A 72,089-nucleotide genomic window follows, 5' to 3' on the forward strand; every position below is an offset into this window, starting at 1 on the left:
AGATTGTGTGGAGTGTGCAGAGGAAGTATCGCCCACCACCTTCCTCACAGCCACATGTCTTGATTCTTTCGATATGCATCTCAGCTTTTGCATTGCATTGTGTTTGCAGCCAGCTGCATATATATACGTTTGAGTCACCTTCCTCTTCCAACAGACTAAAACATTTCCCCATGGCTCTGCTTGCCCGCTTTCCCTCCAGCAGTTACTCGCCAGTCTTCTCTTCCCAGGGTGCTCCACCTTTTGTCTACACAGCACGCTTCGACACCTCCTTCTCCAACGGCCTAGTGCAGCCCCTCCCTGCAGCCTCACAGCATTTTCACGACCCTGCGTTTGCTCCCTCGAGAAGGATGCAGCAGGTCTCTCTCTCTCTCTCTCTCGTATGTGGTAATGTTGAGCAGCACTGCCTGTTCCTACTGTTTCGAGAGGCAGACTGTGCCAATAGTTTCTTGTTTCGAGAGGCCGAATGTGCCAATGGTTTTGCTTTCCTTTAATAGATTTCTGACCCTTCTCCGTCTGAACATTCTCTCACTCTGTAGAATGTTATTGTGGACGTACAGGTTGACGAAGCAACGATTGTATACTACAAAAATGCGGAGGCCTCGCCACACTGGCTCTCCCCTCACTATCTCGATCTGCAATTACGATGTTCTGGGTATTCTATGAATCTCTCTTGCAAAGATTTAACTTCTTTTGGCGACAATTATTTCCTGCATTATACCTAGAGTTCGTCTCACTTGGCTTATGTCGCTGGTAGCAATTCATCTTAGTCGCATTTTGTCTGTAGGCTCTTAACCTGCGAGGGAAGGAGAGCACTGCAACAGCACTTCGACCAGTCGAGGGCATCAAATCGTATGTCTTCTCAGCAATCCAAGACTGTGCCTGCCCCCATCGTTTGGGATCCATCATTGGAAATATCACTCCTGGCGAGTGCTTTGGGCGAGGAAAGTAGATTCTCTAGCTTTCTAGAGGAAAGTTTTTGCTAATTTCTATAATGGCAAAGATCGTGTACCATAAGAACTTGCTTACTGTACAGAGAAGTCACACACAACCCATGTACAGCTTATCTTTCGGGAAGAGCCATTTGCGCTATGTCTCGTCTTAAACGATAGTGAAAACGTTGGTTTGCTAAATTCTGCAAGAAGGATTTGCAGACCGATCGGGGATTGGGTATTGTAGTATGCATGCACTACTAAGCATGCACTACTTGAATGGTCATAAATCTTCTAATGTCTTCGTACATGTGCACTCTGAAAGATGAAATCAAAGTCTCGAAAAGTCGTAGTTATATACGTTTGCTATGGTTAGTCTATTATCCATACGCTATAATCTGTGTGTGTGTCTCTCTCTCTCTCTCTCTTTCTCACACAAACACAACAAACACATGTAGAGTGTTGTTACACATGCACTCTTTAAGTTGACTAGTATAAATTGTGCAATAAAATTGAGAGATGTACGACACGTATTGACAAATAGTTAAGCCTGGAAGACATGGCATATGCTATGGTAGTGAAGTGTGGAAGTAGCACTAGCTAACAAATGTTAACACAATCTTGCTTGTACACGTAGGTGAGGAGGTCTCCGCATTACAGGAACTGCTCATAGGCATTGGAAGTTGTTTCTTGAACTATTTATGAAAACTTTGAAGAGATTTATAAGGTAAAAAGCAAGATCCAAAGCAAGCATGGGAGAGGGATGGCTTGTGGAAGAGGCATTAGTATGCATCATGACTTTTCTTGCTTTCATAGATCCTGACATGCCACATGCTTGGAACATCAAGCCCAAGATATGAGTACGAAGTTCCCTTGAAGGGGCATGAGCATATAATGCTCTAAGGCATGAGTATAAAAATTCCCTCGTGGGGCATTAAAGGCCTCAAGACCAATTACAAGGAATTCCAAGAAGGTTTCCAAACTCATACTCTATATGACAGAAAAGAGAGATTAATAGCTTCAATCTAGAGCCCTCATTGACCTCCTTAATCTACATCACTCTCTGAGGCCAAATTTATCTCACCCTCGTCGTAGGAAATTATTTCAATTTACTAATATCGGATCTAATGCTAAAGAATTATTTGACTAGTATTTAATAATATTGAATTGAAGTTGATAATATTAAATTGAATGCTAAAACATTGTTTGACCAACTTTTCAAAAAACTCTATGAGCATGTTGCTTCCTATCAGAGCAAGAATGCTAGAGAATGATAATTTAAAGGCTTTGTTTGAATGGCTTGTAAGCTTGAATATAGCTTTACTATGATCAAATAGCCTCCCACATATCATATCAAAATGAGTCATCTATTGTGTCCACATCCTTGCATATTAGCTCTCTTGAGTCTGATGAATATCCTCATGTGTATGGTAAACATACAAAAATCCAACTTCAATCGCAGGAACACCATATTAGTAATATTGATAGAATTCCAAGATTTTGGGAAAATAAAATGGGGAGAGACCTAACATTCTCTCTCGATGTTCCTCTCATCTTTATTGTCCATCTTCTCTTGGCTCAAGCACATCGATGTCATTGATTTTTGGAACATCTTTTTTTCAAATATATTGGCTCTTTGGTTTTGTTATTTTGGACAATGTATCTCCTATTTCATTAATTTGGGAATGACGTATAGTATCCTTCTTCAAATCTCGTTAATTTGTTTTATTAAGAAAATGTTTTAAAGGCTTAGTTTTGAAATTGATCTTTTGTCACATGTTGTAAACTCCAAATTTGGGTTAAATTCCAACACTAGGTAAGTCACCTATCATAAAGCATTTAAAAAGTTAAAATACCAAAGGCTTTGATCATGACTTTAAAAAAGTAATTCAAGAGTTATGTTACATTTGATATGTTATAAGTATATTAGTGTAAAGCAAAGCCTTTGTAATGGATCAAGGTCGGTCTTAAAATCAACCTTGGTGGGAAATCTCTATTTGGGAGGCAAGGGTCTCCTGATATAGCTAGGGTGATGGAAAATGATGCCAAAGTTGGTTTAAAAAACCCATCTTGGTACTACCTCTCCCATCAAAGGACTGTTCTCTCAATTTTTAAGGAAGAGAGCACCTTGCTCTCAATTTTAAAACCGTACCGCTTTTGCTTGTCTTTTACCTTACTAATTATTAACTAAATATTCGTTAGTGAAAGAGAGTGAAGCGCTTGAATTTGAACTTGCATCTCCATCGTCATCCCAAATTAAAAAATATTTTTAGCCACCAAAGTAACTCATATGATGCATATCTTCCTTCCTTGTGAGTTAAAGAAGGTGGCATATCTACCAGTTTGATTCTTGGTCCAAGATCTTTAAGACAAGATGTAGCTAGAGAGATGTTGACCTAGAAGATTAAAAGTGTTTGGCCAAGAGAAGGCAAGCTCTAGGAATAGCACATAGTAAGGGGCATGACTGATGCGACGGGTGCATTTTAGCTACTGCTAATAATGGAACGGGCGTTGTGACATGATTTGTCAAAGGACTGGTCAAGGGTAGAGATGATAAACCTGTGACATAACCATGCAAAGCTAAAGCTAGTTTGTGAAAAGGCAAAGTTGATGATGGAGAGGACATAGGATAGTGGAAGAGGGAAAAGTGAGGTCATAGTGAACACAGGCAAGGGCAAGAGGGAAGAAAATGAAGGAGGTGGGAGGAGGGTAAGGAAAGGAGAAGTTCAAGGATACAAGAGAGCTTATATAAACATGATCTTCTTATTCAAAACTTTAAGAACATTACTAAAGAGAGAGATTGACAATGCAATGAGATCATTCTAGTACTACCAAAGAGAGAGATTGACAAAGCAATGAGATCATTCTATTACCATGCTCTTTAATATTATGATCAACACAGCTTCCCGTAGAACAAGGACCAGCTATTGTATTGTCATCCACACGATAAACTTTCAAAAGTTATATTCTAGACTGTAGCATCTTTATAAATACACTCTTGTTCATAAAAAACTGAAAGAATATTATCCAACCTAACACTCTCACTTTCGAAATCTCAAAAAGAAAGATTGGAAAAGCAAAGATCTCACTCTTGTACTTTGCTCTTCGATATTTTGATAAAGAAAGCTTCTTAAAGAGTGAGATCCTGTTAATGGTTTCTCGTACCCACAAAAAACTTGCAAAAGTTACATGCTAGTCTACATCATTCTCATAAACACACCATTTTGCAAAAGCATAGTTCGGTTCATCTAAAACTTCTAAAAATTCAAAGAGAGAGATTGACAAAGGAAATAGCTTACTGTTGTACCATGCTCCTAGAGGTACTTGGAGTTGCTGGTTTGCCATCGCACCAAAAACTCAACATAGGTTGGATTCACATGTTTGTATAGTATTGTGTCCATTGGTTATGAGTGCATTTGCATGACACACCTCAGATGCTATTTTTTGGTGGTTGTGCATAAGACGGTGAAAAATGGGGTTTGTGGTGACTTTGACCATCCAGAGCATATCCATTGGAAATTATACTTTGCACACGGCTCAACATAGGTTGTATTGATGCATGTGCAAAGGATCCTGCCCATTGAGTATGTGCATGTTTGAATGACACATTTCAGAGTGTGTTTTTTAAGGATCCTGCCCATTGAGTATGTGCATGTTTGAATGACACATTTCAGAGTGTGTTTTTTGGTGGTGGTGCATAACACTTAGTGAAAAATGGGGTTTGTGGCAAGTTTGACCATCCAAAGCATATCTGATAGGCGTGATACTTTGCACAGGCATCAACATTGGTTGTATTGACATGAGCGCAAAGTATCATGTCCATCAAGTATGTGTGCATTCAAGTAGCACACCTCAAATGCTATTTTTTAGTAGTTATGCATAACACGATGAAAAATGGGGTTTGTGGCGACTTTGACTATCCAAATCATATCCGATGGGTGCTATAGGTTTCATACACTTCAACAGAGGTTGGATTGACATGCATTAAAATTTATGTGCCCATTGTATATGAGCTCATTCGAATAACACACCTTAGACACTATTCTTTCACGGTTTTGCATAACACTTGGTGAAAAATGGGGTTTGTGGCGAGTTTGACCATCCAAAGCATATCTGATGGGCAGGATATTTTGCACATTCCTCAAAAGAGGTTATATTCACATGTGTAAAAATCATCGTTCCCATTGGGTATTAGTGCATTCTAATAACACACTCTAGATACTCTTTTTTGGCAGTTGTGCATAACTTGGTGAGAAATGGTGTTTGTGTGGCAAGTTTGACCACCAAAGAATATATGATGAGAAGGATATTTTTCACACACCTCAACATAGGTTGGATTGACATGTGTGCAAAGTATCATGCCAATAGGATATGAGCGCATTCGAATGACACACCTCACATACTATTTTTTGGCAGTTGTGCATAACACTTGGTGAGAAACAGGGTTTGTGGTGAATTTGACCATCATTATTCGATGGGCATGATACATTGCACATGGTTCGACATAGGTTGGATCAATGCATGTGCAAAGTATCCTTCCGATCAAGTATGTGCACTCTCGAATAAAATAGCTTAGAGCATGTTTTTTGGCGGTTGTGCATAACAATTGGTGAAAAATGGGGTTTGTGGTGAGTTTGATCATCTAGACCATATCCAATGGGCATGATAAGTTACACATGGCTTTTGATGCATGTTCAAAGTATCATGCCCATCGGGTATGTGTGCACTTGAATAACACACATTAGAGCGTGTTTTTTGGCGGTTGTGTGCAACACTTGGTGAAAAATGGGCTTGGTAGTGAGTTTGACCATCCAAAGCATATCCGATGGGCATAATACTTTGCACACACCTCAACATAGGTTGTATTGAAACGTTTACAAAGTATCATGTCTATTAGGTATGAGCGCATTTGAATAACACACTCAGATACTTTTTTTAAACATTTTTGCATGTGGTTTAGGGTATAGGGTTTACAGTTTAGGCCATAGAGATTAGGGTTTAGGGTATAATATATAGGGATTAAGATTTAGGGTATAGGGTTTATGATTTAGAGCATATGATTTAGGGTATAGGGTATAGGGTTTAGGTCATAGGGATTAGGGTAAAGGGTATAGGATCTAGGGTTTTGGATTTAGGGTATAGGGTTAAGGGTATAGGGATTAGGGTTTAGGGTATGTAGTATATGGTTTAGGGTTTGTGGTATAGGGATTAGGTTGTGTTTATGGTATAGGATTTAGAGTATAGGGTATAGGGATTAGGGTTTAGGGTACAGGGTATAGGGTATAGGCTATAGAGAATAGGGTTTAGGATATAGGGTATAGGGTATAGAGATTAGGGTTTAGGATATAGGGTATAGGGTATATGGTTTAGGGTATAAGTTATATGGATTAGGATTTAGGTTATAGGATTAGGGTTTAGGCTATATGGATTAAGCTATAGGGATCAGGGTTTAAGGATAGGGTTTAGGGAAAGAAAGTAAGGAGAGGAGTGGGAGGGAAGGCAAAAAGTAAGGGAGGGGGAGGGAGGGGAGGACGAAGGGAGGGGGGAGGGGGGGATATAGGGTTTATGGCATACGGTGTAGAATTTAGTCTATAGGAATTAGCATGGTAAAGGTATTTGTAAAGTTTCATGACCATGCCTTATATAATCCACAAAAGGGGTTGGAAAGGAAGATCGACTATGATTTGTGTCCATGCAAGGATTTATTGATTTCCTTATTTTGGAAAATTAAATTTTCACATGGTTGTGGGAGGGTAAGGGTAATCTCTAAGAGGGATACATGATTATGGGAGTATAGGTTATTGGGCAAATCTTTCCTAGGGTAGAGTTACAAATATTAGCCAAGCTACTATTTTTAAGGCTTCAATGGGTTTAAGTATAATTAAAGTTCATTCAAAGGTTTTTGATAAGCTAGAATTGGAAGATTCTAACCATATAGATGAATCTAAATGGCTTATGCCGATCGGGTTCAGTACTTGGAGGGCTAAATTTAGAGCTCATACAAGGAAGTTATGTTAATTTTTGGGCAAATTAATCAAAGAGTGAAATATTAGCCACACCAGTTTGGAAAAGATCCTAAATTCTCCTGTGGACAAATATTTACCCTTAAGATTTTACCTTGGGGAGGGTATGCAAAAAAGGGAATTAATGGAATGAAGGAGAGGGGAACAGAAGGAAGTGTGGCCCAATTGGCAAGGAAAGTAAGAAGGGAGGGAGAGAAGGGGGAAGGCAAGGGAGGGGAGGGGGGAAGGAAGGGAAGCGGGGGGGGGAGGCAGGAGGAAGGGGGGGGAGGGAAGGGGGGGGACCCCCGCCCCCCCGGTCCTCTCTCTCTCTCTCTCTCTCTCTCTCTCTCTCTTCTCCCCTTGCTCTTCCCTTACCTTCTTTCCTTCCACAGGGCTTCCCCCTCTCTTTCCCTCTCTTTCTCCCTCCACTCCATATCTCTCCTCCCTCCCCTCCCTTTTCCTTCTTCCCCTCTCTTTCACCCTCCATCACAAGATGCACCATTTGAAGGTGTGTGCTCCACTAAGCGCAAACACATCTTAAAAAACCTTTGTAACTATGGTAATGTGTTTATTGGCACCATTATAAAGTTTCTTTGATATATACCATTGTGGCTTTTTGAAACTTTGAAAGGTATTTATTAGCACCATTTCTAAGTGTTGGAGATTTTAGAGTTCCAAAACTCTAAAAGGTGTTTACTAAGATCGTTATTAAGTCTTGGAGATTTTAGAAGACTCTCATGTAACTTAATCTCATGCATGGACCTTAACTATATAAATATAAATAAATAAATATAATATAATATTTTCATGGTTTTGGTATATTTAAAATATTAATAAGTTAAGGAAAAGTTGGTTTTTAAAAGAGGATTGAATTTCTTTAAAATAAATATTTACACTAGAATTTTTGCAATATAGAGTAATGTATGCATTAGGTTTCCTAGTTTTTGCATTATTAGTTCAAAATAATAGTGTGAGTAAATATAATGTTTATTGAGAAAGGATAGTGTCAAAAAGTAACCTTTTGATTTGGGAATGATATTTTCATAAAGTAAACCACCTAGAGAGAGAAAGGGGAATCAAAACTCACCCAAGAGGGCCCACCTCCTCTTGAATGCCATTTGGGGCTAATGTGGGGAAGGTGAACATGGGAGGAGGGTTAAGCATGGGTTAAGGGGTGGGGGGGGAGGATGGTTTGGGTGGTCCTTGCTATAAGGGGAACAACCAATAAGAGCTCTTTTCATGCCTTCCCACCCTCCACCTCAACATACAATGGTCCCATGCCTTGGAGCACTCTCATTGGTACACCTCAAATCCCTCCCTAATATCCTTAAAATTAGGAAACACTAATTGAAGGCCCTTTTGAGACCGCAGTTCTCCCTTAGTGATTATGGAGAGATATTATGAAATTTATTATGTGGAAATGACAATGCCAAAAAGTAAACTTTTGATTCTTGAATGATGTTTTCATAAAGTAAACTTTCCCTTTGGGAAGGATTTTTAGGATTAGTCCAAATATAGGCATAGAAGTCCTAAATTAATGAAATGTGTGTTTTATCTAGCTGCAAAATAGTTTCCTCCTTCAAAATGCATATTTTTGTCTTACATGCCAAACAAGTCCATAATGATACTTCCGCTTCTTATATGATTTCCTTTCTTGTGGACTAGGTGCCTCTTAATTACACTTTTTTAATCATCACATTCATTGCACTTTGAATTTTCTGCCTCTTTGGGATTTTAACACGTCCAAATTTCTTCTACCAAAGAGTATCGAAAGTATGAGAAGAAGACTTTCCCTTTTTTCTTGTCCAATGTAGTCAAATACTTCTTTTCTCTTCAAGCCCAATTGGAAGGTGCTTTCTAGTCATGTCTTCACTATTAGAAAGTTTGTAAGATAAATGGGGTTGAGGCAAAGGATTCTCCTACATGTGCTACTTGGGTTTGCATTGTATTTCCTTGGAGATTTGATTCTCCTCAATAGTGGCAAAGAAAATTATCTCTTGTGATAAGTCATGCTTTCCATAATTTTCTCTCATTAGTTGCATATCCGGGAAGAATAGATAAGTATTATAATCCTAGACTTTTAATGAGAGATTGATAGATGAATAGTTTTTGCTCCGTTTGATGAACTGAAGTTGATAGACTTTTGTTTTTTCATTATTTCAGCAATAGAATTGCATAGATATGGTGTGACTTTGAACACTTTGAAGTCATTTGTTTCACCATTTAACACTTAGAATCCACTCTCATTTAATGAGAGATGGATAGATGAATAATTTTTGTTCCATTTGATGAACTGAAACTGAATCTATCCAATAGCATGTCCTATCCTTGTCTTGCAGTCCCCCCTTCTCCAACCTTGCAACTCCTCTTCTCCACTCTCCTCCTCACTTCTTCTTCTTTCTCTCCCCAAACCCCTTTGCTCTTACACATTCCTTCTCTCCCACTCCTACCCTTCCACAGAACCCCTATGCCTCTAGGCTATTTTCTCAACCCTTATCCTCCAACATATATGAGGGAGATGAGTTCTCCACCATGTACCTTATCCTAAACCTTGAAACTTCCTTCTTATCCCTAGAACCTCCTTCTAACCGTGGAATCTCCTTTTGGAACCTTAAAACTCCTTTTGAATCTTAAACTCCAAAAATGGAGTTGAAATCCTTCATTACCCTAACCAAGTCGATGAATGAGTCTTTTAGACTTGAGTCTACTATCTCTTATCAGACCACAACTTATGGTCCTAAGCTAGAAATATACCACAACGGAAAAACCATTACATTTGCAGGTGACAAAGAGCGTCAAAACCTTCCAATTAACGTAGAGAAGTGGTAACATTTTAGCACCATTGCTAGGGAGACTAGCATCTTAAGTAAAAGTAGACACGCGCAAGCATGTGTGACAAGAACAAAACTCAAATAAACCATCACTATCATACCACTCAAGGGTTAGGACACCTAAAATAATTTCCAACTATAGTAAAAAATAATAACCCTAGCTGCAACCTTAGGTTTGCTAGCTTAGGAAATTTATCTTTTATGATAAAAAATCCAATCAAAAAATAAATGAGGCCATGACATCGCTATCAATGTGTAGAGCTTTAACTTCTTAACTTCTTTTGCTTTTACAAAAGAGCAATCCAACATACCCATGAAAAGCTACTGCAACTGAAGGTTAAAGGTCATAAATGCCCTAACCCCCATCCAAAAAATGGGAATTTGAAATATACTTGATATCCAAACTATGACTCATTCCACACCCAACCACTTGATTCTACTTCTCCCACATTTATTCTCCTTCCTCTACCGAATTCTCTAGCCCCACGCAAGACCCTCCTCCCTCTACATATCAAACACCACCTTACTCCAATCCTCTTTGTACAACTTATGCATCGAGCCCTTTCTGCTGCAATGACCTAGCCACCATTAGCCCACAACCCTAGCAATCCTCTCCTTCAAATTACCCATCTCCTTCCACAACCATCCCCAAGAATCAACATCATTTTTGTTTTTCCTCATCACCTCTGAAGGTGATCATCTCCTCCTCGCTCATTATTTTCCATCAAGTTTTGTTTAATTCCAACTTTAAATTTCATGTCTTTTATTTCACCTTATTTTCCATCATAACCCTTTTTTCCCATCCCATCCCCTCTCTTTTTATCGATTTCTATCCCCTCTCCTTTTTTGTTTCCCCCTCCCCCTCTTTTTTGTCCCCTTCTCTCCAATTCCCCCCCCTCCCACACTTTTTTTCCATTCTCCCTCCACTCACTTTTGTCCCCCTACACCCCTCTACTTTCCTTCTTCTATTCCCCACCCCCTCTCTCCTTTCCCCTCATCTTCCACTCTCTTTTCCTTTTTCCTTATCTCTCTCACATTCCCCCTACCCCTCCCCTTTCATTCCCATGCCAATCTTCTCATTCCCATTTTAATTCTCTCACTCCCCGCTACTCCCCTTCCATTCTCACACTATTGCCTCTCTTTAACCCACCCTTCATGCTCTCTCTCTCTCTCTCTCTCTCTCTCTCTCTTCCCCCTCGAAACTCTCCCCCCTTTCACCCCCTGCAAGTCTCCATCTCAAACTCTGCTCCTGCCACATAAAGCCCATACCTACCACTCATTTGCCGCTTAACAACACTGTCTTGGGCCTTTCCCTTTCATCAAACATCCCTCATCATGCTCAGGGTACCGGCTCAGACCTCATGCCACAACTAGCCACCCGTCAATCATCCCATGTCCTTTGACCAAGTGCATCCTCCAAGGGCTTGCCACTCCACAATCTGCTGCCATGCACCCCTCCTCCTCAACCATGGTGCCTTGGGCACCATACTACACAGTTCCACTGATGCACTTCTTGCCATTCACTAACATGCCTCTAGCGCTCCTCACCCAAATATCTAGCTCCCTCATTCCCTCTCCACCTCTGCACCTTGCACCACCAACCCCCTAGCCTAGCTATTAGCAGCAACGCGATAATGGAACAACATTGCGAGACACAGAATGCATAAAATACACAATACAAAAAGCATGCAGAATGGAAGATACAAAGAGACAATGATATATGTGGTTCACCCAGTGTGGGCTACATCCACAGAGAAACAACTAGTACTACGTCTTTCTTATCTAGCAAACAAGAAGATTCAAAATGCAAGCAGTATATCCACTGCTTTTCTGCTATGTGAGCCACACCCTTATCTTACAATTTTGACCACACAACTCATAAGCAACTCATGCACCAATTTTCATATATTTTAGTCCCCCTTGGAACCCCCCGATGACATCTTAGGGGGGGCATTGCTCCCCACTACCCCCTTTATAAAATAAGTATAAGCACGCTTGGTTCCAAAGCACTGCCAAAAACAATCTCTAAAAAAACATTAGGCTCCACATACAACACTAGCTCCCTATCAAGAGGGCACGGTGCCTTATGTCCAACTTCATCCCTTCGATTTTGGCCCCTCACCATCTTTTTTCCCACCTTGTTGCTCCTCTAAGAGCCTCCCACCCACACGTTCTCACAATCCATGCCTATCCTTGCCTTGCTTTTGCCTTACCATTAGCACCAATCCTGGCCTTCACTACATCTAGCAAAACTGGCATTTCATGCATTGACTCCCTTATAACAAAACTTTAGCACCAAACTTCCACCCTTCCCTTTGAAATCTTAATTGTGTCCTTGACTCGACTGTTACCATCTATTGGTTCACTTTCACATCCCACCATCTATTCTAAAAAGTTTCAATGATGTTTGTCTCGGATCTTTTTTTGGTGGGTATCCCTTTGTGTTAGTCAATGACCACCTATGTTGTAATTGCGAGTGGAGAGTTGTATGGCCTTGTGGTTCATGCCCTTCCTCATTCAAATCGTAACACAACACACAAACAAACACAACACACACTATTAATAACACACACAGACACATCACACATGAATAACACTCACAAAACATGTACCAACAAGGACACAGTCATGTGCACACATGACACCTACACATTCAAAAAACCATAATACCATCACACACAACAAACCATAACACAAACACACACAGCAAGCCATACTAGAGACGGATGCCTCAAAGAGAGAGAGAGAGAGAGAGAGAGAGAGAGAGAGAGAGAGAGAGAGAGAGAGAGAGAGAGAGAGAGATGCACCATCCTTCATGACACTTGGTAGATGGTGATTAACCAGGGTTGGTTATATTTAACCTTGGGTTACACATATCTAACTATAGTTAGTCAAACCTAATCTTGGATATAAAACTGAGTTGGTTCATAGAAATCTAACCATAGTTACGCTATTCTAGCCATACAAGTAAGTTTAGCCAAGGTTAGTCTCCTAAAGTCTATGTTATTTTCACACTTAGTCTTAAAATCCAAAGTCTCTTTACACCTAGCCTTAAAAGACCAAAAAAACTTAAGTTTCACCTTAACTTTGATGAACCATAACATACTCAATTGGCCTCCAAATTGAAGACCGTTTAAACATAAACTTCACACATTGAAACATCATGCTATAGGGTATCTTTCTAGCCTATTATGTACACTTGAGAATCCAAAGCAATTGATTAACTCACACTCCCATGTGGGTTACTTTTTGTACTAATTTGCTCATAACTTTTGCCTACGATCCATTTGCACAAGCGTGTTTCCATTCTCAACTGGACAATCCTAGGCACATTCTATAGCATGATGGTCCCTAATACACTAACACAACTCTAACCCACCTTGACACACAAACTGTGAATGAAATAAACTTTAACCAACTTTCAAACTTGAGGAGGACACACCCATTGGACTTATCGACATTTGTGCATGCAACTATGATCCAAAAAGTGTCTACAACAATCCTCTTTTTTGAATAGCCTGTGTGAAACTGACCCAATCCATAAATATTCTCTAATCCACAACATGACCAAGCATTATGGTGATGATGGTGACCATGACCTGAAATAAATGGAGATTTCTTATTTAACCATAATAGCTTTAATGATTGACAACATAACAATCATGGAAGGTGACCACTTGGCAAGCTTCAACTTCCAAAGTACAATAGGAATCGTGATGCAGAAAGATTCCTCCTACAATTTGATGCAACTTGTAGAGCAAGAGGAGATCAATCCTATGATACCAAATTAGCTTGGTTCCCCATGGCCTTGGTGGATGAAGCCTCAAAATGGTACCTCAGTCTTTTGGTAGCTACTTGGCCATGCTCAACTGACCCAAGAGGAAGAAACAAAGCTCCACACACATTTAATGGAATATCAAGATCGCCTCACATGGTTTTATAAGGAACTGAAATGAATTGCACCGAAATTGGTAGTGCACACCATACATATGGGGAGGGTGCTCACCTGAAGGTATGTGGACCACACAACAAATCCAACCTTTGGCACTATGATCTATGAAGAACTAGAGAAACTCTTAGATCCAAATTTCATCGATGAGATAGAGCATACCAATTGATTTTCCCCCATCATTATTGTGCCTAAATGGAACACAAAGCTACGATTATGTGTCAACTTAAAGAATGTGAATAATGCCACAATCAAAAATCGCTATCCCCTACCCCTAATAGAAACAATATTAGAAAGGGTGGTTGGATCAAGAATATACAGCTTCTTAGATGGATTCAGTGCCTATAATCAAGTGCAAATTGCTTCTAAAGATCAATCCAAGATAGCATTTGCCACATAGTGGTGAATAAAGGCCTATAGAGTCATGCCATTTGGACTATGCAATGCCCCTACCACATTCCAAATAGTCATGTTTGCCACTTTTAAATTGATTCTCAATAAGTTTCTACAGGTATATCATCATGGAATTTCACCTCTGTAAAATTCCAAAGGCATGCAAATCTTAAAGGGACATTTTTGTTGCTACTATAAGAGATCCATCTTGTAGTATGCCGTGATAGTCCATCCTCTAGATAAACTATTGGTGGTATTCTTATGGATGGCAAAGTGTGACCAAGCCTTTGAAATTCTAAAGTGGTGCCTACACATACTAACCATCCTAATAGTTCCCAATCGGGATATTTATTTTCATGTCCATACTGATGGTTCCAAGTATGCAATTGGGAGTGTAGTTTATGAACCTAGTGATCACAAGAAAGATTAGTTGATCTACTTTGCTAGTCAAAAACTTAATGAGGCAAAAATTGACTACACCACCATAAAAAGAGAAGCCCTGAATGGTTTATAGTGTCAAGAAATACCAACACTATTTATTGGCAAAATATTCATTACACTAACCATCAAGCATTCTCTATCTTGTGAATCATCCATGTACAATACAAAGAATAACTAGATGCCTCTTCTTGCTTCAAGAATTCAACTTCAAAATAGTGGTCCACAAAGGTGCTCAACATTACATTTCCGATCACTTGTCTCATGTAAGGAATAGAGAATAACCCACTGGAGTCGATGATGATTTGCTTGATACAACATTGTTCTAGATAGAGGCTATACTAGGTTGGTGTATGGACATCATTGGATACTTAATGACAAAAAAGGCCCCCAGTAGAGTTGCAACCAATGGAAGCCAAAAAGCTCATGATCAAAGCTACATCATACCAACTCATAGCGGGCCAACTCTACAAAATAGGAAGAGAACAAATCTTGCGTTAATGCATCATGTCACCCACTTGGCATATGTGAAGCGTTGTAGGAGGACACTTTTTTGGAGAAGCAACTACTTGAAAAAATCTTTGACCTGGCTATTAGTGACCCACATTATGGCAAGATGCCTACTATGAATTTGTCAAACATTGTGATGCATGCCAAAGAACTACCAAACCCCAACACAAAGTCTTCAATACCCTAATGATTGTAATGGTGCAACAACCCTTTGAAAAATGGGAGATTGAATTTGTGGGACCCATACATCTTGTTGCTAAAGGAACACAAGCTCATTACATAATTATAGCCATGGACTATTTTGCTAAATGGGCCGAGGCAAAAGGAGTATGCAAATCTGATGCTTGAAGTGCTACCAAGTTCCTTTCTAAAAATGTGATGATCAGTTATGGCTCACCCCTAGAAATAGTCTCTAATCGTGGTAGCATTTCATAAATGAAGTGATCCAATAACTTCTCTCAAGATTCATGGTCCTACATTAAAAAAGTATTGCCTACTATCCCCAATGCAATGGATAAGAAGAGTCCACCATTAAAAAATTTTGTGCAATATTCTTATAAAGGTAGTGGAACCCAAATGCTTTGATTGGATGAAGAAATTAAACTCTACCTTAGTCTACAAAACCAACTTTAATGTCAACATTAGTTTTACCCCATTTCAACTAGTGTATCATTTGGAGGTAGTAGTCCCATTGGAATGCATTATCCCAGTCTACGAGTGGCAGTATAGTAGCACCTTGGCAATAAAAAATCACTGGTTTTACCCCATTCTAGCTAGTGTATGGTCTGGAGGTAGTAACAATGTCTCAATGAGGTGCAAAAATTGGTATGCAAGTGCCAAGAGGAATGTGAGTAGAGGCTCAAGCCAAGCAAGAGTGCTGATACAATTCATCCAAGACATGAGATAACCACTCGAGCCCAAGATATGAGTACGAAATTCCCTTGAAGGGGCATGAGCATATAATGCTCCAAGGCATGAGTACAAAAATTCCCTCATGGGGCATTAAAGGCCTCAAAACCAATTACAAGGAATCCCAAGAAGGGTTCATATAACAAAAAAGAGAGATTAATAGCTTCAATCTAGAGCCCTCATTGACCTCCTTAATCTACATCACTCTCTGAGGCCAAATCTATCTCACCCTCGCCGTAGGAAATTATTTCAATTTACTAATATTGGATCTAATGCTAAAGAATTATTTGACTAATATTTAATAATATTGAATTCAATTTGATAATATTAAATTGAATGCTAAAACATTGTTTGACCAACTTTTCAAAAAACTCGATGAGCATGTTGCTTCCTACCAAAGCAAGAATGCTAGAGAATGATAATTTAAAGGCATTGTTTGAATGGCTTGTGAGCCTGAATCTGAATAGCTTTATTGTGATCAAATAGCCTCCCACATCTCATATCAAAATGAGTCATCTATTGTGTCCACATCCTTGCATATTAGCTCTCTTGAGTCTGATCAATATCCTCATGTGTATGGTAAACATACAAAAATCCAACTTCAATCGCAGTAACACCGTATTAGTAATATCGATAGAATTCCAAGATTTTGGGAAAACGAAATGGGGAGAGACATGATATTCTCTCTTGATGTTCCTCTCATCTTTGTTGTCCATCTTCTCTTGGCTCAAGCACATCGATTTCATTTATTTTTGGAACATCTTTTTTTCATATATATTGGCTCTTTGGTCTTGTTATTTTGGACAATGTATCTCGTATTTCATTAATTTGGGAATGAAGTATAGTATCCTTTTTTAAATCTCATTAATTTGTTTTATTAAGAAAATGTTTTAAAGGCTTCTTTAGTTTTGAAATTGATCTTTTGTCACATGTTGTAAACTCAAAATTCGGGTTATTAAATTCCAACACTATGTAAGTCACCTATCATAAAGCATTTGAAAGTTAAAATACCAAAGGCTTTGATCATGACTTTAAAAAAGTAATTCAAGAGTTAATATGTTATAAGTGTATTGGTGTAAAGCCTTAGGTGTAACCTCTCAATGTAAAGCAAAGCCTTTGTAATGGATCAAGGTCGTAAAATCAACCTTGGTGGAAAATCTCTATTTCGGAGTTAAGGGTCTCTTGGTATAGCTAGGGTGATGGATAATGATGCCAAAGTTGGTTTTAAAACCCATCTTGGTGCTACCTCTCCCATCAAAGGATTGCTCTCTCAATTTTTAAGGAAGAGAGCGCCTTGCTCTCAATTTTAAAACCGTACCACTTTTGCTTGTCTTTTACCTTACTAATTATTAACTAAATATTCATTAGTGAAAGAAAGTGAAGCGTTTGAATTTGAACTTGCATCTCCATCGTCATCCCAAATTAAAGAATATTTTTAGCCACCAAAGTAGCTCACATGATGCATAGCTTCCTTCCTTGTGAGTTAAAGAAGCTGGCATATCTACCAGTTTGATTCTTGGTCCAAGATCTTTAAGACAAGATGTAGCTAGAGAGATGTTGACCTAGAAGATTAAAAGTGTTTGGCAGAGAGAAGGCAAGCTCTAGGAATAGCACATAGTAAGGGGCATGAGTGATGTGAGAGGTGCATTTTAGCTACTGCTAAGAATGGAACGGGTGTTGCGACATGATTTGTCAAAGGACTAGTCAAGGTTAGAGATGATAAATCCGTGGCATAACCATGCAAAGCTAAAGCTAGTTTGTGAAAAGGCAAAGTTGATGATGGAGAGGACATAGGATAGTGGAAGAGGGAAAAGTGAGGTCATAGTGAACACAGGCAAGAGCGAGAGGGAAGGAAATGAAGGAGGTGGGAGGAGGGTAAGGAAAGTAGAAGTTCAAGGATACAATAGAGCTTACATAAACATGATCTTCTTATTCAAAACTTTAAGAATATTACTAAAGAGAGAGATTGACAAAGCAATGAGATCATTCTAGTACCTTGCTCTTCAATATTATGATCAACAGAGCTTCCCGTAGAACAAGGACAAGTTATTGTATTGTTATCCACACGATAAACTTTCAAAAGTTATATTCTAGACTGTATCATCTTTATAAATACACTCTTGTTCATAAAAAACTGAAAGAATATTATCCAACCTAACACTTTCACTTTCGAAATCTCAAAAAGAGAGATTGGAAAAGCAAAGATCTCACTCTTGTACTTTGCTCCTCGATATTTTGATACAGAAAGCTTCTTAAAGAGTGAGATCCTGTTAATGGTTTTTCGTACCCACAAAAAATTTGCAAAAGTTACATGCTAGTCTACATCATTCTCATAAACACACCGTTTTGCAAAAGCATAGTTCGGTTCATCTAAAACTTCTAAAAATTCAAAGAGAGAGATTGACAAAGGAAATAGCTTACTGTTGTACCATGCTCCTAGAGGTACTTCGAGTTGCTGGTTTGCCATCGCACCAAAAACTCAACATAGGTTGGATTCACATGTTTGTAAAGTATTGTGTCCATTGGTTATGAGCGCATTTACATGACACACCTCAGATGCTATTTTTTGGCGGTTGTGCATAAGACTTGGTGAAAAATGGGGTTTGTGGTGACTTTGACCATCCAAAGCGTATCCATTGGAAATTATACTTTGCACACGGCCCAACATAGGTTGTATTGATGCATGTGCAAAGGATCCTGCCCATTGAGTATGTGCATGTTTGAATAACACATCTCAGAGTGTGTTTTTTGGTGGTTGTGCATAACACTTAGTGAAAAATGGGGTTTGTGGCAAGTTTGACCATCCAAAGCATATATGATAGGCGTGATACTTTGCACAGGCATCAACATTGGTTGTATTGACATGAGCGCAAAGTATCATGTCCATCAACTATGTGTGCATTCAAGTAATACACCTCAAATGCTATTTTTTGGTAGTTATGCATAACACGATGAAAAATGGGGTTTGTGGTGACTTTGACTATCCAAATCATATCCAATGGGTGCTATAGGTTTCATACACTTCAACAGAGGTTGGATTGACATGCATTAAAAGTTATGTGCCCATTGTGTATGAACTCATTCGAATAACACAACTTAGACACTATTCTTTCACGGTTTTGCATAACACTTGGTGAAAGATGGGGTTTGTGGCGAGTTTGACCATCCAAAGCATATCGGATGGGTAGGATATTTTGCACATTCCTCAAAATAGGTTATATTCACATGTGTGAAAATCATCGTGCCCATTGGGTATTAGCGCATTCTAATAACACACACTAGATACTCTTTTTTGGCAGTTGTGCATAACTTGGTGAGAAACGGTGTTTGTGTGGCAAGTTTGACCACCAAAGAATATATGATGAGAAAGATATTTTTCACACACCTCAACATAGGTTGGATTGACGTGTGCAAAGTATCATGCCAATAGGATATGAGCGCATTCGAATGACACACCTCACATACTATTTTTTGGCGGTTGTGCATAACACTTGGTGAGAAACGGGGTTTGTGGTGAATTTGACCATCATTATTTGATGGGCATGATACATTGCACATGGTTTGACATAGGTTGGATCAATGCATGTGCAAAGTATCCTTCCGATCAAGTATGTGCACTCTCGAATAAAACACCTCAGAGCATGTTTTTTGGCGGTTGTGCATAACAATTGGTGAAAAATAGGGTTTGTGGTGAGTTTGATCATCTAGACCATATCATCCAGACCATATCCAATGGGCATGATACTTTAAACATGGCTTTTGATGCATGTTCAAATTATCATGCCCATCGGGTATGTATGCACTTGAATAACACACATTACAATGTGTTTTTTGGCAGTTGTGCACAACACTTGGTGAAAAATGGGCTTGGTAGTGAGTTTGACCATCCAAAGCATATCCAATGGGCATAATACTTTGCACACACCTCAACATACGTTGTATTGAAATGTTTATAAAGTATCATGTCTATTAGGTATGAGCGCATTCGAATAACACACTCAGATACTTTTTTTAAACATTTTTGCATGTGGTTTAGGGTATAGGGTTTACAGTTTAGGCCACAGAGATTAGGGTTTAGGGTATAATATATAGGGATTAAGATTTAGGTATAGGGTTTATGATTTAGAGCATATGATTTAGGGTATAGGGTATAGGGTTTAGGTTATAGGGATTAGGGTAAGTGGGAGGGAAGGCGAAAAGGAAGGGAGGGGAGGGGAGGGGAGGACAAAGGGAGGGGGGAGGGGGGGATATAGGGTTAATGGCATACAGTGTAGAATTTAGTCTCTAGGAATTAGCATGGTAAAGGTATTTGTAAAGTTTCATGACCATGCCTTATATAATCCACAAAAGGGGTTGGAAAGGAAGATCGACTATGATTTGTGTCCATGCAAGGATTTATTAATTTCCTTATTTTGGAAAATTAAATTTTCATATGGTTGTGGGAGGGTAAGGGTAATCTCGAAGAGGGATACATGATTATGGGAGTATAGGTCATTGGGCAAATCTTTCCTAAGGTAGAGTTACAAATATTAGCCAAGCTACTATTTTTAAGGCTTCAATGGGTTTAAGTATAATTAAAGTTCATTCAAAGGTCTTTGATAAGCTGGAATTGGAAGATTCTAACCATATAGATGAATCTAAATGGCTTATGGCGATCGGGTTCAGTACTTGGAGGGCTAAATTTAGAGCTCATACAAGGAAGTTTTGTTAATTTTTGGGCAAATTAATCAAAGAGTGAAATATTAGCCACACCAGTTTGGAAGGCCCCCCCCCCCCCGCCAGTCCTCTCTCTCTCTCTCTCTCTCTCTCTCCTCCCCTTGCTCTTCCCTTACCTTCTTTCCTTCCACGAGGCTTCCCCCTCTCTTTCCCTCTCTTTCTCCCTCCACTCCATATCTCTCCTCCCTCCCCTCCCTTTTCCTTCTTCCCCTCTCTTTCACCCTCCATCAAGATGCACCATTTGAAGGTGTGTGCTCCACTAAGCGCAAACACATCTTAAAAAACCTTTGTAACTATGGTAAGGTGTTTATTGGCACCATTATAAAGTTTCTTTGATATTATACCATTGTGGCTTTTTGAAACTTTGAAAGGTATTTATTAGCACCATTTCTAAGTGTTGGAGATTTACCTTAACTATATAAATATAAATAAATAAATAAATATAATATTTTCATGGTTTTGGTATATTTAAAATATTAATCAATTAAGGAAAAGTTGGTTTTTAAAAGAGGATTGAATTACTTTAAAATAAATATTTACACTAGGATTTTTGCAATATAGAGTAATGTATGCATTATGTTTCCTAGTTTTTGCATTATTAGTTCAAAATAATAGTGTGAGTAAATATAATGTTTATTGAGAAAGGATAGTGTCAAAAAGTAACCTTTTGATTTGGGAATGATATTTTCATAAAGTAAACCACCTAGAGAGAGAGGGGAATCAAAACTCTCCCAAGAGGGCCCACCTCCTCTTGAATGCCATTTGGGGCTAATGTGGGGAAGGTGAACATGGGAGGAGGGTTAAGCATGGGTTAAGGGGTGGGGGGGGAGGATGGTTTGGGTGGTCTTTGTTATAAGGGGAACAACCAATAAGAGCTCTTTTCATGCCTTCCCACCGTCCACCTCAACATACAATGGTCCCATGCCTTGAAGCACTCTCATTGGTACACCTCAAATCCCTCCCTAATATCCTTAAAATTAGGAAACACTAATTGAAGGCCCTTTTGAGACCCCATTTCTCCCTTAGTGATTATAGAGAGATATTGTGAAATTTATTATGTGGAAATGACAATGCCAAAAAGTAAACTTTTGATTCTTGAATGATGTTTTCATAAAGTAAACTTTCCCTTTGGGAAGGATTTTTAGGATTAGTCCAAATATAGGCATTGGAGTCCTAAATTAATGAAATGTGTGTTTTGTCTAGCTGCAAAATAGCTTCCTCCTTCAAAATGCATATTTTTGTCTTACATGCCAAACAAGTCCATAATGATACTTCCGCTTCTTATATGATTTCCTTTCTTGTGGACCAAGTGCCTCTTAATTACACTTTTTTAATCATCACATTCATTGCACTTTGACATTTTCTGCCTCTTTGGGATTTTAACACGTCCAAATTTCTTCTACCAAAGAGTATCGAAAGTATGAGAAGAAGCCTTTCCCTTTTTTTTTGTCCAATGTAGTCAAATACTTCTTTTCTCTTCAAGCCCAATTGGAAGGTGCTTTCTAGTCATGTCTTCACTATTAGAAAGTTTGTAAGATAAATGGGGTTGAGGCAAAGGATTCTCCTACATGTGCTACTTGGGTTTGCATTGTATTTCCTTGGAGATTTGATTCTCCTCAATAGTGGCAAAGAAAATTATCTCTTGTGATAAGTCATGCTTTCCATTATTTTCTCTCATTAGGTGCATATCCGGGAAGAATAGATAAGTATTATAATCCTAGACTTTTAATGAGAGATTGATAGATGAATAGTTTTTGCTCCGTTTGATGAACTGAAGTTGATAAACTTTTGTTTTTTCATTATTTCAGCGATAGAATTGCATAGATATGGTGTGACTTTGAACACTTTGAAGTCATTTGTTTCACCATTTAACACCTAGAATCCACTCTCATTTAATGAGAGATGGATAGATGAATAATTTTTGTTCCATTTGATGAATTGAAACTGAATCTAGACTTGTGTTTTTCCATTATTTGAGTGATAGAATTGCATAGAGATGGTATCACTTTGAACGCTTTGAAGTCATTTGTTTCCATTTAAGCCCTAGCTACATGCACTCAATTCCAAACATAGTATTTATGGCTCTAAATCCGATGATGCATGAGCATCTTTGCATGTCCTCCTAGAAACCCCCTGGGTTACTATCATGCAGGTTGGTCTTCATAACTCCCAACTCTAGTTTGTAATTGTGTCTTTTACTCCAAATAATTGTTTCCATGTTTTTTTTTCCAATTGGCTTGCCTTCATAACTCCCAACTTCACTTTGTAATTGTGTCTTTTACTCCAAAAAAGTGTTTTGATCTTTTTCTTTGCCGATGGGCGAGTGAATTGGTTCGTCAAGTTTGTATGCTTCATGCGGGAATTGATCATCCCACTCGTTGAATTGCGGTACTCACCCACAGCATGAATGCAAACGAGGTCACAAGGACCTCCAGATTCGCAAGTATCGACAATGAGGCTGCCCCATCCGCCTAGACGGTCTCTCTCCGCAGACAAAGACTTGCACGTGGAGCGAGATGTTCATCGAACATTGAAAGATGCTCGTGGTGGCACATGGGACATTGTGGAGACCAGTGCAAGCCAAAGCGGCCCATAGGTGAATGCACGGGAGCTTTGTTCATTGCCAATGACAATCTGAGTGTGGATGATGCAGTGCGTCCCTTTCCATGGGGTTGACGTGTTCTAAGTGAGCCATCTTCACTGACAACGTGGGCGGCATCTCATCGGTGGTTCATGGTTTGTTCTTCACCCTACAATGACGACGATAGCTGGGAGCTAGTGCAGTAGCAATCAGTTGTCTAAGTCATTCCAGCCAATCCAGTTGCAACGGCGGCAATTAATGTGAAGTATACAAAATTCCAAGGGAAGAATTGTGATGATCCGGATGTCCACATTCACCAATTTGATAAAATTTACACGCTCAATGTGCCTGGTGTCGTGGATCTAGTATAGAATGGGGCAATCTTTGAGTCCACATTGGAGGCTAAAGCATCATGTTGGTTGGTGGAGTATGCCTCAAACCACTTCCAAAATTATGATGAAATCAAGGTCAATTTTCTGCGGCAGTTTCATAAGGAGAAAATGATTCCGTAGATGCTGGAAACATTGTAACATCTAATTTGAGAACTGTAACCTCAAGATGAGAACTCTAGGGAAATGTTTCAAAGATTTCCTTCTTTTCATGTGAGTTTTACATATTTTTTAAAAAGATGGCCATTTTGCACAATGTCTTTTGACAAAAGACATAAAAATCATCTTTTTTTGAAAAATATTCAACAATGGTATTTTAGAAAACAGCCATGAAAACCTTTACTTACAATACAAAATCCACATTAAATACAATAATCATGTCTCAAAACCATTACAATATGGACCTATGCATCCAATGCAAATAAAAGGGCCATGGCATGACATATTTCAAAAGAAATTGCATTGCTTCACAAATATACATGCCATTGATTCTAAAGAAAAATACTCATCCTCGGATCCTATACCTTCAAATGCACTAGAGCTAAAGCTTTGTGGGGTAAAAGTTGTAAGAGCCTTCCTCCTTCAAACTATCCACTAGAACATTCTCTGAGTCAACATAGCCAAGTTGAGATGCCACCCTCTTTCTTGCATGGCGTTTCTTGGCTTTAACTTGTGCAGTGCATCCAATCGATGTCTTTGGAATCTTTTGGGATAATGTTATGTATTGTGTCGCCTTTGGTAATTACCCTATTGTCTCAATTGAAATGCATATACCAAAATATCTAAGCCAATTGCTCAGTCTCTGCTCAGTCAATGATATCATCTACCAAGCTCTACCTTGCTTGCTTTATGCAACCAAGCTATATGATTGGTCAATGATATCATTGACTGAGTGAGCCGAAACCTTTGAAAGCTCTAAATTATTTGGAAAAAAATTTAAACTTTTTGTAGATACATATTTTGGTACTTTTACATCAGTAATGAGCTTGAAAGGCCCGGGGACGAGCATTTTTCGAGCAAAATCTTCTGAGCGTTTGAGCGAAGGAAAAAAAAAGCTTCCACCTATATAAAAATATGGCAAAAATAGATCCGAACAAAACATAGTTTCCCTTAGAAATGTGCATACCAATGCCCATTTTATACAAAAATCTTTACATGAAACTTTGGGAATGGTGAGTAACATAATGGGATGACTTTTGAAGAAACCTACATGTAGAGTAGACTTCTCTATGAAAATTCCCTCATGATTCTTCTTACAACTTTTACTTAATAGGGGATGACATTGAAACCCCCCCTCATGAAAGGGTTTATCCAAAGAAACCTCATTGAAGCAAGCCATCAAGGTAGTTTCGCCAGCGAAACCCCTTTGAAGTAGGTCTTCCAAGGTAGTTTCACTGGCGAAACTACCATGGACAACACTATTAAAAGTGGCATAACTTTCACATCGAATGTCCAAATATAGTCATTCAGCCACTCAAATTGATCGAAAAACCCCATTTGAGAACATTTATGGGGTTATATTTTGGAAAATATTGCATATATAGTATTAAATATTAAATCGTTATTATAAGAGTGATATATAAGCCCAAATTAATACTTATTTATAGTAATTTAAACTTCTTTAGAAACATATCCATAAATATCTTGTTATTTATGCTATTAAAACACTAGAAAGCTCTTACCATATTGATATAAATGTGTTAATAAGTGATTATATATGTATAATATTATTACATTGAGAGTGATTATGAGGGATGTTCCTTAAAGGAATTATTTTTCTACACTTTTTAAAAGGTAATAACAGGGGTACAAAGGATGTCTATGAACAATAAAATTTATGTTATGTAAAATTGAATGAGTGACAATTCTATACATTTTTATGATAAAGGGATCTAGTTCTAGTGGAAATAAAAGTGTAAAAACCATGTTTCCTCAGGAAATACAATTTTTTAAATCTCTTGAAAAACACGCTCGGATAAACCTGCTCATAGGTTTTTGCTCGTAAAATTGACGCACCTGAAAGGCCGCAAAACCCTAAAAATGACTACAAACATGAGTACCTTCTGATGATTTTTTGAAAAAGCCCAAAGGAAAAAGCAGGCGCCCACGTGCTAGGTTGATGATGTCATTGACCTGGCACATGTTTGATCGATGATATCATCGACCAAGAACGTTCTTGGTCGATGATATCATCAATCAAACGTGCGCTAGGTCAATGATATCATCGACCGAGAACCAGGTGCATGCTTTCCCATCTGGGATTTTCAAAAAATCATTGGAAGGTATCCATGTTTGCAGTTGTTTTTAAGGTTTTGGGGCCTTTCAAGATCATTTTAATGTCAAAAGTACCAAACTATGAATCTACAAAAAATTTACTTTTTTTCCTCAAATAATTTAAAGATTTTGGCTCACTCGAATAAAAGTTTTCTATTCTTTCTTTATGTGATTTAAAAAGTGGGTGAAAAGTCTCGTTTGGACAATAATGAGTAGAACATGTTATTAGGTGCAATAAGTTAAGATAATAAAAGTTATTCTTTAATAAAAATACAAAGGGCACGGGAAGGAAAAATCTTTAAGACTTTGAGAATATAGAAAATCGAAAGATATTTTGCAATATAGTGGAGGCCCTTTTTAATTTATAGGCATGATGTTTGAAAAATGTATGAATTCTATAAGCTTTTAGTTTTTGACTACGCAAAATATAGCTTTTTTTTTTAAAGTTATAATTTTAATGAATTTTTAAGGGAATCTTAAAACGGGTACCAATGTTACGTACTTGAAATAGATGTTACAGTGTTTAGAGGGAATGAGGATCTTGAGACAAGGTGATCAAGACGTGGAGGACTACACAGCTCGGTACCTCCAACTTTTGCAAAGGGCTCAAATACTATTTTTTGGTGGTTGTGCGTAACACTTGGTGAGAAACGGGGTTTGTGGTGAATTTTACCATCTATATCCGATGGGCACAATACCTTGCACGTGGCTCAACATAGGTTGGATTAATGCACATGCAAATTCTCGTGCCAATCAGGTATGTGCACGCTTGAATAAAACACCTTAGAGCATGTTTTTTGGCGGTTGTGCATAACAATTGGTGAAAAATGGGGTTTGTGGTGAGTTTGATCATCCAGAACATATCCAATGGGCATGATACTTTACACATGGCTCTTGATATATGTGCAAAGTATCATGTCCATCGAGTATGTGCACTCGAATAACACACCTCAGAGCATGTTTTTTGGTGGTTACGCATAACACTTGGTGAAAAATGGGCTTGGTAGCAAGTTTGACCATCCAAATCATATCCAATGGGCACGATACTTTGCACACACCTCAACATAGGTTGGATTTTAATGTGTAGAAAGTATCATGTCCATTGGATATGAGCGCATTCAAATAACACACTTAGATACTTTTTTTAACATTTTTGCATGTCGTTTAGGGTACAGGGTTTACGGTTTAGGCTATAGAGATTAGGGTTTAGGGTATAAGCTATAGGGATTAAGATTTAGGGTATAGGGTTTATGATTTAGAGCATATGATTTAGGGTATAGGGTTTAGGGTTTAGGTTATAGGGATTAGGGTAAAGGGTAAAGGGTATAGGATCTAGGGTCTAGGATTTAGGGTAAATAGTATAGGGTTTAGGGTTTATGATATAGGGATTAGGTTTTAGGGTACAAGGTTTAGGTTTTATCATATAGGGTCTAGGGTTTACGATATAGGGTTTAGGGTTTACAAAGATGCCTGAGCCCATCTTTGAATGTCCTCCTAGAAACCCCCTAGGTCACTATCATGTAGGTTGGTCTTCATAATTCCCAATTCTAGTTTGTAATTGTGTCTTTTACTCCAAATAATTGTTTCCATGTTTTTTTTTGCCAATTGGCTCGCCTCCATAACTCCCAACTTCACTTTGTAATCGTGTCTTTTACTCCAAATAAGTGTTTCGATTCTTTTCTTTGCCGATGGGCTCAAATATATGTCTTAGTTGTTAAGATTCAAAGCCCTTTCCCAGTTTCCCTTTTAGGTACTTGGTAAGTGTGGCATATCTCTTGTCTACCTTTCTTGAATCTATGAAAAGTAGCTCTTTCCCAATTTCCTCTTTAAGTACTTAGTGAGTGTGGCATGTCTCCTGCCTACATTTCTTGAATCTATGAAGAGTAGCTCCTATGGACCATAACCCATGAACTACACTCAAAATATTTAGGACTAAATAAGTGTGTCATCACTCTAACCTTTATTGTTGACAGTATCTCTTGGATTGGGAAATCTTATGGAATGGTCATAATGATTGAAGGAAGACAAAGTATTAACAATTTTCAAACTTCTTAAGGAACTATTTTTATTCGGCCAAGTCTTCTTGTCCCAAGTAAGAGTTATAACAAGGAGAATCGTGTATTATTGGGTCTTGCTATGTTTCCAATCTATGCTATCTTTCAAATTCTCTAGAAATTTACTAAGCGAGATATGCTAGAGAAGCATGTACCAACACTCTTCAATAACATATCTATATTTTCTATATCATCTAGGACAAATGATACTTTTGCATCTATGACCTTTCCCTTTGTCTGTAGATTCAAAAATCGGTTGAAAAATTTTTAAGTGGCAATGATATATGGTTAAACTTAGTTAAGCAACATGATGAGGCTGATTGTGGAAGAGCACAAGCCTCAAGGAAATTATGTCTTTGATAAGGACAAGAAGTATCAGTGAAATAACAATCGTAGATTTACATGCCTCAGTGGGAAGAAAGATGCTCCATTTATAACTAGCCTAGCTAGTCTTTTAGGTGAGTGTTAAGGCATTAACAGCCTATGGGGTTAGCTCAGATCCCAAGGGATGCAAGTGGCCGCAACCCTTGAGTCAACGGTCACAATTGCATACATTGTATATCCACGGGAACAAGGTTCTCTTTATCATTATCTGTATTCACGGATTCGGATACACTGTGTCTTCATTCTTTTTCGTATACTCTGTGTCGCATCTGTGTGAGTATGCACAATATCTTCTTTTTGTAGCGCCTGTGACTTAGGGTGTTACCTATTGGTGACCACAATTAACTTAGAAGTTTTGGCGGCTGACTTGAAAGTGCTTGTCATCTGGAGATGACAACAGCTCAGCACTTTGCTCGAGGACTTTTTTGTAGTGAATACTCGACCCCAGCATGCCCATTTCGATGATCTCCATTTTGCAATGAGTGAATTCGTCAAGTTTGGATGCTTCACATGGGAATTGATCATCTCACTCATCGAATTGAGGTACTAACCCGTAGCATGAATGCAAACGAGGATGCAAGGACCTCCGGATCCGCTAGTACCGATAATGAGGCTACCCTATCGCCCTAGACGGTCTCTCTCCGACGAAGACTTGCATGTGGAGCGAGATGTTAAGCGGACTTTGCAAGATGCTGGTGGTGGCGTATGGGTCATTATGCAGCCTAGTTCAAGCCAGAGCAGCCCGTAGGTGAACACACAGGGGATTTATTCATCGTTAATGACAATATGAGTGTGGATGATGTAGTGTGTCCCTTTCCATGGGGTTGACGTGTGCTAAGTGAGCCATCTTCACTGACAATGGGTAGCATCTCATTGGTGGTTCATGGTTTGTTCTTCACCCTACAAACGACGATGACAGCTGGACCGTGCACACTCGGCCAACCTAAATGGCCACAACGAGCAAGTACAGAGCCCACAGTGGCATATGTGCAGCAAGGTGGTACCGTGGAAGCTCAGGAACCTCCTATAAGAGGTGGCGGTGGAGGGGGTCATAGTCATGGATGAGGTGGTCTACAAGCAACTTTTGCCTAGCACATTTATGGTACAAATTGTGGAGGACAACCCAGCCTTTACACTAGAGGTGAATGTGGTAACTCGATTAGGCAGAGTGATGCAGACCAAAGTTGGGAGGAAATATGTTTTACTTTAGTGGCCTATGCAAGAGGCGGTGTGATAGCAAGTGCTTGATTGGGTCTAGGAGGTGTGCAACCAAGTTTCAGAGGAGCGGTGAGGGCGGACATGTAGCCAAAACGGGTTCTAATCCAGATGAACGAAGATGGTGTGGAAGACCTTTTGGAGGTGCCCATTCAGAACTCATTGGGATGATTACTATAGTTGGTGCCACAATTTCATAACAAACTCTTGTAGACGCGCTGATCCGAGTATCACTAGTATCGGAGGTGGATGTCTTTCATACCGCATCAGTGCCAGTTGTGGTGGTACCCCTCCATGACATGCGGATACCAATCATCTCTGCAAGCATCAATGGATGAAGCTTTTCACAAGTACTAGTTGATGGTGGATCTGGGGTTAACATCATCACCTTGTAGACATGCAAAGAATTGGGATGGAATGAATGGGAGCCAGTGCCATTTTTGGTTCGAATGGCTGATCAGGAGAGTACGTCCTTTGGGCATGCTGCGAGACGTGTGCATGGAGGCTGCTAGAATTGACTTTATAGTTTCCTTCATCATGCTCATCATGGAGGCGCCTCAGCCAGAGTACAGTTTCCTTTTGGTATGACCCTAATTATGGCAGGAAAAGGTGAAGAAGAATTGGGCCCTCAATACACTCCCGGTGCAGCCACAAGGTATGCATGCCAATGGGGGTGATCAATGCGCTCGAGGGGGAAGTGCAACCAATCATGGCAAATACAGTGAACATGGTGGAGGGCCTAGAGGATGAAGAAGAAGAGGAGTTTCTATGCAACAAACTAGACTTAGTGCCCCTGTTTATAGTCGATGTTATGGAAATTTTGGCACAATACTGTTGGCTTGAACTAGGGATCACCGGTTTGGTGTCACTGTAACTGCAATGTCAAATAAGTTTGTGCTTGTGCACGGGATGATTTTCAGATTGTGTGCTTATGTAGGGGCTGATTTTCAGCTTATTGAAGCAACCTTGAATTAGTATAAAGATAAAAGGCTTGTTAAATTGGCTTGTAAGCATTATGAAAAGAGAAGTTTAAAAAAATGTCAAAGAAGAAATATAAGGAGAATGAAATAGAAAAGGATTCTATCAAAAATTTCAATTTGGCCAAGACCAACTTTGATTAGTTAAAGGCTTGTGGCATTGGTGGCAATTCAAGAAAATACCATATATTCTATCAAATCTACAATAAAAATGCATCGTGACCCTTGATTGTCGTGACCCAAAAAGACAAGGAGAACTCTAAAGTGAAACTGTATGGCACCACTAACTTATCTTTCTCCATGATAGAGACATCATCCCAGAGTTCCTCCTAGGAGAAAGGCTGAGTCAACATAAATCTTTGTGTCCCACACCCTGTGCTCTGTACCTGACAATTCTGCCAATAAATTCTCTTGCCATTTAGCATCCTAGGTCCTACATCCCCCACGATGGAGCTAAACTCCGACCTAAGCACCTCGACAACGTGCCAAAATTCAGTGACAACATTCCCTTTCTTATCTTGCACACAATCCACCTACTCTTTGATGTGATTCCTCTCAACCAATCGGAAAAAGACTTTAGAGGGGCAGTCCCCCACTGACACCAGAGTTACTTGCTTGCAACACTAGCAGCATGGATGTTTTTAAAGCTATACTTTTATATTAATATAAAATATTGGTGAAATTTTATCAAGCTAATTTCAAAAGTTTCACAATATTGACATAACATACGTATGATTTTATATATTTTATTTTAAATCTCTATGGAAAACATGTAAATCTTGGTGAATCTTTTAAAAAATTTGCAGAAAAGTTTTAAATCTTGGCAAATGTTTCCAAATTTTATCTTTATTAGGACATATAAAATGTTGATGCCAATATAAAAGTTTCACTTTTTAACAAAACTAACACGAAAAAATCATCCATGAAGTCTAGCAGTTCCACCTCTCTAACCTACAAAGCAAAATCAACCTCAACCAATAAAGTATCCAAAATGGGGTCTCAAGAGAGCCTCCATAGAAGAGGCAAATGAATTTGATAGCCTTGAAGACGGACATAGTCCCATTAAAAGGAGAACACAACCACCACCCCCTCCTCAGAGATATACAAACTGTCGATCCTACCCGCTCGAAACTTTGACCCTTGTCCCCTATTATTATAAGAGAAGCCACCCAACACCTCTAAACTTATTAACACATACCAGAAGGCACATCACATCCATACAACAAATAACTCACCCAACACCACCAACGTAGGAATCCTACCAATGAAAAATAGATACACCCCTCCTCTTGCAATCCATTCGAGCTCTAGTTTAACCACATCCATGGGGATATAAAAAATTGCAACATGTCTATTGCACCACATTCAGCCACCCCTTATGATCAGACTCTTGTTCCTCAAATCCATTTTCGCATACAACATCTATAAGGCCCCGACGTCCTTTAAGGGGGTGAAACCTCCCTGCAACTTGTGAGTCAGTGCCTCTGCATGTGAGGAAACCTTGGGCTCATCAGTTGTCTTCCCATCAATAGGACCTTCCACAAGATTATCACCAGCAACCCCATCACCTAGCAATTAGATGATCCTTAGAAACCTCACCAAACATTGCCTCCATGTGAGGTCTCTTGGCACAGCTCTTAGCTGGCCATCAAGACGAGTTAAAATCTCCATGCAGACTCCAAGGCGAAGGCCTACAGAGCTCTCAACGCTCACCATCCCACTCACTCAACTCCTTGGTTTCTTGAAAGAGTAAGCAAAGTTAAAAACAAAATTCTATTGGCCTATAATGAGGGATTCAGCTCAGTCTTATATTCAGTCATGTCCCACTAACCAAGGTTTCAAATCATCAACTAGGAAACTAGTTGAAAATATGAAGATCCATTTTAGTATCCAACCTTTTGACTTGGTTGCATATGATATTACAAAAAGGATGGTAATATCATACTATATCATATCTAAAAGGTTCGAATACTATTTATATATATATAACATGTCCTTTGAAGGTGGCTACAACAAGAATAGAGATAGGAGAGTTCTAATTCCTACCAGAAGTTGGTTGGGTTGATCGACAAAGAATAAGTCAGACACAAGGGGGAGTGCAAGCCATAGCATTCCTTTCGTACAGAACATAGCTGAACATTTGTAAAAAGCACAAAAAAGACATAAGCTAATGTACAACAAGAAACATCATCAAGAGTAATTTCAACCTTAGTAATGGTACACTACCCAATGTGAACGAAGGGCTTGACACAAAAATTCTTAGCACATTGTGTTGAATCCTATAGGTGATCAGATTGGTGGGAAAGACGACCTACACACTTCAAAGGTGTGCAAGAGAAGACAAACACAATAGCCCATATAGCGAGGATAAAGCCCTATCATGCAAGGACTACCCAATTTTCAGGGAGAAATGGCATGATAACTAGCACCATGTGTAGTCCACACATGGTGTAGCTAAGAATCAAGGTCCACACTAGCCATGGATGATTTTTTCCTATTAGTTTTGTTAAGAATCAAAACGTTTATATTGGTGTTGAAAGTTTGTATGCCTTGATAAAAATAAAGGTTTGAAAAACTCACCAAGATTTGAAACTTTTATGAGAAAAAAATTGAAGTTTTGCCAAGATTTACAACTTCTGTAGTAGAATTCAAAAGAAAATATATAAAATTGTAATATGTTCTTCAAATATTGTGAAACTAAAAAAACTAACTAAATAAACTTTTGCCAAGATTTTATATTAATATATAAGTATAGATTCGATAAAAACATCCTTGACGCTGGCTGCCATATTGGCATGCTGAGTGAAAGAGAGGGTAAACACTAAAGCTCTTGTAATTTGGAAAAGGTAAGGATAATTTGCATAGGTAAAGTTCAATCTTTGCCTCCTCTCTTTCATTATCTCTTTCATTACTGTCAAGGTCGCCAGTCGGATGGAACATCTGGTAAGATCCCTTCTTGTGCTTGCTAGTGGTGCTCACCTAGCCCCAATTGTGAGCAAAAAATTGACGTCCCATGGAGTATTAAGTCTAGCTCACTACAATGTGTGCCAGTCCAATGCGAGTCCAACTCGAGGTGAAACATGAATTCCAACAATTGTTGGAGTGGGATTTTTGTGAGAAACCTTTGATTCAAAGACAAGCTAAGGGGAAGTAAAGAGAGATGGGGACTAATATAGGAGGAAAGGATCCCCCCCCAATCTAGCTCCAAATATCTTTGAACTTGGCACTTGAGGTGACACCTCTCCCTTTCATGCATGGATTCTCTACGGGTCGTTGTTTTGCTCATCATGAGACGGATGCATGGAAACCAAGCTTTGAGGTAGACAATGCACGAGTCACTTCTGTTCACTTTACACCTCTTCTATGTGCCAATGATGTTACTATTCAAGAAGATGAGCTGCAAGGCAAGCGAATCAGCCTCTCTTAATCACCAAATATTGGCAGTGGATCTTCCCATAAGGCAGCAAGGCCCTCATACACAGGGCTGATACAAGAGTTCAGAGGAGGACTTTTCACCGCTCTGTTCACATGTAGTTCTCTTAGTGATCCCAACGCGATGAACACACAAAAAAGGAGGCCCCACAAAGGTGAAAAAGGTCTCTTTTGCAGCCGCTCAGCGAGCCACAAGTGGAGGTATTTGTGGAGTTATAGGAGAGATAGAAGAAGGGTCCGGAAATGGAAGAAAATTAGCCGTCACCGCTCCAAGCTCCACGAGGAGGGAAGACCTTCAAAGTCATGAAAAAATGTATGTACAGCAGACCCCCAAGAGTTTCGACCCAAGCGCAGGGAAAGGGCACAGAATAAGGGACAACGCAACAAGCAAAACCGATGTCGGTGAAGGAGATCCCAAGGGTGGAACAAATGGAGGCTCAAATTGAGCAAATCCCAGCTGCCTAGCAAAATGCAATGCATCAGCAAGTCCACACACACTTCAGCAAAAGTATCCTTAGTATGAAGATGAGGACGACTCATATTCTAAAGGTAAAGTTGCTACCTTTCTAGATGAAGATAGACTAGAATAGTCCATTGAGTGGATTTCTTCTCATGCCTTGATAGGCTTTCTTCCTGGCCCCAGACCTCCAACAGTTTTTCTTAAAAGCTAGCTTAGAAACAATTGGATTAGGAAGGGCCTAGTTGTCACCAGTGTAAGATTTCTTAGAAAAGGATTCTTTTTCTTCCTATTTGAAACAAAAGACATGGCCTGGAAATCTCAACATCATGGTCTTTGGACCATTAGACACCAACCTTTATATCTAGAATTCTGGTCTCAAGATTTAAACCCTGATAAACCTAGGTATACTTTTGTGCCAGTTTGGGTTGAACTCCTTGCTTACCTTTTCACTTTTCAACCAAGCTCCTAATATCTGTAGGAGTCTAGGTCAGGTTATTGATGTAGAAAAGAGCAATTTATCAACCCTAGAGGGCATCCTCAAGTATGTGTCAAGTTGGATGTGGCTTAGTGATTGTCAATAGAAATGAAAGCATATTCATGGAACAACCATTAGTGTACAAGAATTCACCTAATTCTTGTTTCCTTTGTGGGTTATCTACCCCACACAATCCAAAATTCTCCCTTGAAAAGAAATAAATCCAAGGCCCCATAGGAACCTCCTTAGCAACATGCTAACCACCCTCCAAACCCAAGTGGGCTGTTAAGGACAAATAGAAACTCGAGACATAGGAAGGGGTTGAAGATAAAAGAAGTAGCAATGCCCCAATAAAAGGGTCAGAAGGAATGAAGGACACTAAGATACACATGGGGGACGACAGAGTCACTTTTCCTCTGGCTACTAACAATGCTTATGAAGCATTGATAGAGCATGAAACTGAGAAGTGGATTTAAGAAGCCAAAATGGAAGAGGATGAGATGAAACCTGGCTAGTCAAAGGAGTATGAAGATTATGTCAACCAACATGATGCAAATATGAGTGACTCTGAGTTAGGTGACTCAGAGGAGGAACTTCCTTTGGTTCAAAAGCAAGAAAGGAGTATTATGGTGCCAGCTAAACCTCAAGCCATATTTCAAAACAAGAGAAGAATTTCCCAGGTCAAAGGCTAGGGTGTCCCTCCCGAAAGCCTTGCTCCCAAGGCAAAAAAGGGGAAGAACAAAAATGGTAAGTAGCCCTTTTTCTTTCCTCACATTAAATGTGTGTGATTTGACTGATCCTTTTAGGAGTCAGGAATTAGCCAATTGGCTGAGGGAACTCTCTTTCCCCAACCTTTCTTGCATTTCAAGAAGTTAAAGTTATTAATGAGGTTTTATTAAACAGACTCAAAAGCATTAATAATAGAAGAGTGTGGTAATTTACTTATCATTAAGAGAGTAGAGGTGGGATTGCAATAGGGGTGGTCTTATCTCACTATAAAGATTGTGTGTCCAACTTTAGCAAGATTTAAACCATATATGGATCTCCTTTAAGTGCAAGCTGAAAATAATAGCTTTTACTGTGGTTTCTGTGTATGCTCCAACTGGTTCTATGGCTAGAAGAGTCACATGGGATGCTCTAATGGATGCTGGTAGTGAGATTGTCTATCTAACACCCACCACAACACAACATGGGACCTCCCCATCCATCTCCTCTATAGCTCTAGTCGACCTTCTCGATGCAACCTTCAACACACTGCTCAAGGCAGCCAATTTTACATAGGCAGTCGACGTGACAAGGCCAATAGGCACAAGAGAGAAGGATCCCATGACCATTGCATATGATGGTGCTCTGCCATCCCCGCTTGCCTCCCCCCTGAAGATGTCCACTAGTGCCCAGACTTACAATCATTTCAGGAGCTGCCACACAGTGCAGTTATGCATTACTGGAAGCACCAGCTTGAGGGCTCCCACCTCCATGGGGTGCACCCCCTCACACAATTCATCACGCAAGAGGCTTTAATATGGTTGAGGGGTCACAGGATGGATGGTTGCAGAAAGGGTCTATTCTTAGAGGCCCTGAGCTGCAAATCTGGGAAGACCTCAAGGAAAACTTGCCACTTGTGGACATTGGTTCTTTTGGCATTTGTACTTGGTGCAACACACAGATAGGGGAGCTCAGAAGAGAGTCGAGACTAGATATAGTGTCTATCTCCACCAGTCTCTTCTTGATCAATCTTTGGAGGTCAAACAAATGACTTTTTCCTCCCTCACATTATTAGATCATAAACCTGTCTTTGCCTGGCTAGATATGGGAAATGGGATGAAAGGAAGCTCATGGTTTAAAGCTAATCCCTCCTTATTCAAACTTCAGTCTCTGTTCAAAATCTAGTCATTGAAAAATTAAACATGGCCTTCTCCTCTACAGAATCTCTCTCTTAGGGGTGGCAAAATGATGTGCTAAGTGTTCAAAAAATCTTAAAAGAAGCCAAAAAAAGCAGAGCTGCCATCAGGGTTAGGAGAATGGACAAGTCGAAGGAGGAATTGGAACAACTAGAACAAAAGGCAAGGTTGCAGAATAGTAATGCCTAGCAACAACTTCTATACAAAAGAAAGAAAATCAAAATTCAGGAACAAATCAAAATACAAAATGCTAAGATTTACTTTAGAGATTGGTGGGCTGGTAAAGTTGATAGGCCAACTAAGGAAAATTTTAAGATGATTAGAAAAAAGAGAAATCAGGCAGAAATCCCTCTGTTGCAGAAGGAGGATGGGTCATTTGCCAAGTCAGAGGAAGAAAATATGGAGGTCATTGTTGGTCATTTCCAGGAACTACTCAATACAGTAGATGCAGATGATGAACACATTATCGATGCCAGTAAGTCAGGCAGTGCATGGTGTCTAGCTTGGATAGGTTGCAGCTGAAAAATGATTTTTCCATTCAAGAACTTAAAGAGGCTACTTTCTCTATCGTTGATGGCAAAACTCTAGGAGAGGATGGGATCCCAATAGAGTTTTATAAGTCTTTTTGGAATATAGTTGGCACTACCCTAATGGCCTCATGGAAAGAGAGCTCTAACCAGGGATTTGTTCCCCAACACCTAAATGGAGGGGTTATCAAACTCATCCCAAAGGGGATAGGATAGTCTTAAAGAATTGGAGACCTTTAACTATGCTAAACTATTCTTACAAGATTTTTGCCAAAGCCCTGGCTTTAAGGATGAGGAACAAGATGGACAATTGGATTCTTCAGGAACAGAAAGGGATTATCAAGGAAAGACACGTATTGGAGGCAATCATAAATCTTTGGGAGGGGTGCAGTAAGATGTTTGCTTTATCAAAATTGATTTTGACAAGGCTTATGATAGGTTGAACTGGGATTTTCTCCTTCAATCTCTCAGGAATTTGGGTCTACGGGAAAAGTTCACCTCCTTTGTTGCTTTGCTTCTCTCCAATGCTTCAGCTAAAGTTTGTGTAAATGGAGAGATGAGTCAAAATCGAATTTTGAAAAGATAAATAAGACAAGGGTGCCCTTTGGCTCCCTTATTATTTGCTATTGCAAACAACTGATGCCTTGGGGTGGCTGATAAAATACCAGGTGTCCATGAACTCAATCAGAGGAATCGAGCTCCCCTCAGGAAAGTAGCTAGTTAATCAACAATTTGCAGATGACACAACATTAACCATTAGAAACACTGATGTGGACATTCAAGGTGCAATGAATTGTATGGACCAATTTTGCTTGGCTTCAGGATCTACGATAAATAATACCAAAATAGGTTATACTGTACTCTCAAGTGGCTCTCAGATACTTTTGGACCATTTGGGGTGCAAAAAAATCCAACATGGATAAATTTTCAGATTGCTGAGCATTCCTATGGGATTCAAAGTTAAAATGAAGCATAGATGGGAAGGGTTTTTAGACAGGTTCAAGAAGAGAATAGACAGACTCAAAGGTTTGCAAGCTAACCTAGCAGGAAGAAGAGTTATCCTAAACCATTGTATCTACCCAATCTCCATTTTCTACCTCTCATGCTGGTGCCCTTCTAAAACAGGTTTAGAAAAGTTTATCAGGATTTGCAGCTCTTTCCTTTTGGGGGGGAGTGACACAAAAAGGAGAATTTCAAAGGTCAGATGGTCTTTTTGTACTAGACCAAGAAATGAAGGGGGTTTGGGAGTGGTTAATATTCAACTAGCTACCTATAAATGTGTTACTACTTGGATTGTAAAAGCCATTACTTCCCTAGACAATGACTAGGCTAACCTACTTTTTAGAAATTTTAAATATGTTAGGCCTTACAGGGCCCCCAAGTAATTTCCCTCTTCTTTCTGCTATTGGCAATCTTGATCCTTGTATGACTAAGGGAAGCCAACTTTGGAAAACATTGTGGGGTGCTTTTTTGCTTAAAAAAACAAAACAAAGACAAGCTAAGTATGTGGCAATGAGGGACTGAAGGTTGCTGATGTCAACTTTTGGCATGAGGGGACGTGATTTCTCGATCGTCTCTTCGGCCTAGTTGGCGAGCTTCGCGACACCAACAGTTGCACTCTGTCACTACTAGTGGGAACGGTGCCTTGTGGCTAGTTGTCACTACCAACGAGGATGACACGCCCTGGGGCCGACTGTCACCATAATGCCTCGTGGTTAATGATCATGTCTCTTTTGTGTGCTGCTTGGGTAATCTTTTTTTTTCTTTATGGCAAGCAGCCTAGGGAGATGTTTGGGTTTTCTCACACCCCCTTGAGCCACGTGTCATGAATCTAAGCCCTTGATCTGGTTTCATCTTATGCCCTTGATGTTGTTTGATGTAAAAGCTAAGCTTTTGACTAAAGCACTAAAAGCATATAGGCGCTTTTCACAATGAAAAGACTATATAAACGTTTCAAACCTATTCCATTTCAAGAGATGGTCTACTTGATTTGCAAGTTTGAGCTTATTGGCATGCAAAGCTTTGGAGAGCCTCATGATGATGACCTGATGCTCTACTCTCACAAGCCTAAAATCTTGACTTAATATAGTGATCAAACTTCCATTTTCCCGAGGTTGAAGAGGCATGTAACACTGGCTAAGTGGAGAGTGGAGAATGAGAATGTTGCCTGCTCTACTTTGAACTTCCTCTAATGATAGTTGTCTTTTTATGCTGTCCAGAGTCTACTGAACGATCTGAGAATGTTGGAATCATCCCGCTCAAGGACACACACAAATCCTCTCAAGGTCACATTGGCAAGGTTTCGGATATTATCTCTCGGTGTTCGACTACGATTACAACTATTGACATTCAGGTAATATGCCAGTTTCTTATCCATTTGCCAGACTTATCCTCTGTGCTAATATTCTTGACGTTTATATTCTCGGCGTTATCTCTTGACACCCAGAGAAGGGCTCATTCCCTCGGATTATAACTCTTTGGGAAAAGAAGCGCGCCGCCTCCCCGTCCACACTATGTGTCGTTATAATAATTATATATTATATATTATAATATAGATATTTTCAATTACTGGTCCATTCAAGATTCCTTGTTTTCAATCTGAATTCTTACAACATTCCTCTCATTTAATGCATGTTATTGATGCGAGGGAGCAAGGAAATCCAAAATGGATATAAGATTGAAGGATGGCTACACCGTTATTCATATGGTTGTAGTCCATGTGACAATATTGTAAAAATTACAAGGAGGATCATTTATTGTATTGCCTTATTCATGTATTTGTTGGACTTCAGCTTCCAAAATATGGACATCACAAAATCAATAATAAATCATCACCTTGACATTTGCACGGAGGATAAGGTCCTAGACCATGTGTCGTGTCTCATGTGCACTATTTTACTCTATAAAATTTTTTTGCATGACAATAGCTCCCCATAAGAAGCAATATAAGATCCTGACCACTGCTTGCGTAATCTTTCAGTAGTTGTGGCAAATGAGAACTGATCGTCCATGGATATTCAACAGATTCATCGAATTGATCTCGAACAGATTCATTTCAACTTTTTCTCCTCGTCATCTTGGAACGGGCTCATCGAAACAAAGTTGAACAGGTGATCTAGAACGCAGGAAGCTCCTCGGGGTCTTTTTGTGATCTTGCAAGGCAGGGATGATGTTAATGGGGCCGCGCATTGCGGCCTACACAAAAGGTTCCGCCTCCTGGCAAGCCATGAATATGGATGCAGCGTTTGGGCTGCGCAAGTCCAAAAGAATCTGTCGAACAAAGACACAGTCGAAGGCCTAAAAGAGGCAGAGGCGCACCACTCATGTAAATGTCGATTAACATAAGATGAAGCACAAGCAGTAACCACATCAGCACAAGAGATCAAGAGATGAAAGTTCAAACGTGGAGCTCATCCGGGAGCTAGAAGGCGAGAGAAGTAGAGACACACATGGAATTGAACATATGTAGAGGAGGAGACAAAGATCCCTGGTATACGTCTTACGCAACCGGAACGAAACCACGCAGGCCCTTCGTCGCTAAGGTGCATGGCCTGGAGGATCTACAATCCTACTGGTTGGCAGCTCATCTACGTAGGCAACCAAGCTCTCACTGTCTGATGGCTTCCCCCGACTATAATGGAGCGGTAGTGGAGGAATGTTCGGGTTGTCCTTAACTGCAACTCTCAGTTTTTTTAATTGGGCAATTTCGTTTAAAACCACTGTTCTAATCTTTTTTGCTGACGACTTCTAGCAATTGGTTTTATCCTCGCAGGTACGTCAGGAACCGAGTGCTTAGCAAATGAGTACTTCACTCATCCCTCAGAGTCTTGGAACAACCAAGAGAGCAAAGTAAGCGTGCGAGGAATCTGAACTGGATTGATTTGCACAGTTACATCTGTAGATTGGCTAGTCTGACGAGTCTCTTGTGAACCTCAACAACAGAAAAACTCAAGATGTCTAGATTTCAAGCATAAGATTACCAAGGAGTTAGTATGCATAGAAGGCTGGCACAATCCAAGTTGGGGTAAAGACATGCTAGAGAAAAAGCTCAAAGCATCTACTGGTCAGGCCCCTGACCGTGGCTTTGTGGAGGAATCTGTCGAGCCTGGAGCAAAGGTCAATGCATCTAAAGAACAAGAAATACTCAAGAAGACTGGCTGGGAAACGCTCAGCTTAGAGGAGGCACTTGCGTTTATGGAACGGATGCCCAAGCCACCTTCAGTTCAGAACCTTACATACATCTTGCATAAGTGCAGAAGACATAAAAATGTAGCAAATACCAAGCGCTTGTATGCCTATCTGTGCAAAAATGGACTGGAAGATCATAGATCTTTTGGGAACTACGTAGTCCCAACGTTGGTGCAAGTGGGAAGCATGTGGGATGCTCAGCAGGTTTTTAACAAGTTGCTTGTTCGGAACAAGTATTCTTGGAATTCTCTGATTTGGGGTTATATTGAATTTGGGGATTCAAAGCATGCCCTCAACCTCTTCGAGAAAATGCAAGAGGATTCTGTACACCCTAGCAACTATACCTTCGTTGCCATACTGAAGGCTTGTGCTAGGCTGAAAGATGCAGAAAGAGGCCGACAAATACACGCCGAGATAGCCAGAAAGCGGCTGGAAACAGATGTTTTTATTGGCAACATCTTGGTGGATATGTATGCCAAATGTGGCTCGCTTGCAGAAGCACAGGAAGCTTTCGACAAGCTGCTAGTTCGAGATGAGGTCTCGTGGAATGCACTGATCACGGGATATGCTGACCATGGCCTTGGTGAGGAAGCACTGAACTGTCTTGAACAGATGCAACTGGAGGGTCTCTGTCTAAATGCTGTCACATTTTTTGGTAGCCTGAAAGCTTGTGGCAGCATAAGAGCGATAGACAAGGGCCGAGAAATACATGCTGAGATAGCCAGAAAGGGGCTGGAAAGAGATCTTGCTGTTGGCAGCACCTTGGTGGATATGTATGCCAAATGTGGCTTGCTTGCTGTAGCACGGGAAGCGTTTGACAAACTACCAGTTCGAGATGAGGTCTCATGGAATGCACTGGTCACGGGATATGCTCAGTGTGGCCTTGGTGAGGAAGCACTTGATTGTCTTGAACTTATGCAACTGGAGGGTGTCTCTCCAAATGCTGTTATATTTGTTTGCAGCTTGAAAGCTTGTGGCAGCATAGGAGCTATAGACAAGGGCCGAGAAATACATGCCAGAATTGCCAGAAAGGGGCTGGAAAGAGATTGTTTTGTTGGCAACACCTTGGTAGATATGTATGGTAAATGTGGCTCGCTTGTGGAAGCAGGGGAAGCGTTTGACATGCTGCCCGTTCAAGACGAGGTTTCATGGAATGCACTGATCGCAGGATATGCCCAGCATGGGCTTGGTGAGGAAGCGCTGAACTGTTTTGAACAGATGCAACAGGAGGGTCTCTCTCCAGATTCTGTCACATTTGTCTGCAGCTTGAAATCTTGTGGTAGCATAGGAGCGATAGACAAGGGCCAAGAGATACATGCCGAGATAGCCAGAAAGGGTCTGGAAACAGATCGTGCTGTTGGCACCACCTTGGTGGATATGTATGCCAAATGTGGCTCGCTTGTGGAAGCACAGGAAGTGTTTGACAAAATGCCGGTTCGAGATGAGGTCTCATGGAATGCACTGACCGCAGGATATGCCCAGCATGGGCTTGGTGAGGAATCGCTCAAGAGTCTTGAACAGATGCAACTAGAGGGTCTCTCTCCAAATGCTGTCACATTTGTTTGCAGCTTGAAAGCTTGTGCCAACATAGGAGCGATAGACAAGGGCCGAGAAATGCATGCAGAGATAGCCAGAAAGGGGCTGGAAAGAAATGTTGCTGTTAACAACACATTGTTGGATATGTATGCCAAATGTGGCTCCCTTGTAGAAGCAAGGGAAGCATTTGACAAGCTGCCTGTTCGAGATGAGGTCTCGTGGAATGCACTGATGGCAGGTTATGCCCAGCATGGAGAAAGTGAAATGGTTTTCCATATGTTTGAGAGAATGAGAGGGGAGGAGATAAAGCCAAATGGGGTTACATTCTCTATCATCCTTACTGTATGCAGTCACATGGGTCTAGTGGATGAGAGCCAGAAATACTTTGAGGCCATGAGCAGAAACTACGGAGTCACTCCAACTATTGGGCACCACAGTTGTATGGTTGATCTCTTTGGCCGTGCAGGCCAATTAAACAAGGCAGTAGTGATGGTGAAAAAGATGCCTTTCCATCCTGATCTTGTGGTGTGGCAGACAGTTTTGGGTGCTTGTCGAAAGTGGGGTAATGTGGACCTTGGGAGATTGGCTTTTGAACATGCATTGCGATTAGATGAAAAGGATGCTGCATCTTATATCTTGATGTCCAACATCTATGCAGATGCTCACATAGAGGAGGAAGAGAAGAAGGTTGAGGCATTGCGATTAGATGAAAAGGATGCTGCATCTTATATCTTGATGTCCAACATCTATGCAGATGCTCACATAGAGGAGGAAGAGAAGAAGGTTGAGGCATTGAGAGTGAAAAAAACAAGCATGAAAGAAGCCAGGACAGAGTGCACTGAATAAGAGGATTTTGAATTCGTTTTTGGTAGGTGATAGAAGACATTCCCAAAGCAAAGTATATATGCAACTATGTCCTAGATTTGCAATAGGTGTGTCTTTGTTAGGGGATACAATACTCCCCCGGAACAAAAATATATGCAAAGCTGGAAGATCCTTCCCTTGGAATGGGAGAGGAACAAGACATGCTTTGATGCAGAGAAAGATGGGTGATGCGGGCACTGAGAGAAGCTGGATTTTAATCAATATACACACCCAAGGGGACATCCAAACATGTTCTCACGATATGACAGAACTGAAACTGATAAATGTAGGTCAAGGCAAAGGTAAAGCGTTACAAGCGTGGCATTTGATATTCTGAAGGTGTCGGCGAAGACTGCACTGAGATCTAACCAAAGATGACTAAGATGTGGACAAATATGCTAAAAATAGCATGCTGATAAAGTGTGTGAAACCATGGTGTGAACTATCAGGGGTTGAATGGCCGTGGCTTTTGTGATCTCCAGACAGACATATGAGTTTGGCTAGCCTAATTGACGCTAAGGCTAGTCGGAGGATGGGTAGGATATGGTTTTTAGAATTTTAATCCAAATAAAAAGACGTGTGTTGATGTGGCAGTCGTCTCTGAGGTGTCACTGTTGACTGTGCAAGGGTTCCTTTTGAGATGGCATTGTGGGTATTAACTGGATGCTATTGTTGACGTGGCTATATTATTGATGTGGATCATCATGTGTGTGGCAATTGGGCCAGACTGTTGATGCGACAGCAGTGTAATTGGTCAGCTAACATAGCAGTGTTGGACTGCTGATGTGGCATCAGTGTACTTGGTCAGCTAACATGGCAGTACAGCCACGTGGCCAGGATTTATGTAAAGCCAAAAAAGAAATGATGGCAGCTTGGAGAGGCTTAGAGGCCAGAGATGGTGGTGTAGCACGAAAGGTAGGCGGAGTTATCAAGGGAAAAAAAGAGAGCTCGTGTCATCTTGCACTGCAAGACTACTCATACTTCGAGGCTACAGTGGGCAATACAGGGACACAAGGACTCAAAGGAGAGCAAGACATCTTTAGCTAGAAAGCTCATATCAAGAAGCTGTAAACAACAAAAGAGTAGCTCTCCTCGAGCTAAAATATGGGCAATACCACAATTAAGGCAGTTGCAAGCACAAGGAGCCATTGGCTCTGATACCATGTTAGGATAAATTTGTTGTGAGGCACGCAACTGCTTTGAGCAGATGAAACTGGAGGGTCTCTCTCCACATGTTGTCACATTTATTGCATCTTGAAATAAAATAAAAGTGATAGAGAGGGCAGAGAAATACACATCGAGATAGCCAGAAAGGGGCTGAAAAGACATCTTTTGTTGGCAGCCCCTTGGTGGATATGCATGCTCAATGCAGCTTGTCTTGCAGAAGCATGGGAATTGTTTGACAAGCTGCCAGTTTGAGACGAACTCTACCAATCGTAGGGTAAGCCGAGCAGTGGCGTGGTGAGGAAGCATTGCATTGTCTCAAACTTCTGCAAATGAAAGGTGTCTCTCCAGATGTTGTCACATTTGTTTGCAGCTAAAAAGTGCCAGCATGGAAAACATCAGGAGTTATACACTAACATAGACAAAAATGGGAAAAATAGACAAGGGTCAAGAGATAAATGCTAACATAGCCAAACATGGGCTAGAAATAGAGTTGGCACCACCTTGTAGTTTGAGATGAGGTCTCTTGGAATTCGTTGATCAAAAGATATGCCTAGCATAAAGAAATTGAAATGATTTTCCATATGCTTGAGAGGATGAAAGAATAGATAAAGCCTAATGTGGTCACATTCTTATTGTCCTTTTTATATGCAGTCATACAGGTCAAGTGGACAGGGCTAGAATTGCTTTGAGGCTATGACATCACCTCCACTATTGAGTACAAGATTGGCATTGTTGGTCTTCTTGAGACGATAGCTATGGTGAAGAAAATGCCTTTCCATCCTGATCTTGCGCTGTGGCATACGTTGTTAGGTGATTGTCAAAAGTGGGGTAATGTGGAGCTTGGAAGTGTTGCCTTTGAACATATAGGGCCATTGGATGGAAAGGATGCTGCATTCGATGCCTCATGTCCAACATTTATGCTGCACTTGATGACTTGATGTCCAACATTTATGTTGATGCTCACATGAGATTGAAAACAGGCTTCGTGAATGGAAATCTGGAGAAGAGTGCTTCAAGACAAACTCCACTGGCTGGAAACTCATGTGAGAGAAAGGCTGCAATCATTCTTCGATGGAAACTCAAAGAGAACGAGGGGAAAGAGAGAGAGAAGCTCGTGCAGTGCACTAGGGCTCACAAGTAAGGCTGGCCCCCGCTGAAGGATTTTATTTCAACAAGAAAATAGCTTGATACAAAGAAGGCTCACACACGAGCAATAGAATGGACTGGTTCTCCATTCATACAAAGAGCATGAAGGCTCTTTAATTAGTAGCCTTGGGAGCCAGCCATGCTTTTTGTCTTTTCCCACAGAAAGCTAGGGCTTTTTAGCCATAATAGACTAACTTGATTGGAAAGCAAAGCGTTTCCCAAAAAATGGGTGCTCTAAATCATTATGGCTGCTTTTCCTCTTTTGCGCCTGGCTGCCCACTTAAAGGTGATTTCCCTTAATGCGTGGAAGAATTTACCACTATCTAGCATTTGTCACAAATAAAAACTACCAACACACTAACTAGTTAATTTATTAGCCAATGCATGCATTCTTGTATTCTTGACTAATTGTAGTCCTCTTGGGTATCCCCACCATGCACCTCAATAAAAACAAGTAATGCAATAGAAGCTTTTTCTAGTTGATCAAAGTCAACTCTCTTTGACTCGAGTCGAAATAAAGTATTTCTCTTTATTTCTTGGGATAAATATAATTTTGTGACATCCCCTCGGCTTCTAATCAAGAGTCTCCAATTGAAAAGCCTCCTTATACAATTGTAAAAATCTATGAATACTCTGATCATCCACCTACTTGACATCCGATGTTGAGTAATTCTTGAATTTTACAAGGTACTTGTGGGTGACCTTGCCTCAAGGGCCTTTCTTTTCTGTGTGATACACAATTTGCTTGAGATGGTGGATCTCCTCCATCTCTTCTGCCTTTGGTGGCTTTTCCAAGATTGTTCTGTAGACGCAGGTCCTTAGTACTTCTTTACAAGACTCACATTGAAAGCATTGTGAATTGTCCAGTGCTTGAGCAACCTAGCCGGTAGGCAACACCATTGATTGGCTTTGTGATCCGAAAGGTCCATAGTACTTGGTGGAAAGCTTTAGATACACCTTCTCTTTGCCCCTCATCTTCTTGAGCCTTGCTTTCCTGATCTTGAGTAACACCCAATCTTCTTTTTGGAGATTCAAGTCTTTCATGCTTATCTGTAGCCGTCTTAAGCATTTCTCTGGATCTTTCAATTGTTCTCCGTACTTGTGCAAAAGCTGTATCCAAGTTGTCTATCACGTATTGGTTGGCTGCAAGGATCTCATCTTCCCTTCTTGGGATGGGAGGTAAGATCACATTGGCATAAATCACTTCAAATGGCGCTTTTCTTGTGGAGTGGTGTGGTTGTAGCAAACTCTTACTAAAGCAAGATACTTCTCGCATTTCAAAAGGTCTAGCATTTTGGAGTTAGCAATCTCCCTCTTACCATCAATCTGAGGGTGAAAAGAAGAGAAAATTTCCAACTTTGTCCCCAATCGAACAACGCTCTCTAAAATAGGTTGTTCATCCTAGGGTCTCGACCACTTAGTATGTACTTGGGCATTCCATGATGGTTAAAAATCTATGCCAAGAACACTCGTGTCACATGGTTTTCTTTGATAATTTTTACGGTAGGCAGCCTAGGAGGAAGTTTGTGTTTTTTGAGCTCTCCTTGAGCCACTTGTCACAATCGTGAATGTTGATTTTACTCAAATCTAATGGTGTGAATTTATTTAGCTTTATTGTAGCTTTATTTTATGATGCAAATGCAAAAGCACTGGCTAGGGCAACGAAGGTAAAGATTATGTGCTTTTGCTCTTTGTCTTGTGTTTGTTTTCGTGTGCAAGCCATGAACCTCTGTCGGGAAGAGATGTTGGGAGAGCTTTCTTGTCAGTTCATGGCCATCGCTCTGAGCATGAGTTGAAGCTCCGGTTGTCGGGAGACGATGGTTGAACATTGAGATGCTCAAGTACCGCTATCTGCTTGATTTGAAGGCCCAGTGGTATATGTTTGTATTGTTCAAGCGCCTCGCTTTGACCATTCAAAATGGAGGCAATGAAACTCGTCGTCAACACGAAAATGATTCCTATTGGTTGGAGATGAGAATCTGGAATTCTCAATCTCTAAATGCTGGTTTTGAAAGCTTCGAAGTTGCAGTCACCATCAAGTAAGTAAATTAGTCATGCTTATGTGCACCCTCTTTGCAAAAAAATAGAGACAGAGTGAGTGTTTGCGATTGGCATGGATGGGATAGACAATGAATGGAGCGAACCTCCCTCGGGGGGTTCACCTCCCAAAATTTTAGTGTACCACGTGCATTCAAAAGGAGGGGTATTTTAATTCCACTTTTGGAAAAAATGTAGCAGGTTTGTGATAACAGGAGGGTGTTTTTAATTCAAATTTAGAAAAAAATATGTTAGTTCATAAGTAAAGGGGTTATTTTATTGGAGATAAAATTTTAGTTGAGGAGTTTTCTTAATACCCCTTGAATGCACGTGATACCTAGGATTTCTTAGTGGTGCACCCCTCGAGGAAGCTCCTTAATCACGCTTGATGCGGGCACAAGCTTAGAATTACTAGAGTTCTGCGAATGTGATTGCCGAAGATGTCTCGCGTGCGCAGTAGGCGTCCACAACTTATGATTTTTGAATTCGTGTTGCACGTTCACCCTACATGCGCAGTTGCCATGTCATGGCTACAGTTGACAGACGTCAAGGCCAATCCGACCGAAATCATGGATGAAGGTCGTTAACCAAATGATGCAAGATTGCTAGAACTAAAAATCCTCAATAAAAAATACAATCAAAGCGAGCATCATGGCTCTACCTAGCGCCACAATTTGGATCGTCTCAATCGTCAGCACGATCCTGCTTCCCTCTGCGCCATCTACCGAAGCAACGATGTAAAGTCAATGGAGTTGAAGCTCCTCAAGCTTACTGCACTCCAACATGATGTTGGTTTTCTCTTCAGAAACTCTACTCAACACTAGATCCTCATTCCAATTGCCATCTAGGAAGGAACAATAGCAAAAATCTTCAACAATAGCAAGGTGGCTCGCGGCCTTTTACGTGTAGTCTTTTCCAAGCGAATTGTGGAAGCTACAATTGTTTCAAACAATCCTATAGATACGCCTGTTTGGTGTCGCTCTGTGGATTCGTCACATCTAAGTCCGTCTTTTAAAAAATACCCCACGTTCCACAAGATCAAGATGAACAAATTGTTAGATTCAAGCTGTGTGCCAGCTTCGTCTCTTCTTCCATCGATAGCATACAATCTGTGGAAAGAAATTGTGTGGAAGGCCAAGAGAATTGAGATCTTTAAAAAACAACTACAAAAACATGTTGTGAGCATACGATCTGTGATAAAGAAGGCCACGTGAATCGAGATCTTTCAAAAAGAATTTGCGAGCTTCACGATAGCGAATGAGCTTAAGGACAACGATTTCAATGAATTATGCGTTTTGATTAAGGAGACAAGGCACAAAGGCTTTTTTTTTGATTTTTTAAACAATTGGGCCAAGACCTTTAAAGAGTCCATATTCAAAAAAATTTGAAGGAGTCTCTTCTTTATTCAAAGAAGCAAATCAAAGAACCATGGCATAGCAACACATCATTTCTTTCAAAGGTCTTAATGGGACAAAAACATTGTACGTGTTTCAAGGAACCGAATATTATGCATGGAAAACAAAGATAAAGTTGGTCCTTCAAAGTGACATAATTTTGGATAAAATCAGTGTCTCATTCAACTAAATAATAAAAATGGAAATCCAATTCGAGGCCACTCGTGAAGCTCACAATAATTCTTATATCGTTCATGAGAATGTTGATGGTGATACTTTCAAAATAGAGAAAATTCAGAATTAAATTTCGTTGACTAGCACAACTGAGATCCCTTGGCCTTTTGAATTCCTTAATTGCCAATTGGGCTGCACAAAAGTTACATTGCTGAAGCCCTCATAGCAGTCATTGTCATCTCCCATCAGCGTATAAAACATCTTTTGGGACCCATTGTTTCGAACTGCAAGAAGATTGAACAAATTGCTTTAGGAGTAGGAAACTGAATTTGGTAGGCAAAAACGTGGCCGATATATGTGTTAGATATCAATGCTCCACTCTCATGTAACTACGCGGGAACCAGCTAACTCTACTTGTAAGCCCCCCATATGAGGAGAAGGCATTTGAGTAGCTCGGTTATCCGGTAGTTCCTAGTTTGGATACCAAATGGGGGCCATGTGTGGCCTGATGGCTGGACGGCTTCATATAGAGTTGGCACACTGCCAACTAGGCTACATGCAAGTGCGGGAAGGCATTCCATGACTGACCGCACTGAGGGTAGATGGAGCATTTTCTGAGGCAGCCCACTCTCGGGTTGCGGGGCTTGTTTGGAGCCCTAGATGATCTTGGATGGCTCTGGGCCGAACGATGACCATAGGTTAATTGCTCTATTCTATGCCACGGTTCTTTCGTGTGGTCGGTGGCCTATTTCGGGACCGACCTCTAGTCGATCGTTTTGGGCGGACTGGGTCGGTCTCCCAATTGGGTCTAACCGACTACGACTGGTGGCTATATAAGAGCAAGCCCGTGAAGCCCATTAATCATCACTGGCTACAGCAACCCTAATTCCTTAGCATCCAGCCTCCATCTTCTACTGTTTCCAGCATGCCATTGAAGCTTCTGACACAGGATGCACGACTGGGAGGTTTTCCATACTATCTGCTTTTCTCTCTTGCATACGAGATCCTATTATCTGTTGAGCACAGACGTTGTATTGTTTTCTTATTTGGTATCAGAGCTTGGTCTCTAGCAAGAAGATTTAGCAGTCTCTTTCTATTTGCGAGCAGATTGTGAGAGATGGCCCAGCCCGCAAGACACCGAATCCCACCTTTCGGCGAATGCGAAAAGTTGGATGGCACTAACTATCCACTCTGGAAGTTCAAGATGAAGACCATCCTAAGCGCATAGAGCTTTGGGATACTGCTACTGGGGTGGACGTGAAGCCGATTGCGAGATCGAATCCAGCCAATGCAGGACAACAGATAGTACCAACTGCGGATGAGATTCTCGCGTGGATAAGAAGAAATGCAGATGCACTGTGTTCTATTGTCTGTAGTGTAAGTGATTCTATCATGGCGTTAATTCAACATGTCACCACAGCGGAGGAGGCATGGACGGTCTTGAAAAATCAATACGAGACCACGAATTAGATGTGGATTCAGAATCTGGAGACTCAACTCACGAACGAGAAATTGTCTGAGTCTAAAACGGCAGAGAAGTTCATCACCAAGGTGAAGAATCTGCGTGATCAGATGACTGCGATTGGCATCACCATCACCAGTGAGAATGTAGCACGAAGGTGCATACGGATTCTCCCTCCAAAGTACGACGGTCTTGTTATGGCACTGAATATGCAGAACAAAAATCTGCCCCTCAACTTTGAGGATTTCAGCGCGATGCTTCTAAAGGAGGAGATGCGTCAAAAGATGAGGACTGAAGAAGATTCGACTTTCTCGGCTGGATCAAAGAAAGGTAAGGGTAAGGACTCTGGTAACCCATCTTCTTCTGATGATAAAAAGAGAAAGAAGAAGATCAAGTGCTTCTATTGCAACAAGGCAAGGCACAAGCAGAATGAGTGTCCGAAGAAGATTGCAGATGAGAAGAACGGAGTAAAGAAAGAGTCCAGCAACAGCATGCAGGCAGTACCAGTAGAGCTGTTTGTAGCAATTGAGGAGATTTGCACGGAGGCAGTTCATGTGCCTACGGATGAACCTTGGATTATTGACAGTGGTGCATCATGCCACATGACCAGTCGGAAGGATTGGTATACCTCTCTACATCTGGTAGGGAATGACATCTTGGTAGTAGTCGGCAATGATGCAAAATGTCCAGCAAAAGGAAGAGCTTGCAGAACCACAACGGCAACGACCATTCCCGAAGTGGGTAAAGCAGCTTTTGGATGGCAGAGAAGCTCCAGCCATTGAGGAGGAACCATCCGAACACCGTCGAGCCAAGAGATTAGAGGAGCAAAGAAGGGTGCAAGAACACTTGGTCAACTACACTTTGATGACAAAGGTGATCCATGCTGAAGAACCCAAGTGTCTTGAAGAGGCACAGGGTGATGATAGGTGGATGGAGGCTATGCAGTCAGAGTATGGCTCCATAATGAAGAACAACACTTGGGACCTTGTGGATCGACCACCAAAACGCAAGGTAATCGGCACCAAGTGGGTGTACAAGACCAAGTACAAGTTCGACGGCACGTTGGATAAGTACAAGGCTCGACGGCTCATGGCAAAAGGATTCGCACAGGTACATGGTTTTGATTATCAGGATACTTTTGCTCCCACAGCTCGACTAACCACAATTCACAGTGTTTTGGCTTTAGCAGCACAGGAAAGTTGGCCCGTGTTTTAGATGGATGTAAAATCTGCCTTTCTGAATGGAGATCTCAAGGAGGAGGTATACGTGGAACAACCACCAGGTTTTGTGATCCCCGGTTCAGAAGGTAAAGTCTATAAACTAAAGAAGGCACTTTACGGGCTGAAACAGGCCCCACGAGTGTGGTACTAGCGGATTGATGCCTACTTTCTGCAAAATGGGTTCAGGAGGAGCCCATCTGATGCAAATTTGTATAACTATAGAGAAGGAGGCAGGTGTATGATCGTGGTTCTTTATGTGGACGACCTTGTCATAATAGGAAACCATGAAGAGAAGATCTCACAGACAAAGCAGTTGCTAGGAAGAGAGTTTGAAATGACAGACCTCGCACTAATGCATTTCTGTTTGGGGATTGAAGTTTGGCAAGAGCCAAAATAGATCTTCATCTCACAGCTGAAGTATGCTGGAGAGATACTGAAGGCATTTGGCATGGTTGAGTGCAAGACAGTTGGCACCCCTATGGAGGTTGACGTGAAGCTCTCAAACGAGGATTCATCACCACTGGTGGATGAAGCGAAGTATAGAAGGCTTGTGGGCAAATTGATTTGCTTGTGCCGGACATCAGCTTTGCGACTGGTGTATTAAGCAGGTTTTCCAATAAGCCCCGGGAGAACCATTGGAGGGCAGGGTGTGGGGATTAAACGTCACTGTGCCTTTACCCCGGTTATGTACAATACTCAAACACATATATAAATGAATGAAAAAAGAAGATTAGGGTGGTTTTGCACCCACCAAAACTTGTGTGGCTCTCTGTCTCTCTCTCTCTCCCTCTTCCGTTCTTGCTTCCATTGAGAGCACTCTCAACTAGTATCAGAGCCCTGGTGATCTAGCTGAGCATGCGTGAATGCTTAGAAGCTCAGCAGCTCTGTGGGAGGAAGGAGAAGCTCTGTGGGAAGCTAAGTGGGTGACTTTACTTGCATCCGAGTGTGTAGAGACCTTGGAGGAACCTTTGGAAAAGTCACTTTGGCTTTGCGAAGTGGTTTTGTGAGCCTGTTAAGTGTTTTCAAAGAAAAAGTCGTTTTTTGAACTTTTCCCTGTTTCGTTCGATGACAGAGACTCCGTATTGACTTGTAGAGGCAACTATTACTTGCTTTTGGTGTCCACTTCACTTCAGGAGCTTGGAAACACCTTAATTCTTGAATTTGGGATCATTTCATTGGATTTCTGACTCACTGTGTTAGTTTCTGCGTTTTTCTGCGCGGGTGTTGGAACTCAAGTTTGGAGCAACCATTTACAGATCTGTCAGTTCCGTGGACTCAGGAGGTCCTAAAACTTCTATGTTGCTCATCATTTGCACTCCGGTGGAGTTTACAAACAGCTCTGTTTCCAAAAACGTTTTTCAGTCCGTGTGTTGGACCCAGTGATTGAGACCACGGTTTCCAAAACTGTCTGTCTCATTGCGTTCCGGACGCCCAAAAACCCCTACCTGTTAGTTCTTACGCGATTCGGTGGAGGATTTTCAGAGTTATAGATCTCTGTGTATTCGATTTCGTCTCTCTGTTATGCATTTTTCATTCTAAGGTTTTGAAACCTTAGATTTATGCCACATGGCAGTGGATAAGTGTTGACTCCCATTTCTCACTCATCGGTTGGGATTTTGGAGTTCCGGCAGAAGAGAGATATTTGTAGGTTTTCTTGCTGAGTCCGATTATGCAATGGCGCCCATGTTTTGAGGCATCTCAAGTTCTATTTTCAGTAGCGGTCATTACCGTGGGACTATGATTTCTTGAGCATACCTTATGCAGATCACTCTGGTTACAGTTTGAGCAGTGTGCGCTCATTCGTGGTGTGCATTGGGTTGCAGTGGATGATTTATAGGCCATTTGGATGCATTGCGGTCCTTATTGGATGCGCTAATAGGCCCAAATTGCCTTGTGGGATGCTATTTTTATGGATGCTTTGCACATGGATGCTATTTTATGCTGAGGGATAGCTTTGACACATTGTAGGTGATGCACTGATAGTGCTATGCTCTCTTGGATGAGATATTGTTGATGCATATGCCCATGGACGGTGTTTATGCTTGAGCCATTTGGCACCTATTGGCATTTTCGATTGCCATTGCAGTTGGCATTTTCTTTTGGGCCAGATTTTCTCATATGGATGCATAGTACATGCACATGAGTCAGCTGCACCTTTTGAAGCTTTGAGCTTTGAGTTTTGGGGATATTTCAGTCTATTGTGGCATACACATTTGGGTGCACCTGGTATTTGGTGTGATTCTCTCTTGTAGGCACTAGCATTTGGGATTTTTGCTTCATTTGCATCATGGCATCCTCTTCCATGTCTGAAAAGGAGTTTTTTAGCATTAAAAAGTTTGATGGGACAAACTTTTCTTTGTGGAAAGAACAAATAAGGGATGTGCTTATTCAAAAGAAGTAGATTAAACCCTTGGCAGGGATTGAAGCTAAGCCTGCAAATATGTCTGAGGATGATTGGAATGAGTTGGATGCATTAGCAAAGTATACTATTAGACTTCATCTTGCAGAGTCAGTTTATTTCACAGTAGTAAATGAGCAGACTACGGAAGATTTGTGGAAGAAACTGTGTGCCACTTATGAGAAGGAAACTGCCTCTAATAAAGTTTACCTCATGAAGAGGTTCTTTGAGCTGCAGATGAAGGAAGGGGTCTCCATTTCTTCTCACTTGAATGAATTCAATATTATTTTCAGCCAGCTTCAGGCTCAGAAGATGAATTTTGATGCGGAATATTTCTCTTATGTTCATTGTCATCCTCATGGGATACCTTCCATTCAGCTGTCAGTAACTCTGCACCTGGTGGAGTACTGAAATTTGATGATGTTGTGGGTAGCTTGTTGGCCGAGGAGATTAGACGGAAGTCTATGGAAGGCAACAAGCAGGATGCAGCCTTAAATGTGCAAAGGGGCAGATCACAATTCAGGGGGAAGTCCCAAGAAAGAGGGGAGTCTCGTAGCAAATCCAGGGCACGGAACATTGAGTGTTACCACTTTGGCAAGAAGGGCCATATGAAAAAGGATTGCTACAAGCTGAAAAGAGAGCAAAAGGATAAGAAAAAGAATGCAAATTGGGGTGCAAATCAAAAGGAAGAGAGTCCAAGGGAGGAAAAAGGAAAAGTGAAGATCGAGGAGATCAATGCAGCCACACATGATAGTGACAATGACATTCTCTTCATGTCTAGTTTATCTGCAGAGTTGCTTACCACTTCAAATAATTCATATTCCTAGGATTGGATTTTGGATTCTGGTGCTTCATTCCATGTTACTCCCCATAGGAAATGGTTCTCCACTTATGACAGTGGAAAGATAGGTTGTGTGCATCTTGGAAATGACTATGCATGTGACATAGTGGGAGTAGGTGACATAAAGTTTTCTTTTGCCAATGGGTCTGCATTTATTTGGAAACATGTGAGACATGTGCCTAAGTTGACCAAGAGTCTTATTTCAGTGGGTCAGAGAGATGATGCCGTTTTCATACCACTTTTGGCTTTCAGATTTGGAAAATTCAGAAGGGCTCTATGCTTTTGGCCAGGGGTGCCAAGTGTGGGACTTTGTATCCCTTACATGTATCAGGGGTATTTGATCATGTTGTTGCAATAATCGAGCAGCCAAGCACTTCTTTGTGGCATTGCAGGTTGGGGCACATGAGCTAGAATGGAATGAAACTCTTATGCCATTTGGGTTATGTACCGCATTTGAGTTTCTCTGATTTTGAATTTTGTGAGCACTGTCTCTATGGGAAGTAGACTAAATCAGCCCATAAAAGAAGGGGAAAGAAAGAGTTTGAAAAGCTTGGCTTGGTGCATTCAGACGTATGTGGTCCCATGCCTACACGGTCATTAGGCGGGGCTGAATACTATGTGACATTCATTGATGATGCAACTAGGAAAGTGTGGGCTTATGCTATAACTCGAAAGAGTGATGTGTTCCAGGTATTTCAAAAATGGCTAGCCTTGGTTGAGAATCAGTCAGGTAGAACGCTTAAATGCCTACGGATTGACAATGGTGGAGAGTATCTCTCTCATGACTTTCAGCATTTCTGTGATACACGTGGGATTAAGAGGGAGCTCACATCACCTCATACTCTAGAGCAAAATCTAGTTGCAGAAAACATGAACCGTACCATTCAAGAAAGGTTGCAATGCATGCTTTCCAATGCAAGCCTTTCTGGTGGTTTTTGGGCTGAGGCAATGAAGACTGCAATGCATGTGATCAATAGATCACCTAGTAAGAGTTTGGATGGTGGTATTCCCGAAGAGGCATGGAGTGGCAAGAAGCCCTCTTACTCTCATTTGCGTATATTTGGGTGTGAGGCATATGCACATGTGCCAAAAGAGCTTTGAAAGAAGCTAGATCCTAAGTCTAGGAAGTGCATCTTTTTGGGTTATGGTGAAAGTGGAGAGATGGGCTATCGTCTCTGGGATCCAAAAGCAAAGAAGATCATACGCAGCCATGATGTAGTCTTCAATGAGAAGAAGATGCATAAGGCACCCATGAGGGATGTGGAAATGAGGAGAATCACTTTCCATGATGTGAATCCACCTGCATATGTTGATAGACAGCAAGCTGTCCATGCACCAAATGTGCAAGAAATGGTACCACCAAGTACTCCCACAGGTATACAATCAAGGGTAGATGATGGATCATCTATTGGTGGAAATGATGAGCCAAATGTGGCTGATATGCAGGTGGGACAGCAAGCTGAAATGCCCTTGAGAAGATCATCTAAAGTGTCTAGGCCGCCTGATAGGTTTGTTCCAAGGGTAGACTATGTGATGCTTATTGATTGCAGGGAGCCTTCTTGCTACAGAGAGGCTATGATGCACGAGGATCAACGCAAGTGGGAGTATGCTATGCAATCAGAGATGAGTTCACTTATGAAGAATAAGACTTGGGACTTGGTTTCTTTGCCACATGGAAAGAAAGCATTGCCATGTAAATGGGTCTACAAGATGAAGGTCACAGGTGATGATGTGCTTAGGTACAAAGCCCATTTGGTCGCTAAAGGGTTCAAGCAAGAGAAGGGTGTGGACTTTGATGAGATATTCTCTCCAGTTGTGAAGATGACCACACTTAGATGCATGCTTGGACTAGTGGCATCAGAGGATATGGAGCTTATGCAGATGGATGTCAAGACAGCTTTCTTGCATGGGGATTTGCATGAGGAAATTTACATGGTGCAGCCGAAAGGCTTTGAAGAAAAGGGCAAAGAGCATTTAGTTTGCAAGCTGAAGAAGAGTCTCTATGGTCTTAAGCAAGCACCTAGAGAATGGTATCAGAAGTTTGATGCTTTCATTCGGTCCCAAGGTTTTAGAAGGAGTGAAATTGATCAGTGCCTCTACACTAAAAGGGCTAAGGATAATAGCCTGATACTCCTGACACTATATGTGGATGATATGCTATTGGCTAGCAAGAATACTTATGAGCTAGATGCATTAAAGGCCAAGTTGCATGAGGCCTTTGATATGAAGGATTTGGGACTTGCAGGTCATATTCTTGGTATGCACATCATGCGTGATCAGAGTAGGAAACTCCTTTGGCTTTCATAGAAGGAGTATGTTTCAAAAGTATTGTAGCGTTTCAATATGGAGGGGGAGAAGGCAGTGAGTACTCCATTGCCTCCATATGTGAAACTGAATCATACAGATAGTCCCAAATCAGATGAGGAAAGGGCCATGATGGCCAAGGTTCCTTATGCATCAATAGTTGGGAGTCTTATGTATGCTATGCTAGCTACTAGACAAGACATTGCATTTGCAATGGGAGTTGTTAGCTGGTATATGGCTAATCCAGGAAATAGGCATTGGGAGGTAGTTAAGTGCATCATGAGGTACATGAAGGGTACCAAGGAAATGTGCATCTGCTTTGGTAGAGGAGACATGTGTGTACTTGGGTACACAAATTCAGACTATGCAGGGCATGTGGATAGTAGGAGATCCACTTTTGGTTATGTGTTCACCTTTGTAGGTGGTGCAGTGTCGTGGATGTCTCGCGCACAGAAGTGCGTTGCTTTGTCTACCACAGAGGCTGAGTATTTTGCAGCCACAGAGGGTTGCAACGAGGCTATATGGCTTGATCGGCTAGTGGGAGATTTGGGGATTCATACAGGTGTACCGACATTGCATAGTGATTCCATGAGTGCTATTTAGCTAGCACGGAATCCGGTCTTTCATGCAAAGACCAAACACATTGAGGTCAGGTACCATTTCTTGAGGACAAGCGCATAGAGCTTGTCAAGGTTCATACAGATGATAACCCTGCAGATATGCTGATGAAGAGTCTACCTAGTCAGTGGTTTGAGTATTGTCGTGTATTGATGGGCATTGGATAGTATGCTCACTGGTTGTTCTCCCTTAAAGGCACATTGTCCTTTAAGTGGGAGGTTGTGGGGGTTAAAAGTCACTGTGCCTTTACCCCGGTTATGTACAATACTGAAACACATATATAAATGAATGAAAAAAGAAGATTCGGGTGGTTTTGTACCCACCAAAACTTGTGTGGCTCTCTATCTCTCTCTCTGTCCATCTTCCATTCTTGCTTTCGTTGAGAGCACTCTCACAGGGATGCGGGTGCTGAAATACATCAAAGGCACACTTGATTATGGCATTACCTATATCAAGGGCAACATCTTGACCGGATTCTGTGACTCGGATTGGGAAGGAGACGTGGACAGCAGGAGATAAGTGATAAGTTACTGTTTCTCACTTGGATCTGGAGCTATGTCATGGGTCAGCAAGAAGCAAACTACAGTTGCTCTTTCTTCTACCGAGGCTGAGTACAAATCAGCATATTTTGCTTCTTGTTGAGAGTTCACGCTCAACATCATGTGATCATGTGTGCATAGCACCATCACATGATCATATGTGCATAGCACTAACCTTATAGAGTGCTATAAAGGAAAGGGTTAGATCCCCTAACCCTAACCCTAAAAGGGTTTGTATATATTCTATTTTTTCAACTAAATCTAGTGTACAGTTAGTCATTTATGGTGTGCTCTCTAGCTGTCCCCTCTCTCCTCATCTCCACTCTTCTCCTCTCTCCTCTTTATATTTTGTCATGGTATTAGAGCTCCCTTGCCTTCCATTGAGGCATTGCGATTCTTGAGAGTGCGAGAGAGATTGTGAGATTGAGAGTTCTTGAGTGATTGCGAGATCCTTCCCTTCACTTCCGTGAGAGAAATTTCCATTCATGTGAGAATTCCGTCCATGAGAGATTGAGAGATTTTTGTTAATGTCCTTCCATTCGATTCACTGTTTCTTTCAGAGTTTGTGAGAAGCAAGACTCCTCCCCTTTCTACAATAAGATAGCTCCCACAGCATCTGGTCCAAATGAAGGGTTCACATAAAAGGTCTGAGAGAAATTTGGAGCTTTCACACAAGCAATCTCTCCCAACACTTCCTTCACTCTATTGAACACTGCTTCACAATCCTCACTCCATTGTAGAGGTTCTTCTTTCATCTCTTTGGCCACTCTGACAGCATCTTCAAAACTATCCAGATTCTTCAGCTCCACTTTCAACCTAAGTGTAGCAGCTATGAAACGATCATGCTTGATCATTTGAGGTGGTACCTGTGGAACAAGAGTTTCACACCATAAACTCCATAATCTCCCAAACTGAATTAGATACTGATTCACATCTTGCTCTTCCTCCTACCTCACTTTACATAGCTCTTTCCAAACTTCATTAGGGCTCCTAGCTTGTGCAAACCGTGCAAGGAAAGCTACTCTCACCACTGTATACTTCGGATTTTGCTCTACTGAGGATGAGTAGTCCTATAGGTAGCAACTTGAGTCTACAGCCATGCTTTTGTATCTCCCTGCAAGCAATAATTCATGATCTGAAACAAAATCTCAAGGGTTGCCCTATCTTTCATAAGTGCTATAAATTCCATCTTTTCCAGGAACCTTACTGCATTCTCATACGGCATCCCCCAGTACTCTAGAAAGTCCTGTGCAAACCTCACAATCCTTTAACTGCCACACCTTGGCCTATCTCAACCACAACAAAACTGGAAAGCAACAAGCAAACACACTACTGAAGAAGCTCACTCTGCATCCGAAGAGCATTCTTTTTCCTACAAGCAAGCACTTTCAGCGCTTTCTGCACTCTAGCATGAAGTCGGCGGATCACACGTAGCTGGACTTCAATGCATCTGTCCTTCCTGTGACCACACTCTCCCCACCACTCACACTGTATCACTCTCATGTGTGGATTTCTCCCCATTGCTTGCAACACAGCTCATAACATCTTCTCTTTCAGTCTTGTAAACTGAAGTGAACCTCCTCCGTGGAGGCACCAAAAAGATGATTGCAAAAAAGATAGAGCACTATACTGCCTTTATAACTACTACAATCTCTTCCGTATCCTCACCCCTACCCTAAACACCAAACACCATAGACTCCCTCAACCCTGAAAGTCTTTAATCCTGGACAAGTTCAAAGCAAAATACATCATCCAAAAGAGGTCTTGCTGGTGGCAATGGCAGATTAATCCACTCTTCCTCTTTGACATATGCTAAGACTATCCAAATACAATCATGTACTTCAGAGTATAAGATTTCTACATGTACATTATTACCAAATTCATTGCTCTGCACAGACAGACCCAATTCCAAGATCAAGTACATGAATATACAGTTTCCTGTTTTTTCTTTAGTATTTATATCCACTCATCAAACTCAACATCTATACAAAGACTCATCTAGAGAATTTCTTCTGGGAAGTCTTCCATTGCTGATAGCACAACACCTACTGGATCTACACCAGTGCTGCACATCCTTTTGTATTGAAGGCCACACATAACCCTCCCGAAGTATTTTTTGCAATGTTATCTTAAAAGCATAGTGTCCTCCACAAGCTCCTTCATGACTGGATGACAGTATATAATATATCTCTTCCCTCCAAGGCACTCTCCTCAAAATCTGATCAGCCCCTCATGTAAACTCATCTCATCAATCATCATATACTGTCTGCTCTTCCATATGAAGTGATATTTCCGACTCTTCTTATGCTCCTGAGGTAGATGTCCAGTAAGTAAGAAATCCACTATCTGAGTCAGGAATTCTCTCCCTCTGTACAGTGGATCTTCAAGCCTTGCTATCACTAGATCTTGATCACTCATCTCCTGAGCCAATTCATGTGCCATTTGATTATCCTCTCTTCGCACATGCTGGATATTCCATGTTGTAAATTGTTGAAGCAGCCTTCTTACTTTGGCTAGATACCCTCTCAACCTCGGGCTTCTTGCTTGCCAACTTCCTAGGACCTGCTTAACAACAAGTAGAGAATTTCCCTTGATCACTATCTTCTAAATTTTCAGCTTAAGTGCAACCAGTAACGCCTCATATAAAGCTACATACTCCACCTCATTATTGCTTCTAGCTTCTAGATGAACTCCCTCCTTCTAAATCAGCTTACTATCTGAATCAGTAATCACAATATAGCCTCCATTAGCTTGATGTAAACTCTTCTTGTATGAGCCATCAAAATGCAAGATAGATGCTCCTAGGATGATAACATGCTCCTTTTTATCTATCTTCTTCTCCACTTCCTTCACCAAGTGTGAGGTTGAATTTCTACTCCTTTTGAGGGATTTAGTGAGTTTGGAGTTTTTTGTGTGTTTTTGGTGGAGGTTTCATTCTCTGTGTTCTGGTTTGAGTCCTTCAACACAGCAAGGCAAGACGGGTAACCTCTTCATCTATAGCTCCCGGCTCCATTGACCTCCAAAGCAGCAACATGCAACTATAGCCGCCGAGCTCCTAGCCACAGCTCAATAATAAGAATAGCAACTACACGGCTCTATAGCTCTATATCTCCTACTCTATATGTGTCAAAGCTCTATATCGCCTACGTGACTAGACTAGTTGCTGTAGCAACTAAAGCACATTACAACGAAAGCTCTTGGCCATCGACAGCCAAGAGTTGCAGCCAGCTTCAACGCTTCCTCCAAGCGACTGCATCGAATTCCTGCTAGGCCAAGCGACTGCACGTAGCAAGAGCCATTGCTTCAACAACCACAAGCTGCATGTCCTGCAGCAAAGCCTCTCCATATGGGCTACCTCACAGGTTTTAGATCAGAAGGCGTCCTTCTCCAACAAAGCCTTGCATGCAATAACCTCCATCATGTAGCTTTGCAAGCACCGAATTGCGCTCAACTGTAGCCTCTCCAATAAGAGCACAGGCGACACCTTCGACTCCAATATAACCTTACGGATTTCAACAGCACTCCTTCAACAGCATCTACAGATTCAACACCTACGACCAACCTCAACGAAGCACACAAGTTTTACGACGGCTGAGATGGGCCTCCGTTAGATGCACAATAGCCCACTTCAGCAACCGTGGCTCTTAAGGCACAACCCAAGCACCTTCACGCCACAAGCGAATCTCCAAGTCGACTCAATCGACTGCGCCTCCATCGACGGGCCTCCTCCAAATACTAAGCCTCCTTCCACAAGCGAGCTTCTATAATAGCATCTGCCTCAACCGACCACCAACGGACAAGTGAACGATAGCAGCTCCTAGCACCTCGATCCTCAGGAGCTTCAGCCTCCTCAACGAGCTTCTACATCCGCCATCAACAACAGTTGTGCCAACTCCATCTTCACGGCTGCAGACGGCTCCTACAATAGTGACAACGTCCATCTCCAAGCCTCACGACTCCATCGATGTAATCTTCAAAGATTTCGGAGCATCTTAAAAGATTTCGACTACCCACTCACTGACACGTGGAAAATAAGGCACACACCCATTTATGACACATGGCAACCCTATCCGAGGGTAACCACTCAACTCAAGAGTGGTCAACGATTTGACACGTGGTAGATTATCTGCCACATCAGCAAGCACACTTATCTGCCACATCACCACCTCGCTCAGCCTGCCACATCAATAATGACACGTCATCTAGCCACATCATCAGTCACACGTCATCTAGCCATGTCATCCTACCATGTCATCAAGCCACATCATCAGCTCATCATCAATGCCACATCATCACAACACGTCAGCATTACCATGCCACCTTGCTAACATCATCATTTGTGCCACCTCAATTGTCCAGTCAACACTGACCTCTACAAGCACACACTGTGCTTCATAGTCACTGCATGTGACCACTCCTGCCACCTCAGCACAGAGCTTCACAGGCACACTTCTTGCTAGGCATAGTGCCACATCATCACTGCATGTGACTCATAGTGACACATCATCATTGAGCACATTTGCACTTCTTTCGCCCCTCCACAATTACAAAGTCGACCAAGTGGAACAGGATCCTTGGTACATCGACAGCAGTGCATCATCTCATATGACAAATCATCAGGAGTGGTTCACAGAAATGAAGCCATTAGAAGGACAGAAGAATGTCATCTACACAGTAGACAATACACCGAATCTAGTTCAAGGGATAGGTGTTATCCCTATGAACACTTTCACTAGTACAAAAGGATTAGTGAAAGATGTGCTATATGTTCCGAAGCTCAGCAAGAACCTTTTGTCAATAGGTCAAATGATGGAACACAATTACAAAGTCATCTTCGATGGTGATGAATGCACTATCAGAGACAAATCCAAAAGATGTCAGCTAGTGGCAAAAGGTGTTAAGAAAGGACGCTTATACAGAATGCTAGCTATAGTACCAGATAAGCATGCCATGTTAGCTCAACCGCAATAGATGCCACTATCTACAAAATGGCACAAGAGATATGGTCATGTCAATTTCAAGTACTTGTTAGATCTCAGGAATCAGAATATGGCAATTGGGATTCCGAAGCTACAGTTTCTTGGAAAAGTTTGTGAAGCATGCTACTTTGGCAAACAAATGCGAACCAACTTTGTCAGAAGTACCTCTCCTGCACGAGGTATTCTTGATTTGATACATACAGATGTATGGGGTTATGCCCAGACCTGTAGCATCAGTGGTTCACTTTACTATTTGACCTTCATCGATGACTATAGTAGATATTGTTGGGTCTACTTTCTAAAAGAAAAATCTGAAGTGTTTTCCAGATTTCAAGAATTCAAAGCCATGGTAGAAAACCAGACAGGCAGAAAGATCAAGGTCATGAGATCAGACAGAGGAGGTGAATACATGTCTTTAGCATTCATAAACTTTTGCAGAAGTCAAGACAATTCACATGTGCAGATTCTCCTCAGCAGAATGCAAGAGCTGAAAGGAAGAATGGGACTTTAGCAGACAAAATCAGTATTGGACAGAAGCAATAGCTACATCAAACTACTTGCTTAATCGGCTTCCTACCGAACCGATACAGGGTATGACTCCTTATGAAGCATTCATTGGACACAAGCCACACATTGGGCATCTCCGCATATTTGGTTGCATAGCATATGCCCACATACATGATGATCATCGTAGGAAATTGGATGCAAAGTCATGCAAATGCATCATGGTTGGCTATAGTGAAGAAAGCAAAGCATACAAATTGTATGATCCCATCAACCGCAAAGTCATTATCTCCAGAGATGTAATCTTTGATGAGGAATCAGAATGGAAAACCTCACCTACACTGGAGATAGAAGCATCGACTTCACAGTCATCTACAGAACAGGTTGATGAAGAAGAGCAAGAATTGCTAGGAACACCCCAAGCAGAGCCACAGTAGCTCAGATGGTCTACTAGGGAAAGCAGACCTCTAGCCAAATTGACATATGCTCAAAAAGGCAAAGCAATTCAGGTGGAAACCACCAACTATGCTCTTATGACTACCATCATGGCTACAAAAGAGCTAGTAGACAAGCTAGAATGGCAAACTGCTATGAATGAAGAAATGGATGCTTTGTATAAAAATAACACTTGGGAATTATGTGACCTTCCACCAGGAAAGAAGGCCATAGCAAAGAAATGGGTATACAAAGTGAAGTACAATCCAGATGGAAGTATTCAGAGATACAAAGCCAGACTAAATGCAAAAGGATTTGCACAACAATATGGTCAGGACTATGATGAGACTTATGCTCCAGTAGCAAAGATGGATTCCATACGGTTCTTGATATCACTAGCGGCACTCAGCAAATGGAATGTCTATCAGCTTGATGTCAAGAATTCATTTCTCAATGGTTATCTAGACGAGGAATTCTACATGCAACAACAAGCAGGTTATGTTGAACAAGGACATGAGAATAAGGTTTGCCATCTCAAGAAAAGACTCTACAGCTTAAAACAAGCCCCCAGAAGTTGGTACTGCAGAATTGACAAGTATTTTGCCGATCTAGGATACATGAAATCCAATGCAGATCATACTCTCTACTACAGAGTTCAAGGGGAAGACATTACTATTGCACTTTTGTACGTAGATGATCTGATTGTGACAGGAAGCAAGGATAGCTTCATCAAAAAATTGAAACAAGACTTATTTGCAGAGTTTGACATGACAGATCTTGGACTTATGCACTATTGTCTTGGAATTGAGTTCTGGAGAGATTCAGATAGCACATTCATGAGTCACAGCTCAAGTATGTTGACAGTCTCCTGAAGAAGTTTCATATGGAAGATTGCAAGATTGCAGCCACTCCCATGGAACAGAGTTTGAAACTTACTAAAGATTCAGAAAAGCCTACAGTCAATGACAGATACTACAGGCAGCTCATCGGATCTCTTATATATCTGACAATCACATGGCTAGATATTTGTTATGTAGTAAGCTCACTAGAAGAGTTTATGGCAAATCCAAAACAGTCTCATTGGAATGCAGCCAAAAGAGTCTTGAGATACATCAGAGGTACAAGACAGTTTGGGATAGAATATAGAGGAAGTCATCCACGACTGCATGGATACTGTGACAGTGACTATGCCGGAGATCATGAGACCAAGAGATCGACACAGGGATATGCATTTTTCCTTGATCAAGGTGCTATATCATGGTTGTCAAACAAATAGCCAACTGTTTCTTTGTCTTTGACTGAAGCAGAATATAGAGCACTCACTACAGGTGCATGCGAGGCTATATGGCTCAGAAGACTATTGTGTAAAATAGATTACTTTGATGAGTCAAAGCCAACAACAATATACTATGATAATCAATCGGCTCAAGCATTGGCCAAAACTCCAGTATATCACTCCAAGACAAAGCACATTGATGTCAGAGAGCACTTCATCAGAGAAAGAGTGTTGGTGACATCACACTGCAGCATTGTGATAGCAAAGAAAATGTTGCATACATCTTTACCAAACCACTCGGTAAAGAGCTATTCGAGAAACACCAACTAGCTCTTGGTTTGATGCAGAGGAAGGACATTCCCATTAAAGGGGTGTGATGGAATGTAATGCTCAGTCCTTCTTTGATTCCCTAGAATCATCATCTTGAGGGAAGGCCTACTTCTTGATGTTGATCTTGAGGGAAGGTGTTGAGAGTTCACGCTCAACATCATGTGATCATGTGTGCATAGCACCATCACGTGATCATATGTGCATAGCACTAACCTTATAGAGTGCTATAAAGGAAAGGGTTAGATCCCCTAACCCTAACCCTAAAAGGGTTTGTAGATATTCTATTTTTTCAACTAAATCTAGTGTACAGTTAGTCATTTGTGGTGTGCTCTCTAGATGTGCCCTCTCTCCTCATCTCCACTTTTCTCCTCTCCCCTCTTCATATTATGTCACTTCTTGTGAGGCAGTGTGGTTGAGGAGGATTTTAGGGGACATGGGTGCAGCGCAGAACAAGCCTACGCAGTTATCATGTGACAATCAGAGTTGCATGGCAATTGCAAAAAACCCTGTGTTCCATGCTCGCACAAAATACATTGAGATTCAATATCACTTTGTACGTGAGCTCATCATGGATGGAGAGGTCAACTTGGTATACTGTTTGACTACAGAGAATGCTGCGGACATCTTCACGAAGGCTCTTGGAAGAGACTTGCTGGAGAGGCATCTTCATCGACTTGGCATTGGGCCGAAAAAGTAAGTTCATTCAGGGGGGGGTTAGATATCAATGCTCCACTCTCGTGTAACTACGCGGGAACCAGCTTACTCTACTTGTAAGCCCCCCATATGAGAAGAAGGCATTTGAGTAGCTCAGTTATCTGGTAGGTCCTGGTTTGGACACTAGATGGGGGCCATGTGTGGCCTGATGGGTAGACGGTTTTAGATAGAGTTGGCACACTGCCAACTAGGCTACATGCATGTGCAGGAAGGCATCCCATGACTGATCGCACTGAGGGTAGACGGAGCATTTCCCGAGGCAACCCGCTCTCAAGTTGCGAGGCCCGTTTGGAGCCCCAGATGATCTCGGATGGCTTTGGGTCGAATGGTGACCATAGGTAAGTTGCTCTATTTTGTGCCACGATTCTATCGTGTGGTCGGTGGCCTATTTCAAGACTGACCTCCAGTCGACCGTTTTGGGCGGACTGGGTCGGTCTCCCAATTGGGTCTAACTGACTATGACTGGTGGCTATATAAGAGCAAGCTCGTGAAGCCCATTAATCATCACTAGCTACAGCAACCCTGATTCCTTAGCATCCAGCCTCCGTCTTCTACTATTTCCAGCATGCCATCGAAGCTTCTCACACAGGAGCGCACGGCTGGGAGGCATCACCATCTATTGTATTAGTTTTACAGTAATCAAATTTTTGATTCTCCATACTATCTGCTTTTCTCTCTTGCATACGAGATCTTGTTATCTGTTGAGCACAAATATTGTATTGTTTTCTTACAATACATTCCAATAACCTGCAATACTTTGGCCCACAGTTTCATCTTCAAAATCAAAGAAATGGAGTAAGATGTTAGAAAGGACCACAAGGCCTTCAATGCTTTGATGTTGGATTAAATCGTACACCCAATAGAGCATTGCAATGCTAGTCTACTGACAATAAGCTCAACAAAACCTAGTGGAAAGAAAGACAACATACATGATGCTAGGCACCTCAACAACATAGGACCTTGAGATTGATGACCTACAAAAATGTGACCTTTTCTTTGCCCCCAAGATCAAAAAAATTACCAAAAGAAGACTTCAATCTGGCATGCTATGCCACTCATGGTGACTTTACCAACAATCGATTACGATTACAACTATTAATATTTAGGTAATATGCCTTTGTCTTATCGATTCATGAGACTTATACTCGGGGCTAATATTCTCGATGTTATCTTGAGTCTCGACACCCAGAGAAGGGACCGTTTCCTTGTATCATAACTCTTTTGAAAAGGAAGCGCATCACCTCCCCACCCACACTATGTGTGGTTATATTAAATATATATTATATATTATCATATGGATAGTTTCAATGCTCGTCCATTCAAAATTGATGGTTTTCAACCTGAATTATCACAACATTCATTTCTTTTGATGCATGTTATCGATACGAGGAAGCAAATAAATCCAAGCGGTATGCAAGATGGAAAGATATCGACACCTTTATTCATATGATTGTAGTCCATGTGACAATATTGTATAGACTGAAAGGAGGATCTGTTATTGTATCGCCTTATTCATGTATTTGTTGGACTTCAGCTTCCAAAATATGGACATCACGAAATCAATAATAAATCAATACCCCTGACTTTTGCAAAAGGATTGGGTCCTAATGGACCTTGTCTCGTGTCTCATGTCAATAGTTTTACTCATTCGTTTTTTTCCTTTAAGATTTTGATAAAATACTAGGATTCAAGTTCAATTTGAGTTACTAGTTGCGTGCTTGATGCTCGACGGAAGTAAGATGACTTAATAATTACATGTTCGATGATAGAAAGACTGCCTGCCACCATGACCATCTTGCTTGAGGGGTGCACGTTCAAAAAGCATGCGTGTCACGTGCATTCAAGGCATGTTTTAAAACCCCTCTTTAATATCTTTTCCCCTATTTTATGTGTGCCTCCTGTTACTTTTGTTGTATATTAATATATATCTCCTGTATTTTTAAAATTTAAGGTTTAATAATTTTTTCCACCTCCTGTAGAATTAAGATTTAAAGAAACAAAGCCCTTCAAAAGGATGAGATTGTTCTTATAGAGCTAGCCACAAGACTGTTATTATAGAGTTGGGTTCTTATAGAGCTACCACAAGAATCATCGATATGATTGGCACTTTGCACATCCATTTTTATATGTCATCACTCATACATATGGGAAATTAACCTTACAACTTTATACACCACCCATCTACTAATTAGTCATAACATAGTAGGACATTCACATATTTATGTGATTTTGGATATTAACAGTTAGCATAAGAAAAAGCTTTCGTATATCAATTGGTAAGACTGAGCCTCTTAACCAAAAGGTTATGGGTTCAAGCCGCTTGGTGTGCAATGGATAGCTCTCTCTCTCTCTCTCTCTCTCTCTCTCTCATTTTGATGTCAAAAGAAAAGGATCTCTATCTCTTTCATCTATATATGGTACATACGTGCACACGTGTGTGTGTGTGTGTGTGTGCACACCATATGTATGTATGTGTGTGCAAGCATGCATGTATATACATCCATACATGCATGCTATTTATGTATAATTATATACATATGCATGCATTTGTGTTTGTGTGTGCACACACATAGATATGTAAGAGGTCACATACATACATACTCGGGGGGGTCACTCATCATATGTAACCCTATCACATGAGTTCAACAGAAGGATTTTTTTAATGTCTAAAATTTATAGAAATAAATATACATAAGGGACTATTTAAAATATTTTTGGAGAAAATTTACAGATTTGTATAGAAAAGGGGTACATTTTATTAATGAAATTTTTTACAGATAAGGGACTTTAAATATAGGCCTTGAACGCACGTGATATAGAGGGTTTATACATAGTGACCCCCCCGAGCATACATATACACACAAATGTATCATAGTTATAACACCAATAAAAAATGAACAATATACTAACATTTAGTCAAGATATATAGATGTACGTTCCATAATGCTACACAAATTGAAAAAGATAACTTTGATGGGATCCATGTATACAAGTTCCTTAGTAGATGCTATGAAAATTGAGCATTACAAAAACCAAGATAACTTTGATGGGTTACATATACACTACGCAAATGGATCAATATAGACACAATGACAATTTAATCAATATGCAAAGTATATAAACACAAGGACATCATGATTACTTTACAAAAATGTTCTATATATGCTCATTTTAGAAAATAAGAGTACATCCTCATGAAAAGTATAATACACGAATAGGCTTAATATTTTTTCTCTTCTTTATAAGATGTATATTTACTAGGATAGGTAAGATTTAGCCATCGACATGTGTCATGATAGATCATGTATATTAACAATAGTGAATGATTATTTCATATATATTAACAATGGTGAATGATTATTTCATAAGAATGGTTATGGACTTGCTTATATATATTGTAGTTAAAGTGACCAACTCCCCCTCTTGTAGGTTAGTCAATATAATAAGAGAATAAGCCCAATTTTAGGCTTGCATTGGCCCCTCCCCTCCCTTTTTTTAAGGCTTCCTTGCCTTCCCAGGCAACCAAACAACTGGCTGGTGGAGCCAACAATCCAATTGGAGCTGTTCACTCTGATCAAATTCCACAAATCTCGTTTGATAAGATCCCCCTTTTTGTTCCACTTTTGTCCATTTTTATTGTTAATCTAGGTGCCTTCATCCTTGCCTGCTCCATGCTCTTTTGTAAGTTCATTCCAATCCTTTTCTTGGCCCAACCTCCACATCTAATAGTCTTACAATTGTTTGATATGCCTCTACTCTAGGTACCTCTATTTTAGGTCATGTTCATGCTCATGTAGCTGTTGAGCAGTCTTGAGAGCCTGACATGTGTCATTGCAACACAACATGGCAAGTTTCCATGAATTGTTGCTGCTCTAAATTTGTCCCGGATTGCTCTGTGTAGCTCCTATTGGTCATGCCTCAATTTTGTACATATTATGTATACTCCTGCAGCTAGGTACTACCCACATGGTAGCCTATGTGCTACCCATGTGGAAGCCCTATTTTTGTTTATTCTTTGATTATTTATTCCCCATGTGGTAGCCCATTTGTAGTTTAATAGCCTAGCATTGTCTATTAGTTTTGCCCATGTGGGATGGATCTCAGTTTTTCAGAACATGTTACCGAAGGTGCTTATATGTGGTTCTCTCCTAGTTTTTGGAGGATATATTGGAAACATGATTTTTTCTATTTCAAATTTAATGCATTAGCCTTGTTTTTTGTTTCAATAAAAACTTCATATATTTACCTTATGAAATGTCTAGTCATGCTCATGTTTTGCAAGTTATATCTACATTTGCATGGTTTGCAAAAACATCATTAGTGTATTGTTTGCATCATTAACTTTGGATATTAAGTTTTTGTTAGTAATGTTTGATGCAGTTTTAGAATTTTCTTTGACCAAGCTATTCCATCTTATGTGCATGTCACACACTTTGTCACATGGCTTGCTATGTCTAATGATATATTTTTGGAAGGTTTGTGTGGAAAGAATATTATTGCTCGATGGGACTTTGATGGGTCACATACATCTTCAAATGGTCTACCACTGATTCAATGTCTAAAAAAGGATTATCTTTTTATGTAGGTTAAGATGTTAGTTATCCTGTATTGATAGGT

General features: G+C 40.8%; 2 protein-coding genes across 4 annotated transcripts; both read left to right on the forward strand.

The window, feature by feature from the left end:
- The first annotated feature begins 167 nt into the window (after positions 1-167).
- Positions 168-1,036, forward strand: LOC147901749 (uncharacterized). Its single transcript, XM_087374329.1, has 3 exons — positions 168-356; positions 558-652; positions 785-1,036. Exons 1-3 carry the CDS (start codon positions 171-173, stop codon positions 981-983), a joined length of 480 nt encoding a protein of 159 aa, XP_087230455.1. The 5' UTR covers positions 168-170; the 3' UTR covers positions 984-1,036.
- A 39,308-nt stretch (positions 1,037-40,344) lies between these two features.
- On the forward strand, positions 40,345-45,590 carry LOC147901750 (pentatricopeptide repeat-containing protein At2g33680-like). Of its 3 annotated transcripts, XM_087374657.1 has the most exons (4): positions 40,345-41,009; positions 41,119-41,195; positions 41,289-43,757; positions 43,854-45,590. In XM_087374657.1, exons 1-4 carry the CDS (start codon positions 40,796-40,798, stop codon positions 43,914-43,916), a joined length of 2,823 nt encoding a protein of 940 aa, XP_087230783.1. In that variant the 5' UTR covers positions 40,345-40,795; the 3' UTR covers positions 43,917-45,590. The 3 variants fall into 3 exon arrangements, with proteins under 3 accessions (XP_087230783.1, XP_087230781.1, XP_087230784.1); XM_087374655.1 differs by having other exon boundaries at positions 41,289-45,590; XM_087374658.1 differs by having other exon boundaries at positions 40,960-40,990; positions 41,289-45,590.
- The last annotated feature ends 26,499 nt before the right edge of the window (positions 45,591-72,089 follow it).

Source organism: Dipteris shenzhenensis, chromosome 5 (genome assembly GCF_047967505.1).
Source record: "Dipteris shenzhenensis isolate YYH24624 ecotype China chromosome 5, Dip_SZ_1.0, whole genome shotgun sequence".
Classification (NCBI taxonomy): domain Eukaryota; kingdom Viridiplantae; phylum Streptophyta; class Polypodiopsida; order Gleicheniales; family Dipteridaceae; genus Dipteris; species Dipteris shenzhenensis.

Excerpts from the sequence above, each read along its gene's own strand:
- LOC147901749 (XM_087374329.1), top strand. The coding sequence starts at position 171 with ATGGCTCTGCTTGCCCGCTTTCCCTCCAGCAGTTACTCGCCAGTCTTC. Across the intron at positions 357-557 it reads CCTCGAGAAGGATGCAGCAG|GTTGACGAAGCAACGATTGT; the intron begins GTCTCTCTCTCT and ends GTGGACGTACAG. Across the intron at positions 653-784 it reads CTGCAATTACGATGTTCTGG|GCTCTTAACCTGCGAGGGAA; the intron begins GTATTCTATGAA and ends TTTTGTCTGTAG.
- LOC147901750 (XM_087374655.1), top strand. The coding sequence starts at position 40,796 with ATGGAATTGAACATATGTAGAGGAGGAGACAAAGATCCCTGGTATACG. Across the intron at positions 41,010-41,118 it reads GGTAGTGGAGGAATGTTCGG|GTACGTCAGGAACCGAGTGC; the intron begins GTTGTCCTTAAC and ends TTATCCTCGCAG. Across the intron at positions 41,196-41,288 it reads GGAACAACCAAGAGAGCAAA|AAAAACTCAAGATGTCTAGA; the intron begins GTAAGCGTGCGA and ends CCTCAACAACAG.